The following is a 65,711-nucleotide window of genomic DNA, read 5'->3' as shown; positions in this document are numbered from 1 at the left end:
AAACAGACCATTACGTTATTGAAATTAGATGTTTGAGTAAAGATGTTCAAATTACATCGTCTAGTATTCCACAAATCCGTTTTTTTGGCAGCAGATGATGAACTAAAAAAAGAGGGACGAAAGATACCAAAGGGACGGTCAAACTCATAAATCTAAAACAAACTGACAACGCCATGGCTAAAAATGAAAAAGACAAACAGAAAAACAATAGTACTCATGACACAACATAGAAAACTAAAGAATAAACAATACAGATCTTTCTCCCAGTAAATCTTATACTGTTCATGTTTCAGACAAAGAAATTATTGTGGGATTGAATTGTAGCAGTGTGAGAGACAGAACAGACATTCCCGTCATCATGAGATTGGGATTTAATGGGAAAATCATACAGATCTACAAAAATTACGGGAGACAACTGCTTACAGGAGATGTTGTACGGTCCTGTTCAACAACCAGTGATGGTGCTATCTGTTACATAGATAGTAGTATGATTGACGACTACACAGGAGATGTATTATTCATCAGTCAAGATGGAATCATTCCATGGAAAAATAGCGGAAACTACTTTATTAATTCAGATGAACATCCTTTTACTCCTATTGAAGTCCTGAGAACAGGGGCCTCTAATTTCATAGTTTCTGACACAAATCAACATGCGCTTCATATTCTCACAGCAAAGGGGGAATTAGTGACAATAATAGACTTAACATAAATGGGATTAGAAGAGCCAGGGGTTATGACAATTGATGTCAGCGGGACTTTATGGATAGAGAGCAGAGAACTTAACAAAGGAATACTCAGTCATGTGAAATTCTTTGGATTCTAGCAGAATGGTCAGACAAAACAAGTCCTTATTCAAAAGTAACGCGTATTATTCTATCAAGATCATTGTATTCACTTTTTGGAGAGATGCAGCGGACATTGTTTTATATAAAACTACATATAAAACATCGGAGAAGACGTTACTAAGTTGTAAAACTTGTGTCTGATCCGTTTGTCATTTTGAACAGTAAAATATGTTTATACTATACAAAACATTTCAAAAGTAAGTCGATGAAAAACTACGATAAATAACATATAAATTAAAGTTGATTGTGATAGGTGCGAAAAGTAAGACGAGACGTATCTTTTTCAAACTTTAAAGTAACTCTCGGATTTTTTTCCAAGTCAGGTACATGTAGTTGTAATTAATTCTATTTATAATTCGTCAACAAGATCACATTTGCAATTGATTTGTGACTAATTATATTGAGGGTAGATGGTTGTTATCACACACCCCAAAGACCATAATCAGGTCAAAGAAGGTCAATTGGACTAAATCTAGGCTTGTCAGTCTTAAATAGGACATTTATATATAAAATAAAATATTCAAATATTTACCTTTATTACAACATACTAGTATGTAGCTAAAATATATATTATGATGCAGTCTTTAATTCTTCCAAGTAACTTGTTATTGGAGTTTCAATTGTTTCCAAGTTTGTAAAATGTTATTAATTCATCATGCATCATATAAAAGAAGATGTGGTATGATTGCCAACGACACAACTCTCCACAAGAGACCAAAATGACACAGAAGTTAATAACTATAGGTCTCCGAACGGCCTTCAACAATGAGCAAAGCCAATACCGCATAGTCAGCTATAAAATTTCACTAAATGACAATGTAAAACAATTCAAACGAGAAAAGTAACGGCCTTATTTATGTTGAAAAAATGGACAAAAACAAATATGTACCTATAATGGTTTAATTTTTAAATTGTTATTTGGATGGAGAGTTGTCTCATTGGCACTCACACCACATCTTCCTATATCTATGTAACACATAAACATACGACAACCACTGAATTTCAGGCTCCTGACTAAGGACTGGCACATACATGCAGAATGTGGCGGGGTTAAACATGTTAGCTTGATCACAACCCTCCTCTGAACATGGGACAGTAGTATAACACAAGAACGATCTATAATAAAGGGCTGCGCTTTAGCGCATGATACGCCCGTTGCTCTTTTAACTTGTCTTTTAAGGATAAATATAAAATCCTTTTCGAAAGAAAAACTATATAAAAGCTTAGTTTGGACATTTTTATAGCAATTCAAAATAAAACATTTTACCTTTAGTATGGTAATGGCTATAATATAACTATACAGATTGATAGAAAAATTTAGTAATAACATCATTAAAGTGGAGTTAAAGTCTTATAGGATTGTAAGTATATTTTATTTTATCACCTTGCACTTTCACATTTTGACTGAACAATTTGTTCAATATTCTGACCAGTTGAACAATTTGATTTTATAAAACAAATTGCAATTTGGTAAAAATTTTGAATGAGTTGCAATTGGTGGATAGCAACACTAACAGTCAAGTCACTGTAAGAAGTACTTTTAATCTGTATAGTAAAAAATTAAAGTTATCTCCCTTTGATCAATCTATAAGGCTGAAATACTTCTTTTATTCTAAACAATTAAAAACAGTTTCTAAACTTAAAAAAAGAGAATTTAAACTCAATGTTCTGAATAAACTAGACAACATGTCACCAAATGAAAGCAAGGAATTTTGGAAACTATTAAGAACAATAAAAATTAATAAGGACAAGAATGATGATTACATGCTAGATTTAAGTCAGTTTGCAGATCACTTTAAAAATCAGTGTAAACCTAAAAGGATAGATAAAATTTTTGAGAAAAGTATTTTTGAAGAATTATGCAAAACAGAGAAGTTGCTAACATCAAAAGAAAGTGATACACCAATAAATATATCTGAAATAAAAACACAAATTAAAAGATTAAAAAGTGGGAAAAGTTGTGGACCAGATAAAATATGTTATGAAATTATAAAACATAGTAGTTCTGTATTAAAATATGATTTTTACTTAAATGGTGACAAACTAGAAAAAGTTTTAAAATATAAATATCTTGGAAATATAATTGAAGCATCTGGGAAATTGACTTCATCCCACACTGAATTGGCTAAGAAAGGTACTAAAGTTTTGTTTTCTATTTTTAAGTATCTTTCTCCTTTAGAAAATGTGTCTATAAAAGTATACAAAAAATTGTTCAATCACTAGTTAAGGTGGTATGGGAGTCTAAAATAAAAATGATAGAATTTGTTCATACTTTGTCAAAATGTAGTATCTATTGATACATGCTCAAAAATGTTATAAAAATGATAGGTCACCGTGCATTTTCTCAAGCTACAGGTTGTGACAAAATGACAAATTTTGTATGGATTATACAGGAAAAAGCACCATTTTATGAATAGAAACTAAACAAAATGATAGAATCGTATAATAAATTAGAAAAAGATAGCTTTCAGATAATGCTTTTAGAATATCAAAAGAAAAGATAGGGTCACCGTACGTTTTTTTCGGCTAAAAGACAAAATAGGAAAATTTCATGTAGAGTCCTTCAGAAAATGCACTGTTTTAGAGTTACCTCCCCTTAAAATGCCAATTTGAAAATATTCAAAAAACAACCAAAAATAATCTACACTTCTAAAAATTTAAAATTTCTAAGTTATATTCTTATAAATGGGTTCTTTTAAACGAAAATTCACATGAAATATTGCATTCCTGCATCAAATTTTGCTAACTTGATAGAAAATATGGACCTTAAATTCTCTGTTTTTTACAATCCAAGATGGCGAAAGACACCCATACCACCTTAAACCTTTTCTTATGTATAACTCTGAAATTTGGTATATGGATTTTTATGAAAAAATAATAAGAGCTGAAAGACGAGCTCAAATTAAAGACATGAGTAAATTTGATATTTTAGCAATGATTGATAGTAGCCAAGTGGAGAAGACACATTTAAAATTTTGCAAATATATACTTGGGCTTAGTAAACAATCTGTCAATATAGCTGCAAGAGCAGAACTAGCTCAGTATCCCATAGATGTCTTTATTAAAGTACAATCATTGAAGTACTTAGCAAGAATTTCTAGTGATGAAAACACCCCTTTATTATATGATGCTTTTTGTTTATCTAAATGGCTAAGCACTAACGGTATATTTTCATGGTTTTCATATGTAGAAAATATAGCCAATGTAAATAAATTAGACATAAATACAATTCAGGATATAAACTATAAACAAGAGAAAAGTTCATTCTCAAAAAATATTAAAAAAGAACTTAAAGATAGCTTTGAAAATATTTTCTTTGAAAAATTAAAATTAACTAATGAAACCAGTAAAATATTCTTGTACAGTAAAATAAAAACAAAATATGAAATAGACAAATACATTTCAAAAAATAGTTTTGAAAATAGAAAATTATTATGTAAAATGCGAGTAAGTGACCATTTCTTGGAAATAGAGAGGGGTAGATATAAAAGAATTCAAAGAGAAAATAGAATATGTAAACATTGTAATATAAATGCGGTTGAAGATGAAACCCACTTTTTCTTAAAATGTAAAATTAAGAAATCTTTACGTAATCAGCTTGAAAAAGATATAAATAATATATGTCCAGAATACTTTAATTTGTCTGAAACAGATAGATTACAATTAATTCTATCTTCATTTGATATTATGCAGCTTACTGTTCAGTTAATTAAAAAGTCATTTGCACTGAGGGGAGTGGACACAAGCCCTGCATAAATATTACTGTTTTACCACTTTATATATGATGTTTAATATGTTAATTTTTCTATTGTGTATATTGTATTGTATTTTTTGTATATGCCCTCAACCCCCAGGGGTATAAATGTGCATTTCATTAATAAATAAATAAATAAATATTAATATATTCACCAAAGTTTCATAAAATCCCCCTTTTTTAAGTATAAAAATTCATTACTTAAGAAAACGTAAAATCTAAAATTTATAAAAATGGAAAGGGAGCTTATGTCAAAAGATATAAACAATCTATCAAAGTTGCATAAAATTTTGTGAAAGTGTTAGTTATTGTCCCAAAATTGGAAAATCACCCCTTTTTTAAGCATAAAAATTCATAACACGGAAATGTAAAATCTGAAATTTATAAAAATTGAAAGGGAGCTTACATCAATAGATATAAACAATTCACCAAAGTTTCATGGACATTGGTGAAAGCCTTTTTGAGTTATTGTCTGAAGTGTAAAAAATCCCCTTTTTTTTTATGAATAAAGCCCCATAAATCCAAAACTTAAAATCTGAAATTTATAAAAATTGAAAGGGAGCTTACATCAATAGATATTAACAATTCACCAAAGTTTCATGGACATTGGTGAAAGCCTTTTTGAGTTATTGTCCGAAGTGTTGAAAATCACCCCTTTTTTATGAATAAAGCCCCATAAATCCAAAACTTAAAATCTGAAATTAAAAAAAAACGAAAGGGAGCTTACGTCAAAAGATATAAACAATTCACTTAAGTTTCATGGAAATTGGTGAAAGTGTTTTTGTGTTATTGTCCGAAGTGTGGACGACGGACAGACAGATGGAAGGATGGACAATGGTATACCATAATACGTCCCGTCTAAAAGACAGGCGTATAAAAACTAGATGTGTCGTAAAAGACTATGTGTCGAAACCACACAAATGGCCCCACTCGCAATAACAGCTTAAAGGCATTTGTAAGAGTCAAAATTTTAGAATGAAAGTCTAAAAATGAGGCGAAGGAAGCCGTGTCTGTTGCTTCTTTAATTTTTAGTCCTGGGGAATATATATAAAATGGAACCCAATCAGTAAAGATAGTTAATGGAAAGAAATTCATCAATGTATCTGAATGTGAAATTAAACGAGTTAGGTTCTTTGATTTTCTTGTTTTTGACAAGTGTCTGAAGGAAGTTAGATTCATCATATGAAAACAAGAAGGATCAGGAAGAAAAGGTGCACAGTTTGTACCCAAAGGGATGCTATTTTTTGCTGAAAATGTATACCTCCAAATTCAACAAATATGTTGTAAATAAGAAACTCCAGCATACTGATCACTTGTTCTTCTGTTGTAACACATAACTATCATACATGTGTTAAAATGCTATCACTTTTCATTCTTTTTATGAGTGAAAAGTAAAACAACAAAAATACTGAACTTTAAGGAGACTTCTAAACGGAAACTCCCTAATCAAATGACAAAATCAAAAGCTCAAACACATCAAACGAATAGATAACAACCGTCAATTTCCTAACTTGATACAGGCATTTTCTTATGTAGAAAATGTTCGATTAAACCCGGTTTTATAACTATCTAAACCTCTCACCTGTATGACAATCACATACAATTCCATTATATTGACAACAAAGATATGCGATAGTCACATTTGAATTACTAAAGTCATACTGTAATAAGTAAAAACAGTTATGAAAGTTGGCTGCAACAGGTTGACTTGGATTTCACTGACCTTGATACATAACTGAACCAGTGGTCTGTATAAATAGGCCTTGTTAACTAAACTTATATTCAGAGGTTGACTGATTCTTGGTTTGTGATTTTAATGAAAGTCATACTATTCTATAATTTATATTTAGTTTTCATTCCAATAACAAAAACCCTTATCTGCAATTGTTTAACACATAGTAATAATGAAAGTGGATTAATTTCCAATGTGTACATTTCAATAGACTCATACTCTGAGTTTTCTAGTTTAAAAACTTGGTACAGCATGGTATAAAATATTGAAAAATATAAAACCTCCTGGACACATCTTAAATTTTTTATAGAGCTTGTTATGAGAGATTAATTTCTAAACAATTCAAATGGGAAAACCAACAGGTACAGGTCACAACACACCCTGTAACAGTGAGCCAAAACCTCACTTTATCAGTCGGCTGAAATTGACTCTGACGACAAAATATTAAACAGTTCACTGAAAATAGTTATAAAAAAACTTTTAAAAACAACAACCAATATCTCCTACGGATTACATGTGCATGACATTTGACAGGCACACATGTTTATTTGAACAAGCACTTCACAAAAAAGATTTAAAGGTAGACATGGTGAAGCAGTTACCCATACTTACAGAACATTGCTTAAATTGGGGAGTACAAAAATAGGTAAACCCAAACTCAGAAAACAAACACTTTTTAACAAAATTGTTTTTCAGCTGTGTTGTATAGTGCTGATTATCAAATGGCATATATAAGATACAAAAATAGTTACTAAATTTATTTGTACATATCACAGTGATGCCTACTGTACATATATATAAATTGTGTGTGGTGTGTAAAACAAGTGAAATAAAGTCATAAACAAAATATACAGTGTGTCAATATACACAAACAAAAGTGATATTTTAAAGTATGGCACTAACAAAAAAATCATAAACATTATTCCTAGCATTTCCTCTTTTTCCTCAATATATACTTATATGAGTGTGTAATTTCATAATTTTAAATATTTTTTCTATTTATTATTTTACTCTATCTTGACAAAACATCTCACTGATAACACATCTTCCCATATTTGCTCTATCTTAATACAATTTATAATCTGATTGCATTTTTTCTGTCACTCAAATAACTAATTAACAAACTGTGTTTTTTTATCTTGAATTTGTCTATATAACATATTAAACAGCCTGCATTTAAAAGCTCTTCCTCTCTCTATATCTGTTGCTACATATGTAAATCTGGAGTTCTTTCATATATCTACATAACATATTCTTCAGAATATAGAATCAATTGAAAATATCAATCGAAAAAGAACTATAAAGTTGGATAGGTGAAAAGATTGATTGTTTGTTGATTGCTTGCCTATCCAATGCCCAGTGGCAAGTGTTTCATGAATGATACCTGTACTCAGTAGAAAGGTTGATATAATCGGATCAGCTTTTCTCTGTCATTGTACTTTTCTGTCTAACAATTCATTTAATCTATTGAGTGTTTAATTAAGTAAATTCCTTGTTAATCATCTATTAACTCCTTTCCAAAATATTGAACAAGATTGGTATGATTGATGCCTCAAAATGTTGTGCTGAATTTATCTACCTATATAATGGAATAATACTTGTATTTTCTATATACATGAAGACTAGCAAAACACAAGACTAGTGAATGAATACTGTTTTCCCTATCAGGAATTTTCCCTATGTATAATATGTGTCTTTCTATCAGCACCAGGTGAAATGATGTGATTCTACAAGCACCATCACAGAACTTGATCAATGCTGTTTCAGTGGAGCATTTTAAAGATGTTGATCAGGTAAATATATGATGTTTCATGTGCTCTTCTGCTTCCTGAAAAAACAAAGTTACAAATTACTTTTTTTTGGAATGTTATTTAACCACATTCATAGGTAAGTCATTATGATTTCTAAAGAATAAAAATCAACTACAGTTGGTTTATATCAAATAAAGGATGAAACAAGAAAGTGTTTACAGTGCATGAACACCCCAATCACACGATTTTCTATGTTTAGTGGACCATGAAATTCGGTAAAACCTCTAATTTGGCATTACAATAAGAAAGATCATATCATAGGGAACATGCGTACTAAGTTTCAAGTTGATTGAACTTCAACTTCATCAAAAACTACCACAACCAAAAAATTTAATCTGAAGTGTGACATACAGACGAAAAACAAACCCAACTTGAAACAATAGTGTAACAGTAGATACATGCTTTCTAGTCCTTTATTTAGTAGATAGATATTTCCTTTTAATCTTTATAACATCTCAACATTTCATTTTCATATGCATAAATACATATGATCTCAATGACATTTTTAAAGTGCAATATTTATATGTAAAGATTTGGTAATTCAAATAATTAAGTAATTTATCTATCTTACCTGACATCCTCTCCATAAACAATGGAACAATCTAGTGTCAGGTGTCACATGATCAGATATCACATGACACAATAAATAAGGTATCTTACCTGAGGCCCCTCTTTTGTTGATAACCAATCTTTACAACCTCTCCATAAACAACGGAACATTTTAGTGTCAGGTGTCACATGGTCTGACATCACATGTGACAATAAATGAGGTTTTATTCCAAAAACATGACAACAGCCTTCAAACTGTAAAAAATATACCATACAATCACTAATAGCCTTTGTCACTTCAATAAAGAAAGGAATTAGGTTTTTATAAATCAAATTCACTTGAATAATAAGATGGTATAAAAGTTTATCTTTGGACATTAATTTAAATGTATGTACTATGGTTTCATATTTTTTTTCTTATGTATCAAATTTAATGACTGGAAAAAAGTTTCAAGGGTGCCTAATATCTTGTGATCATAATTTGCTTCACTACCTTATTTATCAAAACATAACTACTCATCAACAAATATAGAATTGCAAAACTTTATAAAGTTTTCTGTAATACATTTCAAATAAATGAATCTACTAAATTACCTGGCACATTGTCTCTTTATCTCTGTTGACAGGAATTACTTCTACAATTCCATTTCTGTTACCAGTTATAATCTAAAATAGATGATTTATGATCAACATACATTATGTTACACACAATGAATATATTCAACTAGGATAACACCTCCAAATGATAAGAAAACCCTCCATGCAACAGATCTGATGTTGTAAAGATGGTATAATAAAAATAACAAGAATGTGTCCAAAGTACATGGATGCCCCATCCGCACTATTATTTTCTACGTTCAGTGGACCGTGAAAATTGGAAAAAATCTAATTTGGCATTATATCTGAAAGATCATATCATAGGGAACATGTGTACTAAGTTCAAGTTGATTAAACTTCATCAGAAACTACCTCCACCAAAAATTTTAACCTGAAGCAGGACAGATGGACAGACGGACAACAAAAACAAACAGATGCACAGACCAGAAAAAATAATGCCCATAAATAGGTCATAATCAAAGTGATGGATATCACTCATGGAAAGATTAGAACAGTAGTTTGAATTATTTCATATTAAGGTATGGTGGGGAAAAATGAACATTTATAAAACACTATTGCTGAAAATTGCATTTACAGCTGGTCTTTAGAAGGCAACTTGCTTTTCTAGTATGAGGATAAAGGTGCTCAAATTAAATAATCTGGGTCTCTTAATTTGCACAATTTTATTTAAACTGCAGTTTATATCTAATCGAAATTATGTTGCCGGTTTCAAAAAAACAAAAAAATGCAAAAATTCTTCTAGTAAATGTTACCAAATATCCTTGTAAAACATAAATTTAGACCAACAGCTAAAAGCTTTAAAGTGCCAACAAAAATAATCTAAAAATGTTGTTTTGGGGCATTTTGTAAGTTGAAACAGAGGTTTTATGGCATTGAAAATTAAAAGTTTTAGAGTACCTTTCAAATTTTAATGTATTTTTCAACACAGGGCATTTTCAATTTTATTTTTCAATGTAAAGTAATTAAAAAACTAATGTTATTGAAATGTGGAATCTTTCTTAATTGCAAAAATATATATTAACTTCTAATAAAAATTCAAATGACTAAAATAGACATAATGATTGATGGGAAATAAGCTAATAAACAATGTTTTTTTATAATTAAAAGTTTATAAATTCTAAAACTGTTTCAAGCCAATTCCTGATAAAAAAAAAAGTAAACTAATCTAAATTGTTGATTAATTACAGATGATTATTGGAAATTTTTCAAAAGTAAATTATAGGCCATACTTGAATACCTTTTATATATTCATATTTATATTCATATTTCATTTTTTTAAGATCTTGCTAATCCATTAATCATTTATCTTTCAGATATAATTTACAGAATTACTTTATGTAATGTAGATCATAAGTAATTGGCAATAAATAAATCTATCATCCATATAAATATCCAACAAATAATACACACATTTGTGTAATCAATTATGAGGTCAATACTTGTGTATTAAGAATTAGATGCATATTGGAGTGGTCTGTACAATTATGTAAGACTGATGTAGATAGGTAATGTGGTCAATTTGATTGGCAGTTTAGGAGGTGGGGCATTGTAATTAGAAGTCCACCTTGTCTCTGATTGTTTAGTGATAATGACAGTTGTCAATCATACTAGTTGAATCAATACCCACTTACCTAATCAAAATGTTTTTTAAAAAAGCCTGCACATCAATACACATTAATGACATACATTCTTGAATGAACTGCTCCAATAATATACCCAGTTTTTTTCAGTTTATTTGTGTATTATGTGCACATACACAAGAACTATAGGGAACTATATTTTAGTGTGAATACATTTAGTAACAGTAGCTAACCTGTCCTGTTGTTAGGGAGGGTGGTGCCTAAATAAAGATTTAGAACAAGTTCTAATCTTTCCAAAAATGGGGCATAAAATCTTGATCATACATCCACCAGGTAAATACTTCAGCTGGTTATATGTCAGTCACCCAAGTTATCAGCTGCCCAGTAGCTAGTACTTCAGTACTTGAATGAGCATCACTGAAGGGGCATCAAATGTCAAAATGCCAATCTAGTGCAATAAAATTGGTGCTGTTCAAGTTATTTTACATCATTAAGTTTTTTTTCAAAATTCTATTAATCAAATGTCCTACATTTAATTATTAGGATAACCTACTATATATACTATACATATTAGTGTTATGTACTTACTTGTATGTAAATGTTAACAAACAAGAGCATTTATATCTTTGTATGACCTTTAAACACCTATATCTAATATAGTAAAATGAACTGGTACCTTATCATCTATAACTGTCATCTGTGTAACCAGTCCTCTATCTGCTCCATAATACAATGCTTTCAACTTGTGGTCCTGGAAACAGGATATGGAAAATACAGATAAGAATGAAAATATTGACATCAGACTTTGTTGCAACATAATCATATACAGTTTTAATTAAAATAAATGCTTTGCTTTTATTATGCTATCTAACTGACAAGGATGAAATACATTTTCTTTCCTGAAGAAATGACCATGGTGACCTAAAAATGAAAGCCAACTTAATGTTTCTTAAATGAAACCCTTAACAAGCATTTTAATATTACCTGTCTAGTATAACATCTGATAAATTTGTCAAATGATGCAGAGAATAAGAGATCTTCATACACACAAACAGTGGTGATGATACCTGCAGCCTGGGTATATGTCCAACTCATGTCTCCAGTCTAAAAATAGAAGTTTAATATTCAATGGCACAGTAAATAGACAAAAGACAAGATTACATATATACAATTAATTTCAGCAAAATATGAAAACAAAGATATAATTTTTTATTGTTGTTGAGCAATCTCATCTATTAATATACCTGTATCTTGGCATTGCACAAGGTCATGTTTTTTCTCTGGCTGTTAATGCCATCTTTACACTAAATCCATTGTATGTTAATGTGTACGGATTGATTGTTTAGTCTCAGAGGCATGATTTTTTTATTAGTTGTTAGTGGCTTTGAACTAGCTGTCAGATAACTTCGAGTACTCACAGATCTGTTCATTGTGTCTTTTTGTGTCGGGATGTATAAGTACCTGGCCATGTCCACTTATATTTTTTGTCTATCTGATGAGTTAAGCCTTTTTCAACAGATTTTTATAGTTGGTTCTTATGTTGTACTGTTATACCACTGTCCCAGGTTAGGGGAGGGTTGGGATCCCTCTAACATGTTTAACCTCGCCACATTATTTATGTATGCGCCTGTCCCAAGGCAGGAGCCTGTAATTCAGTGGTTGTCGTTTGTTTATGTGTTACATATTTGTTTTTCTTTCATTTTTTTACATAAATAAGTCGGTTAGTTTTCTCGTTTGAATTGTTTTACATTTTCTTATCACAGCCTTTTATAGCTGACTATGTGGTATGGGCTTTGCTCATTGTTGAAGGCTGTATAGTGACCTATAGTTGTTAATGTTTGTGTCATTTTGGTCTTTTGTGGATAGTTGTCTCATTGGCAATCATACCGCATCTTCTTTTTACAAATCTCCTTTTATCTATACTGAGAAATGAAATCAAATAGCTGATGTCAATTGAGCTAATATGACAACCTAAAACCTAAAAAAATATAGTAGCTTGGTCACCTACAATGCCTTAAAATATACCTCTGAAAACTAACTTTATGTAAAAATATTCAGTTGTTTAAGTCCCTTTCCTGTCTTATATATTTTAAATACACAACTAAAAACTATCATTTTGTAAAAAAGTCAGTTTTTTATTCACCCTACCTGCCATGAAAATTTTGGACAAAGAAACAGATAGATAACTTTCATGTAAGCTAGAATGCACATGTTGTTGCACTAAGTCCATGCCTCTAGTAATTGAAAGTATCAGAATATAGGAAATAAGAGCAAGTTGTTTCCAAAAGTGTTTACACATTACTTCCAAGCTGCTGGCTAGATATAAATTTATTTGAAGTACTTCTCTAATTATTTGAAAACAAGGAATTATTAAAATCTGGAATAATTTGGAATTCTGGAAAATTGATTAGAATTTTTGTTGAAAACTAACCCAACTAAATAGGATTAGCCATGTGTGCATGGCTAAGGGTAAGGGTGTTAGTTAGTTCATACTGAAATGATAGTGAAAGAAAAATTAACCTTAGCCTATTTAGTTGGGTTAGTTTTCATCAAAAATTTCTTATCAATTTTCCAGAATTAAAAATTATTCCAGATTCAAATAATTCCTTATCTGAAGTACTTCTCTAACAAGTGACAATTTTTTTAGTTAAAAAAAATGGTAAAACGAGGTGAATGCAAAAAAGCTCCCACTCATAGTGTGAAAACAGGGGCAGATCCAGTCATTTGTAAAAAAAAAAGTGGGTTCCTAACCCAAGACAAAGGGGGGTTCCAACTACACATCCCCATTCAAATGCATTGATTGTCCCAAAAAAGGGGGTTACAACCCCCAGACCACCACCCCGCCCCAACCCCCTGGATCCGACACTGGAAAATATAAAATATTTGTTTTCCTAGTCGCCCTCAGCTGCTCGTAAAATTTACTTTATGTTAAGAAAAATGAGTTTCATAGTCACCCTACTCTCCCTATCTTGAAATTTTACAATACATGGAAAACTAACCTCATGTAAAGATATAATTTTTCCCCAAGGGCTATTTCTTTTTTCAGAAAAACACAACAACAAGAGTGTGCACACTGAAATGTCTCACCTTCTACTAATCATTGATATTATGTTGATAGTCCTAAGTATATAGCTTTATTAGAACTGTCACAAAAACTTAACATTAACAAAGATAACTAAATAAAGAACCAATGAACCATGAGAATGAGGTCATGGTCAGATGAATCATACCAAGCAGACATATACAATGTACAGCTAACAATACTTCCATACAACAATTATAGTTGACCTATTACTTATAGTTTAAGAAAAATAGACCAAAACACAAGAACTTAACACTGTTCAATGAACCGTAAAAATGAGTTCATGGTCAAATAAAACCTGCACCACTGACATATAGATCATAAAATATTTCTATACACCAAATATAGTTGACCTATGGCTTATAGTATTAGATAAAGAGACCAAAACTCAAAAACTTAACTTTGACCACTGAACCATGAAAACGAGGTCAAGGACACATGACACCTGCGCGCTAGACATGTACACCTTACAATCATTCCATACAACAAATATAGTAGACCTATTGCATAAAGTATGAGAAAAACAGACCAAAACACAAAAACTTCTGAACCATGAAAATGAGGTCCAGGTCAGAAGACACCTGCCAGTTGGACATGTACACCTTACAGTCCTTCCATACATTGAATATACTAGCCCTACTGCTTATAGTATCTGAGATATGGACTAGACCACAAAAACTTAACCTTGTTCACTGATCCATGAAATGAGGTCGGGTCAAGTGAAAACTGTCTGACGGGCATGAGGACCTTGCAAGCTACGCACATACCAAATATAATTATCCTATTACTTATAATAAGAGAGAATTCAACATTACAAAAAAATCTGAATTTTTTTTCAAGTGGTCACTGAACCATGAAAATGAGGTCAAGGACATTGGAAATGTGACTGACGGAAACTTCATAACATGAGGCATCTATATACAAAGTATGAAGCATACAGGTCTTCCACCTTCTAAAATATAAAGCTTGTAAGAAGTTAGCTAACGTCGCCGCTGCCGGATCACTATCCCTATGTCGAGATTTGTGCAACAAAAGTTGTAGGCTCGACAAAAACTACTTCAATTTGAAAATACTTTTAAAATTTGATGGTTATCATCAGAAATAGTATTTTAAATAGGTCAGTTAGTCTGTTTTTATTATCTTAATTTTGTCAAATGTAAACTTTTACAATCAAGAAGTTTCAAGTACATTGTATTATCAAATTAAAAGTATTGCAATACTGCACACTTTATCCTTATGAATAAGTTCAAAGTATTAAGATAATGCATCATGTCTGTACATATTTGAACAAAATGATTACTTGGACAAAGTACAGGAATTATCTGTACAAAGTCTACTTAATGTATTTAAGTTCACATTCATAAATTATAAGCATGAAAACAGTTATATAAGAGTGAAAACATGGCTTATTCTGGAACAGTTAAAACTTTGCAAGATGTTCTTCTCTGTGGATTATGTGAAACAGATACAAATATAAAAGTGAAATGTATGGACTGTGATCTATATATGTGTCAGAAATGTAGCGATAAGGTACATGGCAAGTTCAAGAATGCTGATCTCCATGACATTGTTGCTTTAGAGAATATTCATTCTCATATTCATGAGGAGGATAGAAAGTGTGAATTTAAACCTGTCAAATGTAAAGATCATAGACAACAAATATGCTGCATGTACTGTATAACGTGTGGGTTGCTGGTTTGTCCAATGTGCATTGCGAAAACACACCAACAACATCTGTTTGAAGAAATACAAACAATATGTCAACAGAAAATGGAAGAAACAAAAAAAATTCTTGCTGGTGCTCGTTTAACAATATTTAACCTAAAACAAAATTTATATCTAATGGCACATATTGAGAAATCAAAGTCTTATGAGACAGGACAAAAGATTTTGGAGGAAGAAAAACATGCTAAGAAGGTTCAGTTACAGTGTATAAAGTTAAATCAAGAACTTGAGGAAGAAACCAAAAGACATGCAATGCTGTTAAAGGAGAAAGAGTCCGAAATCTTAGAAAATGAAAGAGATATCAAAATTGCCCTAGAAAAAGTGGAAAAAATACACACATCACGAAACACATCAGAGTTTCTTGAGGCTACAAGTAAGCTGCAAAAACAATTAAGGTCATATGAGCAGTCAGCAAATCAAAAACCATTCAATGTCAAAATACTACAGTATGTTCCCAATTATAAAATTCAGTCAAAATCAAAATCAATTGAGTTAGAAATTCAATTTGAAATAAAAGAAAAATATAAAATAGATATGTCACAAACTATCAGTCTCTCAGCTCACAAGAATGGCCACATTTGGTTAACAGATGGAGATAAAATGCAACAATTTCTAGTGAAAGAAGGAACCACAGACATAACACTGCTTAAAAAAAAAATTCCAATAATTCAAACAAGATTTTTAGATTGGGACATTCTCTGTACAACTTCTAGGCATCCAGCAATCCTTCACTTAAACTATAAAGGTGAAATAAGAACTTTCAAAGATCTTTCCCCATCTGTACCATTTTCTATTGATGTTTCTAACAATGAAATTATAGTAGGAATGGTATTAGGATCTGTAAAAGATAAAGCAGACTTACCATTCATAATAAGATTGGGATTTGATGGGGAAATTATACAAGTCTACAAAAATCATGGAAGACAATATGTTAAACGAGATATTGTGCGATGCTGTACAACCATTCATGATGGAGCTATCTGCTATATTGATAGTTGTTTCATTAAAACTGGCAATCGTATTGGAAATGTAGTATTTATGAGTAGGGAGGGAAGGATTGAATGGAATTATGAAGGAAATCCCTTTCTCAATTCAAAAGACATTCCTTTTAGGCCTCTTGAAGTCTTGAGTACAAAGAACAATAACTTTGTTGTTTCTGAATGTGATCATCCTACTTTCCATATCATCACACAGCTGGGAGAATTATTGACAATTGTAAATTTATCATTAGTAGGACTAACAGACCTAGGGCCTTCTACAATTGATATACATGGGAACTTATGGACAATAAGCCATGTTAAAGGAAAGAAAGAACTATTTCTATGCAATGTGGAATTTTCAGGATTCTAAAATTGTTACCAATAAGCTATAGAGTAGTCTAGAGTACCATTATATTCAGCAAAATTATCATGCTTCAAATATTAAGACCTGTCTTCAAAGAGGGAGCATAGACAAAAAACATGAAGTAAAATATCAAGTTAAAACTTTATTCATGATTAAATTCATAAAATGGTGGATTAGCAATGCATGGAAACAATAAAGAAACCTGCCAAACTTTATTTTATGAACAAGATATATATCCGATAAAATCAAATAAGATATTGGAAATCAGACACAGAAGAAGTTAACTTTATAGCAGTTTTAATGCATCTTACATTGCATACGTTTGACATTTTCAATAATTTAGTCATCAATACAAATTTATAGTCTTAAGACGTCTTTGATTCCATACATGTAGTTTTAAATATAACCTTGTACCGATTATACTATTTGTGTCATGATAAAGATATCAAAATTAGTGACATTGTACAAAATATATAGTTTAACTCCAGGATAAATTGGCAATTTGCTATTTTAAAAGTATTCTTTAGTGGTCAAGATGGACTAGCAAGGTCAGCTGAGAGACTTTAATTATTTGAAAAGACTAATAATTCACATTTTATCAGTACAACAATGTTATATAGTTCAAACACAGAAAAAACCTGATGGTTTTAATGGTATTATTGTTTCTAAAGTTGTATACTATTGAAGTTATCGCTTCATCAGTAATCAATTCAAATTCATAGTTTGATGTTTTTCTTTTCTCTATACATGCTGTTTATTGTAAAACTACTTAAAATGACATAATTATGATTTTGTCATCTTACTTTTATATATAAAGTTACAAAAATAATGTTATATATGTATAGATTGTGGTATATATGAGCAGTTTATTTCCATATAAGATTAACTTTTCAAAATTTTCAAATTTAAGGCTTGTTAAGCATTTTTCATAATTTTTTTTATTGGAAAAACTGAAAGGAGTATAACGCAGGAAAAGAGTTAATTTTTGTCTTATTTTTAAATCAAACTTTTTTTTTGGTTGATCTTATTTTTGTAATTAATGTATAGATTGTTCAATCTCAGTTCTTCATTGGTTAAAACTTAATTTTGCACTAGACTTCTTTTTATACAACGCCTTTGTTTTTAGATGCCAAAAAAAGTGGTGAAAGACATCAAAATTTCATTTAACAATCTTGTTAAAATTATTTATCCTGATTATCATATTTATTTTACTTTACTGATTTTTTATCAATGTACACATGTATATTTAAACTTGACTGATAACTATAGCTGTCATAATATAGAACATATGAGTTATCAATAATTGACATAATCATCAGTAGACCAGCGGTAGAATCCAAAAATATTTTTTTTAATGCACCCACCGAACACACGGCTAAATTATATATCATTGAAAAGATAAAATTGTTAACTTTAATATTAATGATGCCGTAAGCATGAGAAGAGGTCGGAATTTTGCATAATTGAGGTCAAAGGTCAACAATTGAATATTACAAAATTTTGTCTTTACTGTCTATTTTGGGCTAAACTTAGGAACATAAAACATATTAAACAATCAGGGGACAACATTTCATTCAACATATATGGAAACTGTTGTGAATACCATTTTGTTTTCCAAACACGTCATTTTCAACGTTAAAATTGACGTTTTTCGTTATATAATGCATTTTGTTTATTTATGACTTCATTTAGTTTCCATACAAGGATGACCTTGAACTTTGGTAATATTTTTTTTTCCATAAAAATGAAGTTTGAAGACGACTTGCTACTATACAAAAGTTTAAAGTCAGGTAAAATTGGGATAAAAGTTAATTTCATTGATTTCAGTTTCAATGGTCATGATGGTTATTTTCGTAAATTTTTTACATTTTTTTTTCAGATAAAAGCTGCCATTAATATTTTTGTTGTAAAATCAAAATGTATTCATATAAGGTTTATAAAATATGTTAGCATCAAATCAATGTTTTTTGACGTTTTTTAACATTCGGAAAACCCGATCGTCCTTTCTTAATAAACGGAAATAGCTTCAGTGTCAAAGTTAACTAAACGTATATTAAATCAACAGAAAAAGTGGACAAAAACTAAAAGCAAAACAAGTGTATGTATGAATTAGCATTATTAAGACGTGAATAGGTCAGGTAAACAAGCATCATCATCATCATCATCATCATCATCATCATCATCATCATCATCTATATCTGCCAGGTGTGTATTGATGTTTTTACAAATGTCTGAGTCTTGACATTGACAAAGTTCAGTACAGGACAAATTCTGTTCAAAACACACACAACTTTTACTGCAAACTGATTTTCCTTTGCACGTGCACACCAAATCTTGAAGGAAGTCAGATGACATTTGACCGTCAAACAAGACAGGTTCGAATTCAAGACCACACTTTCCTTCTTTCCAACCAACTGTAGAGGCGATCCAATAGTAGACTTGGCGATATGTGCAGTCATCCAGATTTGTCAGCATTCAATGCATGCAGAATAATACGTCTATCTGCATCTTCTTGTGTACTTGACAATTCACTGCACTTGAACTTCTTTAGATGCGTGCATCCCAGTGGAAATGTTTATGAGAGGAACTGGATGTAAGGTAACATCAAAAGGATCTGTCATTTTGTTGATGATTTGATCTATCAAATCACTAACCTGTTGGTTATCTCGTGTCATTGCTGCTGCATGGTTTTATTTCTTCGTGAGATAAATCACTCTCTATGGACAAGCCACCTCTATCACGCATTTCTGAACTGAAATGACCGAGAACATGTCTCGTTAATGTCCATCTAATCAAAGAAGATTTTTTGCGGGTTAATCTAACAATCCCCCAATGCCCTTCAGAGTCTTTTATAATGTTTTTTTTTCGGTTGCCATGTCACTCCAAATACCGTTAAAAGTTCCATTTTTTTGGTGAATTGCAACTTCACCAGAATCAAATGATGATTGGAATTTATGAGGGATATCAATCATATCAAGAATATAAACCTGGATCAATCTGGAGTAATTTGTTCTGTTGGTTATGAAGAAGTATGGCAGCATATCAGTAGTAGTATGTAAATGCAATGACCACAAACCTTCCCGTTCTGCACGAATGTTTTGGAGCATTACTTCAATAGCGTTCAGGAACATATCCCAGTACTTAAATGTCGGGGACTGGAGCTATTCCCAGATATTGGCAGCTGTGTGTAAAATCTGTTTTTCACTTGTTATATTTTTGGAACTTCCAATTTCCAAATCTAACTGTGCTATTTTGAGTTCAGATTTTAGATGACTTGCAGCTTTGATTGCGTCACCGATAGATGTAGAGCTGCTGAACATGATATTTGATTTACCCTGGCCTTGTTGTGGTAGTATGATAATTGCATCGCCGTAATAATTAATTAACCTATTTTGCAATTTTTATGTTGTGTATTTGGCAGCATAGTCCTGTGGAAGCAAGTAACGAAATTTCTGAAGCAAGGTGGACATCATAAAAGCCTTATGCTTTACCATCAGGTCTGAATTAATTTCTGATACCAGCTTCACAAATGCAGTATCGTGGTAAGAAGATTCTGCTTTTACTTTTTGGGGTATTTTCAGTAGATATTAAGTTATACAGGCCGAATGATAAAGGGCATTTTCAGTAAAATTTTCATGTAAAACTGTTGACTCATTTTCATGATCCGAATTATTTCTAGCTGCCTCAAGTATGTTCTTAATTCTTTCTTCTGATTCCACTTTGTGCAATTTAGCATCTTTTTTGTAAGTTTTGTTCTTACAAAAAAATACAGGAATACCACTCTGATCGAGTTGTGATTCTAGATGTGCTTGCAGCAGGTGAAAAAAATGCTAGCACCATCTATAACAAGATAGATTCTGCTTACTGGTGTAAGATTTACAACAAGATCTATGGTATTTAACATCAATATTTTCCGAAAAAAAAATGATTAAAAGAAGACAACTCCAATCTTCAAATATATATCTCATCTTTCCGTAGTTTAGTAGCTTCAATGAAACTAACTTTGCCTTTGTCAGTGAAAATATATAATTTTTCCGGGCTTTTAATCTGATAAATAATGCATTCCAGCCAATCTAAGGAAGACTTCCCTCTCTTGGCACTAGTTGGGGTAACTTTTAAAGGACTACCGAACTGTGACATTGTCTGGAAAATTTTCACAACAGATCCGGAATATTTTTTAAGCGATTACTTAACACAATGTAAACAATGATAAAAAAAATCAATATATTACCACTCTGGGTATTCAAAATAACAAAAAAAAACAATGAAATCAACAACAAAGCAAATATAAAACTAGTGTAAAAAACAAATATTAACCCTAAAACTGATATTAATTGAACAAATTCAATGTGAAATGCTAATCGACATTTGGCTTGTACAGTGATAGAACTGAACGGAGTGAGGATTAAACAAAAATAAACGTCCCGAACAGTAATTCCGGAATTATATAAATTGTGTAACAGATTGATGTGTTCTTTTCAAATCAAAAATTTATTGTAAATCGAATAAGAAATGTTTTAAACGAAAGTTGTTTTGTATAAAGTATATATCGAAGTGTATATTTATGCCAAATAAACACAAATAAAGTGTTTTATAATTATCCTGTTATTAACGGAAACTGGTAAAAATCGTGTTAACCACAACTACTGAAGTAAAACAGTTTTTAAAATGTTGATGGTAAATATTTTTAAAACAATTATTGACTAGTTTTATCGTCAGTTATATATTCTTACATTATCAAATTAAAAAAATTGCCGTAATATTGTGATTCGTAATAATAATTAACATTTAAGTATATCAGTGTATTTTTTTTATACACTACATAACGCTCTAAAAAGCCATTTATACGGAAATTCGACCATACGATTTTCTTACGGCAAGTTTAAAATATAAGTTTAACATGTATTCTTTCATTTAAAAAGAAATCCAGGTGTGTGTTCTTTGGGTGCATTAAACTCCTTAACTAAGCGTCTTTTCAGATTTCGCCGCTGCACTACAGGTATTTACACTTTAGATACTTTGATTTGTCTCTTCATTTTTTAGATTTAAACATCAGTAAACTGCTGTCGCCTAAATTTACCCTCATAACATAATTTACCCTCATTACTTAATTCACCCTAATTAAAAAATTTACTCTCATTACATATTTTACCTTCATTACTTAATTTACCCTCTTTACTTTGTTTACTCTCATTACATAATTTACCCTCAATACTTGATTTACCTACATTACTTGATTTACCCTCATTACATAATTTACCCTCATTACTTAATTTCACCTCATTACATAATTTACCCTCATTACATAATTTACCCTCATTACTTAATTTACTCTCATAGCATAATTTACCTTCATTACTTAATTTACCCTCATTACTTTATTTACTCTCATTACTTCATTTACCCTTATTTCTGCATTTCTAATCTTATAACACATGTTTTATTACATATTGTATTTTGTCTAGTTTTTGCATAGTTATTATCATAAATAATTATCCTAATCATTGTACTGATTTTCCCCATAATGGGTCCTCTATTTTAAATACATATTATCTGACATCATATTATCTAATACACCCTATATATCAGAGAATTTATGTGAAATGATTCAAGAATAAAATTTTAATTAGAAATAAAAATTATTAATTAATTTCTTAAACATTTTACCCCATAGAATACATTTTCCTTTGGAGTTTGCTGTGTGTTTTCTTATTACAATTTAAAAACCTTTCTAGCTACTAGAAATATTTTACAAAATAGTGTATTATTTCTTCATGCTTTACTTTTTTGTGAGTCAAGCTGGCAATCCTTATATATGTCAACACATCCCAAGAGTAAGATACATTGTTTATTCAAATGGTATTTAAAAACACAACAAATATCAAGAGTGTCAAAATCTTAAAAACATGAAAAAGGATTTGGAGACACAGTTTTATGTATATGAACTTAACCATTCCTGAGGTTGACAAAATGCGAGTTTGAAAAAATATGGTAAAATTGCCAAAGTGACAACTCCAGAGACCAAATGACATTGAAGTTAACAACTATAGGTCACTGTATGACCTTCAAGTATGAGCAAAATCCATACAGCATAGTAAGCTATAAAAGAACCCAAAAAGACAAATGTAAAATATTCAAACATGAAAACTAACAGTCTGATTTATGTTAAAAAGAATGACCAAATACAAGTATGATATGCATCAAGAAATGAAACCCATGCCAATTCCTAAACATTTGGTTAGGACCATAAACTTCAGAAATCAATCCCAACCTAAACAGAAAGCTTTCTGTCAAACAATCTCAAAAGAGTTGTATATGCAAGTTGTCATTGTAACAATACTAAATAAATGAAGAATGTGTCTATGGGCTGCAGATGCCCAGCTTGTGTTATGCATGAGTCAACTTCCACATAAAGATGCAGGATTCATGTAGACCTTTTTGTGATTTTAAGGTGGTACCTTACACTACAGGGAGATAACTCTGTAAAATCAGCAGAACGTTTAAATGGTGTAGTGTTCATAAGGGAATATTAAGCTTCTCAATGATCGAAATAAGTGTTTGTCAATCTGCTATATAACCAGTGTAATTTTTCTGATAAAACGGTTGGTTCAAATTTTTTGAAATTTTTATATTTTTGTCAAAGGGTCAAAGTAAATACTTTGTCAAAATTTTAAGAAAATTAAACGAGCCAAATTAATTTAAGTTAAAGTGTTGTTCCTTAACATTTGGTTGAGTCAAACTACAGTTAAATGTCAGTTATTTTCAATCTTTGAGTTTGACTGTCCCTCTGGTATCTTTTTTCCCTGTTTTAAAGAACAGAAACAAATAAATCAGCAAATTTTATGTTTATAAAGGGGCATAACTCATGAACAGTCAAAGTGACGCTACCCAATGATCTGTGTTTTGAGAAAATGAGCATTGAATATAAGTTTTATACCATTTGGTTGAATCAAACTAAAGTTAGAGGTGGGAACACAGTTTTTAGGAAGTTTGGGACAAATATGACTAAATGTCACCTCTTCTAAGGATCAAATTCCAATTTCTCATATAAAAATACTCAAATCAAACGTTAACACAAGGTAGTCAATAGAATATGATTACAAATAAGCCCATTCAGTGAAAAGGATTTCTCATAAACTTTCTCTGAGTACTGACTTGTTCAAGTCATTACCATATCCCATTGATAATTATAAATGGTGACAATAAACAATAAAATGCTCCGACTTCATTAAGAAAGCAAATGCAATGAACTGCTATCTCTCAAGCATATATTAACACTAATACCACAAGTATGCTTCTATTAAAGTATATACAACGTTACCTGTAAATTATGTTCCATGACTGTTTTATCTCCTGATCCACTGAACACAATACTGCCATCAACCTATCAAATATTAAATATACAGGTGTAAAAACCAACAACCTGAATGAGGTAATCATGTGCAGAGTCTTTTAAAGTGTGTAAGCTATATACGGTAAGTCATTATTCAAAGTATGGAATTCAAGTTTAATGTTCATGTATACCCTTACCAATGGCTGACCGGTAAGTTACTGTAAATTTGGAAATTATTGCATGCATTTATTAATCCAATTTTGTCATTTTAAAATGCGATTTAAATTTTTGCAAAATTGAGAAAAATCCTGTTTAAGTAATATAAAATATTACAAAAAGTGAGTTTGAATTGTTGCACTTATAACCCTGTGGCATTTCTCGCAATAATCAAAACACCACAATAATTCCTGAATTGACAGTAAACTTGAACTACCAATATTTTGTAAATGTAATTGTAAATACCCATGCCATCACACACCACCTTTGTGACATGCCCTTTTTTTAACCGATATGAAAAAGTATACACACACATACCTTTAAACTTTAAGATATTTTAATAACACTATTTTAATACCAACACCCTACACTGGCATGACTTACCTGTAAAGAGAATACAGTTTTCGTATGACCTTCCAGAATACGTATCAACAGTCCAGATGTGGCACTCAGAACAAATACAGTGGAATCATATGCTGCCACAAGAATAACTTTCTGGGCCCCTTCTGTTGCTGAGGATATACAACTGATTGGTCGATCGGAACAAACATATGCATCTATATTCCTATCAGTCTAAAATATACAAATACATTTTGCAAATATATATTGAATGTCAAAAGAAAATTTTTCTAGACCAAAATTTTAAATTAAAGACAGTACTGAGCACGCAAGTTTTATTCATTGAACCATAGTTGGTCAGAAGACATCATATATCAATAACAATATAACTTGGTTCAAACAACTTTTTATCCGATAATACATTAAATTTCTAATTAAAGTTGCATGGTTGGATGTTTTTAAAATGAAAGTCTTTTCTAGCACCCATACTGTTTTTGAATAGCTCGTTATTGTTCCATTTCATCAACCTTAAGGATAGATAAAGACTGTGTTGTGAAAGAAACAATGGGTTTACCTTTATGAAGGTACATTCTAGATCTAGTGATAAAAGCTTGTCTTCCATAACAATTTTTAATGTTTAAATGAAATATAATCAGATAGTAAGGCATAAAGTTAATCCTTATAAGTATGGTCATGTGACTGGTGACATCTAAATATTTGATTAACTCACCTTTGTACTCCACACCAATATAGATCCAGTATATGTACCAATAAATAACTTCCCCCAGTTATGATGAAAACACTGTAACTTTTCCTCCAAATTTTCTGTCCTAAACAACTGTCCAGTCTACAAAAAAGCATTAAATTGTCAAATATTAACTAATATCAAGGAATAATTTAATTTTAGATGTAACACGTCTTCTGATTGGCTGACGTTATTTTGTTAACAGCCCATAGACATAATCTAGTCATGTGATCTTGACGTCATCAACATTTTTTCATGGTTTTCTACGGTTTACAATGGAATTTAGAACTAAATTGTTAGAAATGACTGTAATACTTTTTCTGTCTATTCAAAATAACATAAAAAATGTGGTGCACACTGTTAAATAACCTGCTATGTGCGTTATTCAGTGTGCACCAAATTTTTTATGTTATTTTGAATAGACAGAAAAAAATATTACAGTCATTCCTTAAATATGAAAATAATCTATTTATTCTGGATAAAGGAAAATGTTAATGGATACAATCAAATACTTTATAGGAATGCTGTAGAAAAAAATTGAAATATTTAATCAACATGTGAACAGAGTACCGCACAAGGCATTTGTCCAAGACGTCAAGCAAAGTGTAATGGCTGATGAAAGAATCCGTTATTGGTTAAATCTGCCATCAAATCAAGATGATAAAGAACAGATGTGAACTGTTGACTATATAAAAAAGAAGATGTGGTATGATTGACAATGAAACAACTATCCACAAAAGACCAAAAAGACACAAACATTAACAACTATAGGTCACCATACGGCCTTCATCAATGAGCAAAGCCCATACCGCATAGTCAGCTATAAAAGCCTTTTTTTATACGGACTGTGAATCATTATTTAAAAGTGTTAAAGTGTCAAATTTTAATACCACTATACAGAGACAGTAAATATTTTCTATACATAGAGACTTTAATTTTAAAGCGTAAATATTTTTAATTTGAAATTTGAGATTGTATTGTATATAGATTTTTTACTTTTTGCTGCACCCAGAATGTTGTAAATACGGCGGGAACACAACGCGGGAAAGTCACTAATGTTTTATAATTGTAACGTCAAGACTTTGTGACATGTCACTTGTATACTTCGGCTTATATAGATCTATTACACATATTAGAACATGCAACGTTTTCTTACTTAAGGTGGTATGGGAGTCTAAAATAAAAATGATAGAATTTGTTCATACTTTGTCAAAATGTAGTATCTATTGATACATGATCAAAAATATTATGAAAATGATAGGTCACCGTGCATTTTCTCAAGCTACAGGTTGTGACAAAATGGCAAATTTTGTATGGATTATACAGGAAAAAACACCATTTTGTGAATAGAAACAAAACAAAATGATAGAATTGTAAAATAAATTAGGAAAAGATTGCTTTCAGACAATGCTTTGAGAATATCAAAAGAAAAGGTAGGGTCACCGTACGTTTTTTATGGCTATAAGACAAAATAGGAAAATTTCATGTAGAGTCCTTCAGAAAATGCACTGTTATAGAGTTACCTCCCCTTAAAATGCCAATTTGAAAATATTCAAAAACAACCAAAATTAATCTACACTTGTAAAAATATTAATATTTTTAAGTTATATTCTTATAAATTGGTTCTTTTAAATGAAAATTCACATTAAATTTCTGCATTCCTGCATCAAATTTTGCTAACTTGATAGAAAATATGGACCTTAGATTCTCTGTTTTTTACAATCCAAGATGGCGAATATAGACTCCACAACTAATACATGTAACAAGTTCATAAAAAATAAAGGCATATCATCAAATCATTTAATTTTTTTAAATTACATGATTAAAACAAGCAAAATGATTCAAACTAAAAAGCTTAAAACATTCGTTTCTTCTTATCAAACTTAACTTTTTTTAAAAGTTAATATATAAAAACTTACATTAGCATTGAATCCTAATAAATGTTGTGAGGGGCCTCCTGTGTATAGTCGAAGGGAATCATTATTTCTCAGGACAAACATACAACTGATCTGATGTGGAGAGCAGTCAAATGCATGTAGTAATTCACCGGTCTGAAATATAAAAGATACGATACTGCAAAACAACTTATTTTTGCGGATAGTTTATTTCACGTTTCACCCTTTCTTGACCACTTCTCAATTTTCTGCTTTACTTGATGAAGTTTAATAAGAAAAAATCCAATTTTTACATTTTCCTGACAATTTATATTTGTGTTCTTTTTCTACTTGAGAAAGTTGCAAAAATAAGTTGGTTTAAATTAACATTAATATTGTTGAATATAAATCCATAAGACACCATGCACTTATAACACTATTATATGTTTAATGTTCAGTGATCCATGAAATCAAGGTCAAAAAGAAATTTTGCATATCATTTCAATTTTTAAAATAAACAAATATTGCTTGGGCTTGAAAGGAAATGGTATAAAAAGTGAGGATTTTAATGACCATTTGAAACCCATATATTTTCTAAACAAAATAATAAAGTAGGAGAGATGTCAAAGTGTGAGTTATCTATCAAATTTAACATTAAATTTAAATCCAAAACCTGTATAAACAATATTATACTGCAATCAGTTATTTTACTATACAGATAAAGCTATACGTATAAACGTTAGCTTTATACGTCAATGACCCCAACTTACCTATAAGCCCCGCCTCCTTATTGTATTTCATCAACAACATCACGTCACGACCATGACAACGTAAAGTAACAATGGTCAAACTTTTATGAGTTTAAACTTTTATGTCTGCAAATTGGTTATTTATATATCATGATTATCAAATGTTATTAATTAAGTTCATTTTCCCTTTCTAATTCCTTAATATGTCAATGTTTTACCGCCTGGACTACGCTCATAGGGAAATACCCCAAAATGGTACCCCAAGAGGGAAATTCCAAACACTTTTTTTGACAATTTTTTAACATAGTTTTTTCATTTTTAAATATTTTTTTTCGATTTCAGTATAAAGACAATATACGTATAGTGTCTTGAAATATGAAATTTATTTGTATTCGGCACGAAACGGGAAAATGCTCGGTAGAACCTCGCATTTTCCCGTTTCTAAGCCTCATACAAATAAATTTCATATTTCAAGACACTATACGTATATTGTCTAAGTATATAAATTCAGAAAGTTGTAATAAAAAAACAAAAAAATAATAATTTGTGTAGATGACATATGCTGCATTTCACACTGTTTGATTATCATGAATATGATTTTGCCATAATAAAAGTAATATGAACACAAAAACTGCTATAAATGTATTCAGGTTGTTCCAAAATATAAATGGAGTATGTTTTCATGGGACACATATGATGCCCTCTCTTGTATATAAAGTTATAAAGGGGCATAACTCCAGAACAGAAATAATGAGGTAAGTTTCATAGTGGAGGCAAACTAAAGTTATAAAATGGATACCAGTTTCGAGTTGTACAGAAGGACAAAGGAAACCTTCATGTTAATCTTTCGAGTTCACAAGCACAAAGCTCAAATTTTTGAATATTTTAGTTGGATTCTGCTGACTTGTAGAGAAAAATTATACAAGCCAATGCCTTAGGACTTGTGGTTAAGTGTGAAGACTACAAAGGCAAACCTTAATGCCCCCTCCACTACGACAGGGGCATAAAGTAATGAGCCATTCCTATTATCTTACCTTAAAATTAAACTTTCTAACAGAATTTCCCAGGTAAGACACATAAATCTCATCTCCAACAATTTGTATACCAGACACCTGCTGTTGAGGACCTGTAAATCTTTTATAATCAACCTTTGTTTCTCTGCAATCTTCTTTTGACAAACTTGATCTTACAGCTGCTTTCAGTGATGCCAATAAATTAGGGTTTAGTTTGAACCTACAGTAATGGAAAAAAGTACTAATATTGAAATTTTATTTAACAATTTTATCACCTTCTTATGCAAGATTAATTGAAAATGTGATTGGGAAATGCAAAGCAGCATTTATAAATATCACAGAATTACATCATCTTTTTTTACAAAATTTTCTCTTGTCCAAAATATGCATAAAATATTTGCCACTAGTAAGCAACTGTAATGCTGGCTAAAATGTAATGCAATTTTCATGCAATCATACTTAAAAACGATAACAAGAAATGAAATCTTTTTTTGTTTAATATGTATGTGCTATTTTATAACTGAAATGTTAAAAATGTTCATTTCCATCAATCCCTCCAAAAAGTGTTATTTGTTGGAAAAGTCAAAAATTTGATATTTTCAAAAAGTGGTACTTTTCACTTAGTTTTTTTAACACTAGCATCATCCTTATACACTTAAATATCTTCTACTAATTTACTAAACATCAACATCATTGTACTGTATATGACATTTTGTAGTATATATCAAAATGTTGTAAATACCTTTCAGAAAATCTATCTTTAAATTGTGCTCGACTGTCGTCTGATTCAGTTTCCAACTGTACTTCTTCTAGTAACCTGTGTGGAATGACTTCTGACCCCTTATCATGTGATCTTAGATCTTCTGACTTCTTGTCAAAGGACATGCTATCATCTTTATTGTCAGATATAATTTCTACATCAGAATTTCTGGATTTCTGACCACTCTAAAATGATTAAAATGCAAATATTGTTTGATTTTATCTAAAATGAAAGATAACATTAAATATCACTGTTTTAATATCTTATAGTATTCTTATAAAAGGCTTTACGAGATACTCAAAATATAATCAAGGGATATGATAAATTGGCCTTAGGATTTAAATCAATTTCATACATCCTCTTTACAATTTTTTTTATAACACATTCTCTTTAATTGCCATTGGCATAAATTCCAAAGATCTTTATACATTTTTATCTTTTCTAAAGGAATGCTTCATTCAACTATTTATGATGCTTGTATTTCCATACACAAGGTCCACATGCAAGTTATGGTTTGTTTTTCAAGACTTTTTTTAGCTGTTTTTTTTTTTTTTTTTTTAAATGATATGCATATCATGCATACAGGAGCCTGTAATTTAGTGGTTGTCGTTTGTTTAAATGTGTTACATATTTGTTTTTCATTCATTTTTTGACATAAATTAGGCTGTTTGTTTTCTTATTTGATTTGATTTCAATTGTCATTTCTAGGACTTTATAATAGCAGACTTTGTGGTATGGGCTTTGCTCATTGTTGAAGACCGTACAGTGACATTATAGTTGTTAATTTCTGTGTCATTTTGGTCTCTTGTGGAAAGTTGTCTCATTGGCAATAATACCACATTTTCTTTTTTATATGGAATTTATTTATAGGGTTGGACAGAGAAGTAAAATCATAACATGAGTCTCCTAAATTCGATATACAAACTTGGTGTAAAATTCTAACCTTAGGCCTGTGTCCATGCTTTGGAGGGACCTCTTCATCCTGAGAATTATAATCAGAGCTTGATTCTAAAATACAGCCTTCCTTTTGTTTACGAATTGAAGCTCTGTCTCTCTCTTTCTTTGTTTTCAGTCGTTTCTTGTAAGGAGATGAACACCTTCTCTCCTCTAATTTCTCAGGTCCAGGACTAACCACAGAACAATCAGCCACTTCCCTCTGTTCACCATCCGATACAGTAATCAAAAGTTCAGATACATCAGGCTTATTTTGTTTACAATATTGTCTGATTTTCTCCCCTAAAGAATTATTGCTTCCAATACTTTCAAAATTAGAATCATGGTCTTTAACTCCCGAATCACTTTTTTCATCTGTTTCCATTCGTATGTCTTCTTTATTTGAACGACTGGATCCAGTCGGTGGTTTGTTGAACAGTAATTGCAGTTTATTATACATGTCTTTGTTTTGATCTCCGTCTACCACTAAGAAAGACATACCATCATCTTTTCCTTTCCCTTTTCCAGATTTGAACTGTTTCAGCAGTTCTGCCTGATTCATTCCCTGCGATAGACTACCCATGTATTGAATATTTACTTTTTCTCTGTTATCATATATTTGTCTGATCACATCAGACTTTTCAGCATCACTACCCTTCCCATCATTCTTTGATGAACCCACATCACTTCCTTTAGACAAACTTGTATATTCTTCCATATTGGAGGATAGCCTTTCAACTTTAGGTTCCTCACCTAATTTCGTATTCCTTAATTCATCATTTCCTGAAAAAGTTTTGGGAGACATTTCAACCTCATGTTTATGTATTTTTTTCACTTCTTCCCTTCTTGGTGAATTAACTGGTGTATTTTGAGGAGATTTTGTCTGGTCAGTGTTCATTAGATTGCTCAGAGTTACAAATCCAAATGATTTTAAGTCAGTTGTCTGATTACTCTCAATATCCTTTTTTTCTTCCTCTATTTCAATTTGTTCAGCTTGTCTTTTACTAACTTTTTGGTCTTTGGTTGGAGTAGGTCGTAATGGAGACTGCAGATTCTTCACGGCATCATCGTCATCTTTTCTGTGTTTTAAGGCAACAGGGGACTGTGTTCCTAAAGGCTGTGTCCTTGAATGACTTTGAGATTCATCCCATTCAGGGGACTTGGAACGAGATGAACGATATTCAGAGTCAGCTTTTTCAGCAGCCAGCCAGGATTTCATATGCGGTTTTTCGGAATATTCAGCCTTCACAGATCGTTTAGGTGAATCGTTAATAACTATAATATCACCACCATGTTTCTGATCATCACTCATCATTATGACATCCTCAGATTGTCGCTCAGAACTTGGATTGTTTAATATTTTTTCACTATAAACTTGATCTCTGTCCAAATTTTTCTCTGAATTAAGAAGTTGTTTATCATAAGATGAATTCAATATTCTTTGTTGATCCAAAACTCTTTCATTTATAGATTTAGAAGAGGTAGTTGATAAATTTGTTTGTTTTTCAGTATCTGAGATTGGTTCTTGCAAGGAACTATACCTTGATGTCTTCTGCACATTTGAAGCAGACGACATATCAGCCCCTTCATAAAGTATATCTGAAACTTTTATCTGGGTGATATCTTTTGGTTGGTCTATTGTCTGCTGTTGTCCTGGTGACATTTGACTATGGGGAGATGAAAACTGAACAGAAGGCATACCAACATTTGACCCAATTCTGAGAGGTGAGATTGAGGCTCCTTGAAATTGAGAAGATTGAACTGATTGAATACTACGAGGGGGTAGCATCATGTGTTGTTGAGTTAAAACATTTGGTGGCATTTGTTGTGGTGAAATATTTGGTGGCATCTGTTGTGATGATACATTTAGTGGCATCTGTTGTGACGATACATGTAGTGGCATGTGTTGTGATGATACATTTAGTGGCATCTGTTGTGATGATACATTTAGTGGCATGTGTTGTGATGACACATTTGGTTGCATGTGTTGAAATGACACATTTGGTGGCATGTGTTGTAATGATATATTTGGTGGCATCTGTTGTGATGTAAGATATGATGACATATGTTGTGTTGATACATTGGATGACATTTGCTGCCTGATATCAGCTGCATTTAATGATCTCAACTGCTGTTGTGAGGCTTCGATCAAATTTGATGGAATATGTTGAAGTGAGGTGTGAGTTGAAATTGGCGGCAGATCTGAAGGTTGATTGTATGATAATGTAGAATCAAAGGCTCTTGGTCCATATGAAGGGATTTCATTTTTATCTTTTTCATTATTTTGTTGAATTGAGTTTAAAACTTGCAATCCTTTCAAAATATGTGGTTCTATTGGATTTCCAAACTGATATTCTGGCCCTGGCCTGGAACTATGACCTAGCCAGGAGTTCTCAGCAGACGACATAGGTACAACTCTACCACCAGATGTCATTCCAGAATCCTCTGTGGCAGATAATGGTGGAGTAGGTCTATCAGATATATCTGAATCATGTCTCGAATCTGGTCTTTTTTGTTTATCACGAGCTTCTGCAATAAGATTAATAAAATTTTGTATTTCTGTTAAATATATTTTTAAGATATTAAATATTTTAATACAATGCATCATTCATATTTCAATTATCTTTATTTTGTCATGCAATCAAACACGACTCCTTTACTCCTAGTCCACCATTTTCTCCTTAATCCACCATTTTCTACATTTGAAAATGCCTGTACCAAGTCAGGTATATGACAGTTCTTGTCCATTCATTTTTGATGCGTTTTGTTATTTTATTTTGCCATGTGATTATGGATTTTCTGAATTAATTTTCCTCTTAGTTCAGTATTTTTGTGATTTTACTTTTTACATGCAGAAGAAAAAAAAAAAAAAAAAAATCATGGGTGCATATGTCTAGTTTAAAACAATATGGATTTGTAGTAGATTTTTTTTGTATAGGGTACTGTACTGCTTTATTGATATTTAGGAGGAGAGGCTAGTAGATCTAGATATAGAGTCTGATGATGAAAAAATCAAAACCTTATCCTTGAACTTTGATGTGGTGCTTTTGATTCCATGTTGCATTATCATCAAGATATGCCAGTTATGGGATACGGTTTTCAGACTTTGTCATGCGACTTCCATCACCACGTGCCACAAATGTATGCATAGAAATTTCCAACACAAGTTGAGCAAACGGGTGAAAAAGTTTTATTTTATACTGCACAAAATCTTTGGGATATTTAAATCTAAAAGGATGGTTGCTCTCCCTCAGTCATATGGCAATCATGATTATGTACTTATGAAACATTAATTATTTCTATACTTCCCTACAGAATGACAATTATGAAAGTGCTGGAAACTTTTAATAGAGCAGGGATACAGACATGCTTTTTATCTGGTAAATGATGTCATAAAGGCGTGCGAAATTGACTATCTTTTTTGGTGAAAGACATGATTCCAGAAATGACCTATTGGTGAACATCTGATTTAAAACTAAAAAGATATAGCCCATCACCAAAAATGTTCCCCTTTCATATATCATATTAAAACTTATAAATTCTCATCACCAACATTTCTATTCGTTTCAAGTATTTTATTTTATTCAGTCTCCATTGAAATAAATAAATAAATTTATGAAAATGTTGTTATTTTAAATTTCAGCAGCAAAAATATTCAAATAAATGTGAAGTAATTATAAATAACTTACCTTGTAGAACATTGATTCTTTTTGATCTTAAGTTTTCTTCATCTTTTTTCAGCTGAAATATGTGAAATATTCTATAATATCTGTATACTTGTTGTGAGTTCATTACAATATTTCAGTAAAACAAAAAAAAATGCATGCATATCTTGTGCTAGAAATCTAACCAGTTACATTTGTGGTGTTGCACTTTATTATGTAAGTGCTGCTTTAATTTCATTAAACTAGAACAAAGAGAATTTGAATTTGGTTTATATACATTGTAGTTTGTTGCTGTATATCAAATATATTTTTTCGTTTCTTGTTCTGTACATAATTCATGCCTTTACTTTGTTGTTTTTAAAAGTGTTTTACATTTTTCATTTCAGAGCCTTTTATAGCTTGGTACATGTATCTGATGTGGATTTTGTCCATTGTAAAAAGGCTGTACAGTGACCTACAGTTGGTAAATTCTATTTCATTTGGTCTCTTGTGAAGAGTTGTTGCATTGTCAATCATACCAAGTTTTCTTATTTGATATTGCTTTGAAACTCTATGAAATTTATTTCACAATAATTTTATTGCAGAATATTTCCCTTTTTTTTAATGAAAACCAGACTTTAAAAATCTAAGAACAAACTTTTTGTTTCCTTTCTTTATAATTATTGAGCTCCTCTGTCGATTCTTCTATAAGTTTCCGTAACCTGGTAATATTCTGATCGACGTCCTGTAATTCCTGACGTATATCTTCCTCCTTAATACTGATATCATATACTGTATCAACCAAACTTTCTGCTGTAGAAGTCTCTGATGGTCGCCTCATTCTGATGTCTCGACTGATAGTAGATAAGCTCATGTCTGATGATGACATTACTGTAAAAAAATAAAGAAGAGTTAATATTTTAGCTATAACAAGTTCAAATATTTCTTGCAAAATTTTACAGGTTGTGCACTTTTTATATGTCTTAGACTTAATACTTTTGGCTGTGCACATTCTAAATATTGATTGTGTATACATAACCTATATACTTATCCAACAGTTTACCGGTAGCATGTTCATCTTCAGCGTAAAAGATAAGGGGTTTGATTTATGATTTATTGTTGATTGCTTAACATACATAATTTTCATATTATAAATTTAGTTTTCCTAATTGGCCTGTGTCATAATTTCAGAAAGTGATTATTAAAGTTGTAAAGCATTTGACATTAACATATTTTAACTACCAAATCTTAGTAATTTTTAACACTATGTATTTATTTAAAGATAACCAGTGAAGATACACATATCAAATATGCACAGAGGCCAAACATAAATTAAGAATATTTGATGTTGCCTACCTACCAACCTAAAAAACAGCCTGCTAGAAAAAATTTATGAAACAATTGGTTTTTTTTTAAGTTTCCTGCCCTTTTGTTGTAAAATATATAACTTGTGCTGTTGGCAAAAAAAGAAATGCAAGCTATCTACATGTACCAAACACTACAAGGCATGGGTTAGAAACATGAAATATATTTTTAAGAGTGGCCTGAAATTGATAAAATATTAATAGTGAGAACCATGACAAGCATCAATATTATGTTATCCCAACCAAATGCTACTTATGTGACCTCACATCTAAAATTCAACAATGACATGTAACATACCTTGAGGTTGAGTCAAATATCCAGACGAGGTAGACCAGGTTGTTACTGTTGTAGTGCTGGTTAATGCTACAGTCCCTACTGTACACAATGGTTCAGTCTTTGGTATCCCACTACTAAGCCAAGTAGATACAGAGGGAGCCACTAATATCTTTTCACCCACAGTTTCATGACCTGCTTGTGTATGATACGTCTGCTGACCTGATGAAACTGCATCAAACCATGAAGTCCCAGGCTGCATCATATCTGATTTTATCTGACTGTGTGGTAAAAGTTCCTTACTATTCCATGGAAGACTTCCTGACACAGTAACAGATGGTTCAAGTTGGTTAGTTTTATTCTGAGACGGGGAGGAGATAATATTACTATCACTACTGCCTCTATAACTTTCAAATCCCCCATCTGATAGTTTGTACGGAGAAACTGCAGTCTTTTCATCATTCTGTCTTCCACCGGAACTGAAATTTGTAACTGCGGATTTGATATGCTTGTATTCATCAGATTTTAATTGCAAATGGTCCAGTTTTTCAGGTTTTTCTGAAGATTTCTCCCTTGCTTGTTCTTTACGCCATAATTCTAATGGGTCAATTGATTTTACTGTTTCTAACTTGGTGTTTGTTTCTGGATTTGATCGTAGACTATCACTAAAATTAAAGTCTTTAGTTGCATGTAAACTTGACAAAGAGTTAGATCTACTACGGAAATTGCTAATGCTAGTTTTAATTGGCCCTAATACATCAGTTGATTTGGTCTGGTTGCTTTTTTCTCTATGATCTACATGAGCATCAGAAATGAAAGTGTTTTCTTGTGAATCGGTGATAAAAGGCATCTCTGTTTTAATTCTTTGTCTAAAGAAATCCTCTTGTGAATTCCTCGGAATATTGGCTGTGTGACCATGTGGACTTCTGACAGGAGAATCCCTTTGAACATCAGAATTGTGACCATGTGTCTTTGGACTACTGAACTGAGAATCTGTTAGGATATCAGCTCTGTGAGCATGTTTCTGTGGACTACTGACCTCAAAATCTCTCTGGATATCAGCTTTGCCTGTATTTGACTGTGGACTTCTGACTTGAGAATCCTTTGAAATATTTGTTTTGACAACATCTTTCTGAGGACTACTGACTCGTGATTCTCTTGAAATATCATCTCTGTCAGTATGTTTCTGTGGACTACTGACATTCTTAACTGGGCTTCCTGGACTACAAAATTTTTCTATGAAGTCTCGTTCTTCTTGGCTATACTGCGGTGATTGTGGACCACTAGATCTATTAGGGCTTTTCACCCCACTTGAAGGCTCCTTTTTAATTTCACTACTGGATAAAATCTTTGATTTCAGTCTATTCAATTCATTCATATTCTCAACATCTGAAAAGCCTGCTGTCGATTTTTCTCGCTCATTCAGAGATTTATCCAATAGTTCTAATTTATCAACACTGGAGGACAGTTGCAAACCTATTCCAGGAAATTCATCTGCACCTTCTATCTTAATATTAGACAATAGTAAATTTTGTTCCAGCTCATCAATATCCGGCTTGATATCAGCCTCAATTAGTTCAGCAATTTGAAGCTGGACTTCTGGTGATAACTCTTCCAAACCAAACTCTCCATAATGCTCAAGGTTATCATACAACCCTGACATCTGTAAGTTAAATCTCGGTAATGATAATCGGTTTTGTGATTTAGCGTATGTTCTCAAAAACTCAGCTAACTGTTGTCTTTCTTTACGAGACCTTGGTGAATTTACCATTTTAAGTAAGGATTCCCGGCTAGTAGATTCTACAGATGATCGTAATTTAGATGGTTCAGCTGAATCAAGAGTTTCTTTTACCTCTACATTTTTCTCTGGCATAGTCGTCTCATCCTCTTCCTTTTCATGTAGAGTCAGGCTTTCATTTAAAAGAGATTTACTAGTTTTGTCTTGTTGTGACTGACGAACTTCTAATTCAATCTCTTTTCTTATTTCATCAATATCTCTAGTTTTACTTGTTACTTTTGTCTTGCCTGCTTTAGATTTTGACTGACTAGTTGATTTTTTCTGTGAAGTTTTTTCAATCTGAGATTCATCAGGGCTTTCAATGCTATGTATATCTATAATTTTCCTAGGAATAGGACTAGGACTAACATCCTTCACTTTGTTATCAGAGGACCTGCTTGGGCTCTCTACTTTAGAAGCTGCTTTCTTGTTTTTGAACTTTGTAGTAGAACTTACAGGAGTTATTTCCTTGGCAGGACTGCTGGAAGTTGCAGAGATTTTTTCTTTTTTCAGAGTAGTGGATGAAATTTTATCACTCTTTTTGGATCGCATATCAAATGTTTTTAAAGGCACATCTAAGTCTGCATCATCAAGAACACCTTTGACATAACTTTTATTTATTTCAGCAAACTTAGCCAACTGTTTATTTATTTCTTCATTTTTCTCTACTTTCTTTCCTTTTTGCACATCCTTCTTTGCTTTTTCTCTTCTATCTCTAAGCTCTTTACATAATTTTTCTGCTCGTTCCAATACTGTATCACCTTCATCTGACCTTGGAGAAGTTTTACTACTACTTGCTTTTTTCTTCTTAACTTTTGCCTCTGTTTTTTTCTTAACCTCCTGTTTTCTGTCTTTGTCTTTGTCCACTGATGACCTTTTTGTTGACATTTCAATATCCGTTGTACTATCAGCCTCAACAACCGGAGACTCTAGCGATCGATTTTTACTATTTTTAGTTGTCCTCCCACCAACAGGCTGTTCTTTTTCTGGAATGTCACTACTTCTTTTCCTCCGTTTTGAAGTAATAAAATCCTGACTCACTTGAGGCTGTGACAAATATCCTGACGTTTCCTCGGATTCATCCTCAAACCTGACCGATTTTCTATTCTCATCTACATCAATTCTACGTTTATCAACATCCTGGTCCCGTTCTGGTCGTACATATTCATATCTATTGTACCTTTCCCGTCCAGAATATTGTTCATTTGACTCTTGGTGGCTTGGTCTTCTGTTTCTATTTTTATCCTGATATTGGAATTCCATGTCTTCAGGGGTCTGATTGGGGTGTTCCCAAGGATCTGGAGAAGTGGAATCCCACGGCTGTCTCCATTGATAAGGAAACATCTGCATCATTCCACTTTTATGCCAATAAGGGTTTTCCATGCTGTCTTGGTAATTATAACCTTTGTCATAGAACTGACCATGTCTGTTTCTGTAAGGTCTCCTGTTACCAAAGAACTGACCCCTAGTTGCAGGTTGGGAATATGACCTCTGGTGTCCTCTTGGGTCTCTGCCATAACTGGTTTCCATTCTGTCTGTTTCTGAATGAGGATCTTCATCTTTTTCACTGTAATAAATCAGAAGAATAGTGAATATGTTACATGAAGCTCAAGGTATATCTTAAAAGGGTGCAAAACTGTATGGATCAGGGCAATTTGGAGCTTGGCATATGAATGATTATATGATATACATGTAGTCCCATGTATACATAATATTTTGATGAAGGGTATTTGTTGACCATTATCTCTGACCATTCACATATCATTCGAATTAGTTGTTGCAGCGATATAGCCTTTTTATGCTAATTTGGCGAAAAGCAAACAACAATCATTCACATATAATTTACAACTGCATTTATTCATTCATATCTGGATTATAACATTTAATATATTGTTTTATACTATATGTTTAACCTTGAAATTTTGGATAATTTTATTTCAAATTCCAGTCTTTATTAATTTGTATCGATCATTTCCTTATTCTGTATTATTAATACAAAAACTTTTGTCATTATAACACTTACAATGTGTACAAATGTTTAACACTATTTTAACAGTAGAACAATAGTACAAGTGGCCTTGAAGTGGAAGTACTATCTTTTTTAAAAATTTCTTGAGTACATATATATCAAGTAAACCACGAATAAAGCATTGAAAAGAATACAAAGCACCTATAGGCCTTAATGTGACTGTCATGCACATAAGAGGTTTAACTAGGTTTAATCCACCATTTTCTTCATAAGGAAATGCCTGTATCAAATCAGGCTTAAGACTGTTGTTTTCTATTTGTTTTGTGTGTTTGAGCTTTTGATTTTGCCATTTGTTATGGGAAATTCTTTTATTAATTTCCCCTGCAGTTCAGTATTTTTGATATTTTACCTTTTTTGAATTTGTCAAAAATGGGACATAGATTAAATTTCCAATGAAAATTGGAATCAAATAAAATAAACTTTAATCTGAAGTAAGGTATTATGTGTGTAACCTTGACAAGCTTTTCTGCAGAATTACTCACATACAAGCATTTCATACTTGAGAAAACCTTTACTTAATAGACCACTTTCGATTTCATCCGTCACCGAAAAAAACTCATCAATTATGCATGCCTTTATGACGTGATTTACCAGATAGAGGAAATTGCTTTATCCCTGCACTATTAACATTCATCAAGCATCTTAGTGATTGTCATTGTGCAGGAGAAACTAGAAATAATGTTTGTTTTGTAAGTACAATGTACTTAATTACAATTCCCTAATGATAGCAATGCTGTTTGTCAATTTCATAATTTAATTTGCTGAACAATTCGTGCAACATAGCATTATAATTTCCAACTACTGGCTTAACATTGGAATGGAAGTGAGGATGCCCTTAAAGAGCATGAATGATGTTCACTTAAACCAGAGTTTTTGACAGAAATGCATCGAACTCAAAACTTGACCATTCCTATTGTATTCAAATATAGTACTGTCTTACCTAGAATGTAACCTGGATTGTATTTCTTGTGGATCTAAGGTTTCAATCTGCACTCTGCTTTCCTCTATTGCTTGTTTGTGTTTGTCTCCATTCAAATGTTTTCCATATTCTATCAGGTTTGGAGATATTGTAAAACACAAGGAACATTTGTGTACTGCACCCCTGTAAACAAAACACACATATTAGTATCTCATTTTCATTGCATAAGACATATTCTATATGCACCCTAATATATCATGAGCAAGGATTGAGAATCGTAGCAAGAATTCAGTAATTATATAACTTTTTTTTTTTATAAAAATGAAAATATAACAGAGTTGTGTCCCTTATAAATGCATTATATCAAGTGAACTTTGTCTCACGTTTAACCCAGTCATTTATTTTTTGAGTTATGAATATGCATCTTATATTTGCTTGATGTCAGCGACTCTTTTTTTGGAACAACATTGACAAATACGTGAGCAATCTAAGTTTCGAGTATTACAACAAAAATCTCTTTAATAAATTCCTGCAGATTTTCCTTAAAATCTTGGCTCTAGTTACCACAAAATGAAAATTTTCTTTAAATGCAATGAAATAATAAATTTGATTGCTGTAAATGAGGTTTCTTTTGTTATATACTGTAAATTCAGAAATTATTGCGAGGTTTTTATTATTGCGAATATTTCGACTGAGTTGTAAACGCAATAATTAAAACTCGCATTTTGTAATATTTTAACTGAATTAAGCATGACTTTTCTCAAAATCGTAAAAATTAAAATCGCATTCAAGTGTAAAATGACAAAATCGCAATAATAAATGCACGCAATAATTTCTGAATTTACAGTATATATGCACAAAAGTCACATCTTTTTTAAAATTTTTGCTGTATTGATATTATTGCGTTTCATACACAGGCCTACTGAACATGCAGTAGGGGTTTTGAACCTTAATACACTGGAAGAAAAGTGAGATTTGCTTTTCTGGTGTGTACAGTACATGTATATATGTATTTTATTTTCCCCATAAAACAACAACAAATTGAAAGATTTATCTATAGCAGCTACATTTGAAATAATTACTGTGGATTCATTTATTTTCGTGGATACCAATTTTCGTGGATTGAGGAAAACGTATAGGTTCGTGGATGTCTAATTTCGTGGTTTTGGACAAATCTATATACAAGCCTATAGAAAATTAGGTATTCGTTGAACATTTTTTTCATGGTTTGTCTGTCCCCACAAAATCCACGAAAATTGGTATCCAACGAATAATAATGAATCCACAGTACTCACTTTTTTCTTTGTTCAATTTTGATGTGGTGCATAAGTGACCATTCATGATCTTGTAATTCCTGGAAGAAAAATTAAAGGTTAAAGAAAATAATTATATATGAAACAAAGTTGTCATACCACAACAGAAAAAAATGCAATAACAGAATCAAATCAGTATCAATTGACAAATAGTCTATAGTACTTCAGTGTATATTTCACAATTGATACATGTACTGCTATGCAACACAGCATAATACAAGAGTATATATAATATTTGTATGTACGAGGCATATTTTGGTATGCAAAAAGCACTTGCATAAAAATTTGTGTTCATAATAGTACAACTGCAATTGACACCAACCTTTTCAGTGACATATGAAATCTTACATATGTCACATGACTGCTCTTCAGTGCTCTCTGTGTTTTCTGTTCCAGACATCTCAACCTAAAAACACGAAAATAAAATTATGGATTAAAAAAATGAAGATAAAAATTTGATTCTACGTGTATACAAAACTGTACATTAGTGCAGAAATCATCAACATGATCAAGGTCAACCTATGACGGGGGAATTAGGGGGTCTGTTACATGTTAACAACACCTCAATTTTGACAAAAACAGTTAACAACAGATGCAAAAAAAGCTGATAACAGTCAACACAGTGGGTTGAAAACAATTAACTGTTTAAGTTTATCTCGGATAACAGTTCTCTACACCTTGAAATATGCCAAAACCATTTAACATAAAAAGATATTGCCCGCCCCCCCTCATATATGTATATATAAAGTTCAAGAATTAAAATGATTTGATCAGGAACATTTATATTGATGGGATGTGACACTACCTAATTGTAGTGGATTTTATCGTTAGGTCATAACTAATAAAGATACGTTTGGGAAACAGGCATGTGTTCAATAGGGACTCGCTTTTATCCTATTAATAATTTCTGATAATCACAATAAAATGTCATTCAAACTAATTTTAGTGATGCCAGTGTATCCAACTTGTATTCTGTCATTTCAATGACTCCCAAATTTTCAAACCATTATAAAACACTTCACATCAAATGAATCAAGCTTAATTTTGCTAATTTTATATGAAAAAACATATTTTCTTTATGATAAAACTTGTATTTATTTAGGATTAGAGTTTACGTGGTTAATTTATTGAGCAGTTCAGATGGTTTGCAGTCAGACCCTACCAAAATTCATGAAGTCTCTGGGAGTCAGAGATTCTATCAATTTTATACTGAAAACCAATCAGATTCATTTCCTGTAAGATATATACTGTTCCCAGATTTGATATACATGATGATGATGGTGACATAGTCTGTAGAGTAATTATTTGTATATTCATCATCATGAATAACTTAGTTTTTAAGAAACAGTGTGTTCTTTTCTGTTCATACTGGGGATCATTGCATTATAAATACTACAATTATATAATGATTTATTTTCTTATAAAATTTTAATTAACAAAAATCAAACAAATCATTTACAACCAACTATATTGTTTATTACAGCTTATTTCCTAATGCATGTTAAGCAAAACTTTGGTTGGCTTGCTTGCTTTGTTTGTATAATTGTTTATACAAGCTTTGTAAATAAGATTGACATCTTTAAACAATATATATAGGCAAAGTTTAACCTGTATATATAATATTTGAATTTAATTGGGTGTTATCCTAATGATTGTACAATATAAAAACAAAGCAAGCAAGCTAACTAAAGTCTTGCTCTACATGCTTTAGGAAATTAGCTGAAACTCAGTTCAAATCATTGTATCTTGTTTAGATGTTTGTTGTAGTGTAAGGATTAGTCTGCTCAGCAACTTGTGACTTGTTTGGCATTATAAATTATCTTGTATCTTAAAGTCATAAGAAACGAGTGACCGGTGAACAATAATGTTCTTCCAATTCTTGAATCAATGCATACAAACATCATAAACTTAGTCTTCTGTGCTCGAATTTATCATTTTTTTCGTGTAAATTTCGTATAATTGTCAATTTTTTTTCAATCGGTCAGTGTTGTTGTGAAAATATGGCAGGTAATTAAAGTTCGTGTTTTGAAGCCGAAGTTTAACGATTGTCACCTGTTTGTCAACAATTGACGAAAAATAAACAAAAAAGCATGGGAAATGAGCACGTGTTTAACATGTAAATTCAGATAATAGTTTATTTTTAGGACATCCATGCGTATTGTGGTCACCGGATTTTTACGAGATGGGTCACACTGAGGTCACCTTGCATACGGAAAATATGTCGGGGGAATTGCTTGCTGGAAGGAAGCTATTCAAATAAAGTAAACTTCTTCTAAACATGAATAAATTAAAGAATTTTCTTCAGAAAAAGGTATATGTACATAAGTTTTATAATGAAAACTATCCATTGAGTTATAAAAATCATATGCATTATTTTTTTTTGATTTGAGGTTTCTTATGACTTTAAGTTGAATCTGGATCTGTTTGCACCCATTCACATTTGCACCCAATCACTTTGGCACCCTACATGTTTGCACCCAAAGTCTGTTCGCACCCTACACACATGACACATTCACACCCATTTTTTTATTGGTTTTGTGTTCAATGACTTTGTTTCGGCAAGTGTATTCCTATAAGTATAATTTGTTGTCATTGTGTCAAAATAAAGTGAGACAACGTTTTGTTTGTGAGTTGAATAAATATTAATCATGATTTAAATAGTGTATAAACGTATTTACACTTTTGGTATCTAGCTGTATCTTGCCTCCAAATGACCTTAGATCGACTCCGAATCACCTTTTGACGTCAAGCAACAATCACTTTTAAATTGTAACGTCAAATATTTTAAATTATGATGTCAAAGTTTACGGGAACCTGTGTGATTTTACGTAATGGCGGACAAATTTGCATACAAGTGTAAATACGTCTATTGTTAACAAAAAAGCAAAAATCAGTTTCTAAATAAAGTGAGATTTTGGTTAAGTATTGGGTGCGAACTACGAGGTACAAACTTGTAGGGTGCGGAAGTGTATTGGGCGCAAACAGACCTGATACCTCTTAAGTTAATGTCGTTAAAAAGAGGATTATCCACAGTCTGGCACAGACATGATATTAATTGAAATGTTTTGTATAGATATTAAGGAGCCCCAAGTAGTTAGAAATGTGACAATTCAATACTAAAGTCTATAATTCCAAGGGGGAATTTTAAATGGTTGAAATCGATATAAACCTTGGAAGTCTCATTTATTCGTCTAAAAACCCTACAACACACAACTGTTTATCTTATTTTGGAATGTAAACAGGATAAAACATGAATGGTGATTATTTATGACAGGGACAATTTTACACAAAATTCAGCTCATTTATATGTGCAGACGAAGACAACTATCTTCCATAAACAGAGAACATTGATGCTCCGAACAGAAAAGAGACTGGAAAGACGATGCATATTTACTTTTTTTTTTCTGAAGTGCGAGTTTTACATTTTTTATCTTCGATACTTTTCTTGGTTTATCGTTTGCTCATGTAAACTTCCGGTTTCCGTAAAGCCTTGGGATAGACCATAGCTCTGATAACAACCCATTTTGGAACCATGAGGCTCACTAAAGAACTGTTTTATTATAAAATTAACAAAGTTAAATGGTTAAAGACTGTCTGGAAGACTAGGGGAAAATACAAAAATCCTCCCCTACAAGTGCCAGAAGCTATAGAAAAATTAGGTAGCATAAAAAAATATAATAGAAAAAAAATATTCATAGATATAAATTTATTTATAGTCCAACCACATATGTAAAACACAGACTTCTTTGCTGTTGCCTATGCTGTTAAAACAAAGAAAACACAATGAGACCTGTTTAAGAATTTCCAAGTCCGGCATAGCAATTTGTCAAAGTATGAGACGTAAAAGCAACTTTGTCACCCTGGATTTGTCCAAATAATTATGACTTCTAAACATATAGAATAACCATACATTGTCTCGAAATATCAACGTTATTTGTACAAGGCTTCAGAAACAGGTAGAGAGAAGGCTGTGCCTAGCATTTCTACCTGTTTCTAGCTGAGTACAAATAACATTGATATTTCGAGACAATGTATGGTTATTCTTTATATTTATATACTGCAACTCTGAAAACTTCTAAATGAAGTAATTTGGGTAAAAAACATCATTTCTTAATTTGGAGCGGACGACATTAAATTTCCGCAAACCTGTATGTTTTATTGACGTCATAAATAAAAACTAGACTCTACTGACCAGTGCTCGATAATTTAACATTGTTTTTGACTGTGTACATGATTCATGACCTTTTGTTTGATCATAGTTGACCTTATTTGAAATAAAAGAACCTGATTGGTTGTTTAATTCCTATCACGATGTCACCTTGGGGCATGCTTGATTCACATACTAAAAATAAGCCAAATTTGAATATAAATTGACCAGTTCTCGATAATGCATTAAAAACCTCAGAATAAAAATAAAATAAAAACTATGATGTCTACTTGATAAAATGAAAATTTTTCTGATAATTGACATTTAAATTTTACTGAAATGGTAATATATTCATAGAAATTCAGAGATTCTGAAATTTAACAAAATGTTTATTGTTTGAAAAACAAAAACTCGGTAAAAACATGTTCATAGGTCATTATTCCTTAGATTGTACACAAACATTGCAGTACCATGGCTCATCAGTGACAAATGAAACAACCAAACCGGAATATACATGAAAAGACAAGCAAGTTTACCCAAAATATATTGTTTACATAAAAATGGCGACGGGCAAGTGAAAATATGTAGGGGCTCTAGGGGAACAAAAAATGATGTTACAAATGCCTTAAATAGAATATAACTGTAGGAATCACATCATTTGAATTGTTAATGAATTTGCAATCGATCCATGTTATTTTTAACTACTAAATATTTAGTTAAAAGTTTTTTTTTAAACTTGAAACCAAGAGCGATTTTTTCAGCTTCGATTCACGACTGTCGATTCATCGTCTGCTATTAATTTCCATTTAAATTAAGATCATGCGAAATGTATATTTCCTGTAAAGCCCCTTTTCAGGTATAAATACAAAAAAAATTGAATCAAAAATGTTGTACTTTCATTAAAAAAATAATTTCTGTAGCGCATTATCGAGCACTGGTCGTTATCGAGCACTGGTCAGGGGAGTCTATACATAAACAAAATGTCAACGTTATAAACAAGGTGATATAGGGTCAGTGACTGTATATTACATATGAATATACGGTCAATGCAACTTGACTTTTCAAATAGCACAGCTGCAGTATACAGCCTATTATACTTAATGCTTTGATGCCTTACAGTGATTTAAAGCGTCAAAGAAAAAAGGATAAAAGTCTTTCAAAATGTCATAATTATTTGGAATTCTAAGTCACAAGTTCTAAATAGTCCATTTGCCAATTACCTATTTGATTCTTTTATTACACACCTTTTGAACAAATTGCTTCCCTTTGACAATCGTAGACTGGTTCCTCACCAGACAAAATCCAATGCAAAGAATGATGAATTAAAAGTGATGTATAGGCGGTAATAAACTAATTTTTCATGAAAATATTTTTTTATGTCAAAAGTATTTACCTTAACAACAAATTAATGTAATTAAAAGATTTGAAAACCTAACAGATTACTCACATTACGCACAGATAAATTTGCTCTTTCTGCTAGCTCTCCATTGTAAATAAAGATTATTGTCCCTCATAAGGAAGGCAACTAAATAAAAGGATCTCTAAGGCCACACTTTAAAATATTTTGGTTTGCCCAAACCCTACCCAAAGTTTGAGACAGTGGGTAGGTAGGTAGGCATTTTCTTTTTTTTTCAAAATAAAGAAATTGAAGTATCAGGTGTTTATTAGTCTTCATGCCTATTTGATTAAAAAAAAAACTTCTTCAAATCAGGACAATAAAAGAATTTGAGTAGGCATCTTTTTTCTGGGTAGGTAGCGTTTGGGCAAACAAACCTATTATTTATTATGGCCTAATTACAGAGTCAAGGACGGGAATTGGCAAATACCTTATTATACAACAACAAAACGATGGCAAACTTCGGGCTCAGTGCATGTTTATTTTAGGCATTGAAACTTGTTAATATTATCCCTTGTTGCTTTGGTCAGATAGTGTATGAAATGTGGGTAAAAATTAACAGATGCAGTGTGTCCAATGAAATGAATAGAGAGTATATATATATGAGAAATTTGCTTAAAGTATAATAAAAACATATAGTTTCTAAGGAGAGTAGCGGATTCACCCAAGGATTGTTGATTGGTTCAAAAGAATTATTCGTGCATCTTGTTTATTATTAGGCTTGCCTGTTTAATGGCTGAAATTTTCTCACTCCCAACTTCAATATAAAAATGAGTAAATGCAATATGACTGCCAATGCTATAACTATGTGCACCTGAGTTCAAATGATGAAGACAAAAAAATGAAATCAGCATTTAGCACAGATTCAAATCCTTTTTACCTTTAAATCAAAGCCTTACCTTTTCCTGTTTGCTTGGTTTTACACTAGTCACTTGACTTTTGGGGCCCTTTGTGAACCTAGACTAGATTTGTGTTGAAGGTCATACATTGACTCTTACAAATTGTGACTTGGATAGAAAGTTGTCTCATTGGCACTCATACTTAATTTTCATATCTATATGGCATGATGTGTATAAACTGGTACCTTCCTTACTATGAATTAAACACATTCATGATTAAGTACACTGTATTTGTATTTACTTTAATATACAACACTGTCATTTGACTGTTACAGATCTAGATGAATACAGATTTTGTTCTATATTTTCAGCAATATGAATATGACATGGCACATTTTTTTAACACTGATTGACTGATATTTGCCTAATATTACCTGTAAAGCCTGTGGCAAAATAACATTTTAAGGAAAAAGCTAATATTGTCTGTATGCAAAGTGTGTTGCATTGCATGCAGTCATTTCACTCCATTGCACATTTTTAATACTGATAGGCTGTTATTTGATCTTTGGTCAGGGTTTTGTCTCTTGGACATATTCCCCTATATTTCCATTCTCAATTTTATTCCCTGTTATTTTGCTTTATTTCTTGTGGCGAAATAACATTTTAAAGAAGATTCACATATTGACTGTAATTTCAAAAGGTGTTGTATTACATATGCATTAATTTCAGACTTCTGTCTTACTTCAAACATGCTATGTTACATGTACTTTCATTCATGTCTAGATCTCTTTTAAACAATTTGATACCACTTTCATTCCCTTCTTTGTTATGTCCTCACTCTATAATTGCCTAAATTGCAACTGTAAAAGTGGTGCTATATTGCAGTCTTGGGAATGTTTCAATCCTTCCTAAATTCGCCCTACAATTATTTTTGCTAGTTTTTCTCAAAATTTACATTGATGTATGACTTAATATTTGTCTAAATTGACATTGATAAGTTGTAAGATATGTGTGCTTGTAAAATCTTTTTTGTTATTTTTTATTTATATGGATCTTGTCTGTACACTAGCTTTGATTATTTGTAATATCTTCAATTTTTCACTTATTCTTACTACATTTGTATAAACTTCAAGATTATAATTATTTTTTTAAAACCGTTTTTTTTTCTAAAGTGAATATTGATTGGTTAAATATTTCTCATTGATGTCCTGCCATGGCTTTGTTTGAACTTGTTTGTTAGCTTTTTGGTCATGAATGTTTGTCTCAAATATTTAATTAACTGTGCATTTGTATTCAGATATCGCAGATCAAATTTATATATCATACGTTTTTTGATTGAGTTAAGTCTGCCTATTGATATTTTAATGTGTGTTTTTCTATGTTGTGATGTTATGCTATTGTTTCAGAAAAAGGGAGAAGGTTTGGATCCATTAAAACGTTTAATCCCGCTGCAAATGTTTGCACCTGTCCTAAGTCAGAAATCTGATGTACAGTAGTTGTCGTTTGTTTATGTAATATATACATGTTTCTCGTTTCTCATTTTGTTTATATAGATTAGACCGTTGGGTTTCCCGTTTGAATGGTTTTACACTAGTAATTTTGGGGCCCTTTATAGCTTGTTGTTCGGTGTGAGCCTAGGCTCAGTGTTGAAGGCCGTACTTTAGCCTATAATGGTTTACTTTTTAAATTGTTATTTGGATGGAGAGTTGTCTCATTGGCACTCACACCACATCTTCCTATATCTATTTTAAAATCTGTATGACACAACATGACCTACTCGTGCTACTGTTTTCCTATAATTTAAGTTTTTTTCAATTTGTTGGAAGAAAGCATATATATATACATTTGTCACACTTTTCTGAGGCACTCCATATAATAGAGACTTTATATTCAGATAAAAATGTGACAGTGTTAAGTTTTTAAATGTGAACACTTTTCATATCTCTCAGACCCATTGAAATTCAATGCTTAAAAGAACAGAATATATATGCTAAACATGACAATACAGGCTACTTTTTGAATTAAGAGTGCAACTATTACTTAAGGTCTAAAAAAAAATATTCTCTTTTATAGGTGTCAACATTGTTGATCCATTAGAGGAATTCAGGACTGATGTAAAAACAGAATGGAAGCCACCAGCTGATGATCCAAGGTTCTATGAGGAACCTAGCCCTACAGAGAATCCGCTGTATAAAGAAAATCCAGTTAAATGTTATAGCTATAACAGCAAATTTTTGCAAAATATTGACCAAGTTTGTGTCCTGACCAAGACACAGAATTTTGATGGGTTACCTCAAAATGTTTCCGACTTGGTAAACAAGATAGAAATACCCAACAAGGAAAAACTTTTGAAGCGTTATATAATGCATTCACAGGACTGGGTAAGCAAAAGGGTTAAACTCCCTAGAAGAATTGACAAGGAAAATCTTAAATTTAAATTTCCAAGAGAATATGGTATCCCTCCAAGTCAATCAATAGGCATATTCCTGACAGATCTTGTGAGGATGTGTCAAAGTACAGCAGCACAGTTCCCCAACGCTGTTCAGGGGAGACGACTCATTCATTCACCATTTATCAATACACATTATATGTTCAATGATGAGAAGATTTTGATACGAGGATCACCAAGCTACATGTTAGGATCAAATCAAGATTTACAGCCATTTGCTAGTCAAGAAATAATTGACAAATCTACTGAAATGGCTTTGCCAGATTTATATCCTGTCGAGCCAACAATTGATTTGATTAAAGAGCATTTCTATAATGATTCTACCTGCAATGGTTTTAAATTACCATATGCCTTTGGCAGGCCACATACTTTGTTCATGCAGAACAGTGATCACTGGAACAATGTTGACAGACAGTGTAGATCTCTCATGTTCTGCTTTGCATATGCCACAGCTAGGGCCAGAGAAAGATTCGGAGAAGATGTTGTGAAGTTGCCAGAACCTGTTAGCGTTCAGTGTGTAAACATGGATCAAACTACTCTGAACTTTACATGCTTTCAATTAAACACTTTAGACATAAATACAGAAGGAGGAGTCAAGAACTTTGTTTGGTTTGATACAGGTAACCAGATATTTAAGAAAATTATGCCACAGCCTTGGAAAGAAGATGAATATTTTCATAAAAAACGTTATGGAGAGTTTGAATCTACACCATTGGACAAGATGTTAGCACTAGTTTTAAATGGGTTACCAGAAACAGCAAATTTATAATTTATATTTTTAGATGGTATTAAAGAAGTATTTGTTTGAATTTATTGAAACTTGACTTGTATAAAAAATATATATATGTCGACATAAAGTCACAACTTTAAAAGCAATTACCTACACTGTGAATTAAAATTTAGAATCTACAGAGTAAGTAAGAACTTTTCTCATATACAAAAGATACTTATTGTGACTTTTTGTCTTTAATATCAACATGATAAATTTTGTGATTTTCTGTCCCATGACTTTTTGTGTTAGCTAAAAGTTTATATATTTTTGGATTACATGTAATACAATACTCACAAGATTAAATTAATAATCGTACATTACAGCACTGAATTTTTCAGTGTTTGCGACTTGTTGTAAATATTCACCCTTAAATACTGCAGTACATCTTGAAAATCAATCTGTTATTCATGTTATTAGTTAAAATCACCAGCAACATGAGAATTTAGTGTTAATACCCTTGCATTGACAGTCCTTCCATCCGCTCCATTTTGTTTCCGCACTCTAATTTAAGTTTGCATTATGCAAATTTTATGAAACTCACACAATGCTAAGAATCAATACTTACAGACAGGGTTCAAATTCAAATTTGAGCACTGAGTCATTTACAGTTCTAGAGTTATGCCCCTTTTGACAATTAAAGCATGAGCATGGGCATTCAGGTCATCTGATGGACATATTTTTTTTTTTAAACTATAGTTCTACTGACACACAACAAAATTCAAGGAAGCAATGTCCAAAGATGACAGAAAGCCTGTTAATTTTTTTTACTTCATTTCACTAATGAAACACATGAGTAATTGATTGATTGATTTATTCATGTTAAGTTTGAGTTTTAGTTGATATATTGCTTATAGTTTCAAACTTAACATTGACCAATGAACCATGAAAATAGGTCATGGTCAGATAGACATATATACCTTACAATCATTCAATACAACAAATTTATAACCTATTGCTAGAAAAAAAAAGACCAAATCACAAAGCACCTAGTAATAAACCCTGAAAATGAGGTCAATGACAAATAAAACTGAGACTGATCTGTAATTATAAAATATTTCCAAACACCAAACATAGTAGACCTACTGCATAAAGTATCAGAAAAAAGACCAAAACTCAAAAACTTATCTTGCAAGGCCTTACAAGGTAAGCACATACTAAATATAGGTATCCTTTTACTCACAATAAGAAAGAATAAACAATACAAAAAAAATCTTAACTTTTCACGTGTTCACTGAACCATGAAAATGAGGTCAAGGACAATAGTCATATTGAAGCCACCTGTTAACTATCCCTATTTAGCTTTTATTCAACATAAAATGATAAGATATCTTGCCATGAGCATGATGACCTGTTGTACAGGATGTTACTCTTACATTTTCTTTCTGGTCATCATTATTGTCTGCAAGCAGATTTTTAATTGGTTTTGCTTCTTTAAATAAATAATTTGGCTCCATATTTTAACAAGTGAAACTGCGAGCTACTGCTCACTGATGATACCCCTGCCGCAAGTGGATAATATTAATAGTGTAAAAATATGCAAGTGTTCGGTAAACAGGAAGTTGTCCAGTGATGAATCTGAAAACGCATCATACGGTATAGGTGACTTATATAAATCCTGAAACCAAATTTCAGAAATCCTTGTATTGTAGTTCCTTAGAAAAATGTGACGAAAATTTTCAACTTGGGTATCATGTGTAAAATCATACAAGTGTTTGGTAAACAGGAAGTTGTCAAGTGATCAATCTGAAAACGCATCACACAGTATAGCTAACTTAGATAAACCCTGGAACCAAATTTCAGAAATCCTTGTATTGTAGTTCCTGAGAAAAATGCGAAGCAATATTCATGGGAGGGAAGGACAGACAGGGGTAAAACAGTTTACCCCCCTTTTTTAAAGTGGGGGTATAAAAACCCATGGGCTGCCTAGGATATTGAAATGTGGTCATCCATGAACTTTCCTATCGGTAGGGGATCCAGAACTTTTTATAGGGGGTGCTGACTGACCTAATAGGGGGTCGCTCCAGTCATTCCCTATATAACCAATCAAATTTTCCCCACAAAAGGCCTATCTAGCAAAACCAATGGTAAAGAGAGGGTTCTGTGCAGCTGTGATAGCTGAATAAATATCTTTTCTGCTCTTTGGTCAGGTTGTTGTCTTTTTGACAAATTCACCGTTTCAATTCTCAATTTTAGTCATATGTGATTTTGGAAGAGATGTCAAACTATTTATGTCATTAGACCTTGGCATGATTTATAAAACCGAGACCATTCTACAGATGTTGACTTTATGTTGACCTCTAGATGTCGTTTATTATTTGTCATTGAGATACTGTCTCATCGATGTAAAAACAATTCATTTTTACTAAAATGATTGGAATTTACCATGTTTTATCATGAAATAAAAAAATGTAAGTTTTCTATTGAAGATGTGTGGTGTCTTCTGTCCTCCAAATTAAGAAAGCAGTCATTAAAAGCAATCTTATGAAAAAACTCCCAAACAGTAACTGAGAATCTAAACCTAAAATAGTAGGTGCATACCTCCATAACCAATAGAAGAATCTGTGCACAGATTTGATAAAGTTCTGTCAAGCCACTTTCCAGGAAGTGCAGATTAATAAACAGAAATTGCTCAGGTATGTTTAGTTATGAGAAACTCCCTCAAACTGTGATTGAAATTCAATAAAATGCTCCGCAGGGCACCGCTTGATATGACTGCAGAGGTCGAACTCTGAACAATTGGGACCAGTATGGACACAACATTCAAGTTTGATACATCTCTGAATTTGGATTGTGATTAAATATTTGACACAGCATAGGTTTCTGACACACAATGAATGTGGTCTTATGAACTTAAAAAATTCGAATTTACCACTTATGGACCAATATCCAAAATCTAAATGGATTAATTCAGCATATAAAAGAATCCCAAGAATTCAATTTTTGATAAAATCAAACAAAGTTTAATTTTGGACCTTTTTGACCTTAATGTGGACCAATTTGATAACAGGAACCAAAACACAAAAATCTAAATACATGGTTAGATTTAGCATATCAAAGAACCCCATAAATTAAATTTTTGTTGAAATTATGCAACGTTAAATTTTGGACCCCAATGTACATGAATTTGAAAACGGCCCAAATTAAAAATCTAAATACAGTTAGATTTCGCATATCAAACAACCTCAATAATTCAATTTGTGATAAAATCAATCAAATTTTATATTTGGACCCTTTGGACCTCATGTGGACCAATTTAAAAACGGTAAAAATAAATTCCCAAAAAACTTAATACATTGTTAGATCCTGTAAATAAAGAACCCCAGTAATTCAAGAATAAAACCACATTGAAATTGGCCAAGAATTAAGCAATTTATAAAAGTATTAGAAAAGTATTGTTTTTGGACCCTAATTCCTAAACAGTTTGGGCCAAAATTAATCCCAACCTTCCTTTTTCGGTATGGAACATTGTTGGACAATTTCAGAAAGATCGATACACTTTCAAACAAGTTATTGTCTGGAACCTAGAAAAATACTTATTTTGATCCCTTCTGGCCTCTTGTTCCTAAACTGTTGGGACCATAACCCCACAAAAGTGCACACACTAAAATGTCACGCCTTCTTAACTAATCATTGATATTATGTTGATAGACCTAAATATAAAGCTTTATTGCAACTGTCACATTAACTCAACATTAACCAAGAAACATAACATTGATCAATGAACCATGAAGATAAGGTCAAGGTCAGATGAACCATGCCAGGCAGACATGTAAAGCTAACAATTTTTCAATACAACAAATATAGTTGACTTTTTATACGACCGCAAATTTTGAAAAAAATTTCGTCGTATATTGCTATCACGTTGGCGTCGTCGTCGTCCGAATACTTTTAGTTTTCGCACTCTAACTTTAGTAAAAGTGAATAGAAATCTATGAAATTTTAACACAAGGTTTATGACCATAAAAGGAAGGCTGGTATTGATTTTGGGAGTTTTGGTCCCAACATTTTAGGAATAAGGGGCCAGAAAGGGCCCAAATAAGCATTTTCTTGGTTTTCGCACTATAACTTTAGTTTAAGTAAATAGAAATCTATGAAATTTTGACGCAAGGTTTATGACCACAAAAGAAAGGTTGGGATTGATTTTGGGAGTTTTGGTTTCAACAGTTTAGGAATTAGGGGCCAAAAAAGGGCCCAAATAAGCATTATTCTTGGTTTTCGCACAATAACTTTAGTTATAGTAAATAGAAATCAATGAAATTTAAACACAAGGTTTATGACTATAAAAGGAAGGTTGGTATTGATTTTGGGAGTTTCGATCCCAACAGTTTAGGAATTAGGGGCCAAAAAGGGACCCATATCAGCATTTTTCTTGGTTTTCGCACCATAGCGTTAGTATAAGTAAATAGAAATCTATGAAATTTAAACACAAGGTTTATGACTATAAAAGGAAGGTTGGTATTGATTTTGGGAGTTTTGGTCCCAACAGTTAAGGAAAAAGGGGCCCAAAGGGTCCAAAATTAAACTTTGTTTGATTTCATCAAAATTGAATAATTGGGGTTCTTTAATATGCCAACTCTAACTGTGTATGTAGATTCTTAATTTTTGGTCCCGTTTTCAAATTGGTCTACATTAAGGTCCAAAGGGTCCAAAATTAAACTTAGTTTGATTTAAACAAAAATTGAAACCTTGGGGTTCTTTGATATACTGAATCTAAAAATGTACTTAGATTTTTGATTATTGGCCCAGTTTTCAAGTTGGCCCAAATCGAGGTCCAAAATTAAACATTGTTTGATTTCATCAAAAATTTTATAATTGGGGTTCTTTGATATGCCAAATCTAACTGTGTATGTAGATTCTTAATTTTTGGTCCAGTTTTAAAATTGGTCTAAATTAAAGTGCATAGGGTCCAAAATTAAACTAAGTTTGATTTTAACAAAAATTAAATTCTTGGGCCTCTTTGATATGCTGAATCTAAACATGTACTTAGATTTTTGATTATGGGCCCAGTTTTCAAGTTGGTCCAAATCAGGATCTAAAATTATTATATTAAGTATTGTGCAATAGCAAGTCTTTTCAATTGCACAGTATGGTGCAATGGCAAGAAATATCTAATTTCACAATATTGTGAAATAGCAATTTTTTTTTTAATTAAGAGTTATCTTTCTTTGTCCAGTATAGTAAGCAAGAAATATCTGCAAGAATTTTTTTTAATTGGAGTTATCTTTCTTTGTCTTGAATCAACTTAAATCTTTGTTATATACAATATACAATGTATATTCACTTTTTACTACCAACTGATAAATTTAAATAATCTTTACCATTCAGTGATAACAAGCAGTTTTTTTACATCTTAATATTTTATGATGTATTAAATTGAGTAGTAATTGTTGCAAACTCCATTAGAATATTTTAATTGAAATTAGTTTTGGAATAAGGGAAAGGGGGATGTGATTAAAAAATTGGGTTCAATTTTTCTCATTTGAAATTTCATAAATAAAAAGAAAATTTCTTCAAACATTTTTTTGAGAGGATTAATATTCAACAGCATAGTGAATTGCTCTAAGAGAAAACAAAAATTTTAAGTTCATTTGAATACATTCATTCTGTGTCAGAAACCTATGCTGTGTCAACTATTTAATCACAATCCAAATTTAGAGCGGAATCCAGCTTGAATGTTGTGTCCATACTTGCCCCAACCGTTCAGGGTTCAACCTCTGCGGTCGTATAAAGCTACGCCCTGCGGAGCATCTGGTTGTTTATAAATTAAGAAAAACAGACCCAAACACAAACACTTCACACTTAGCAATGGACCTAGAAAATGAGGTCAAGGTCAAATATAACCTGCGTAACAGACAATAGATCATAAAATATTTCTATACACCAAATATAGCTGACCTAATGCATAAAGTATTAGAAAAATATACCAAAACTCAAAAACTGAACTTCGACCACTGAACCATGAAAATGAGGTCAAGGTCAGATGACACCTGTCAGTTAGACATGTACACCTTACAGTCCTTCCATACACCAAATATAGTAGACCTATAAAGTGAGTATTGCATAAAGTATAAGAAAAACAGACCAAAACACAAAAACTTAACTATAACCACTGAACCATGAAAATGAGGTCAAGGTCAGATGACACCTGCCAGTTAGACATGTACACCTTACAGTCCTTCCATACACCGAATACACTAGACCTATTGCTTATAGTATCCCAGATATGGACTTGTCACTAAAACTTAACCTTGTTCACTGATCCATGAAATGAGGTCCAGGTCAAGTGAAAACTGTCTGACGGGCATGAGGACCTTGCAAGGTACGCACATACCAAATATAGTTATCCAATTACTTATATTAATAAGAGAGAATTTAACATTACAAAAATTAATAACTTTTTCTCAAGTAGTCACTGAACCATGAAAATGAGGTCAAGGTCATTTGACATGTGACTGACGGAAAGTTCATAACATGAGGCATCTATATACGAAGTATGAAGCATCCAGGTCTTCTACATTCTTAAATATAAAGCTTTTAAAAAGTTAGCTAAAGCCCCCCTATGTTGAGCTTTCTGCAACAGAAGTTGGAAACTAAATGTCTTCAGGCAACACTGCCGACGACAAGGATGTGATACCAATATATGAACGCAAAATTTGTTTGCGGTCTTTTAAAAATAGCAGGCCTCCTTCATTTTAAAAACAAGAATCTTAGCAAGTTTGATTAAATGTTGTGAGTCATGAATGCACCTGAGAGTGATCCATGTGTGTTGTTTGACTCTGGCAGTCCAGCTACACAAAAATCAGTGTCTTCTTTTTCATTACAATAGATATGAATTAAAAACACCATACAATACATTCTATTTTGTATTTTATATAAAATATTTATAAGTTTTTGATCACACAACGGAATACTATCACATCAATTGGTCCTGCCTTACTCCACATCGTCCTCTTCTAAATTCTTTATTGTAGGTCCTTTACTAAGACTTAACCGCTGAAACAAATATAAAGACTTTAACATTGATCTGCAAGGGAGCAGGAATTCTAATCTTAATGGTAATATTTTTAGTTATGACTGCAACATGTCATAGTGTTCATGGATTTTCTGTTCCATGTGAGGCATGATTATTGAAAACTTTCAGTCCCTTACATCATGTATAATGAATCTATACAAGTAATGCAAAATCTGTTTCCTTTTATTTATCAACATCATTACACCATTTGTTCAAGTGAGATAGTTTGTGCTTAGAAACACATTTCTGTGTGTACTACAATGGTTGAGTGTGAGTAGCTTCTTTATCGTCCTGAATATGCATGAAATATTTGCCACTGGACATTAAGCAACCAACAATAACTCATTTATTCTTTATTCCAAGATAACCTGTAATAATTTACAGTGGATATCTCCTAATATAAACTAAATGTCATTACTATTTAATATGTTGGTAGCAACAGAATTCCCAGAAAAAACTTTATTACTCTTATGGTTTATTGTGGGTTATATATTTTTACAAGGTTTACTGTGGCCAGTGTGGGATTTGTCATTATGTCTGAATATTCTGACCTGGTTTACTGTTGGTACCTACATGCTCATTAACATTTGCATAGTTAACTCACATTTTCGTCTGAAGATAAGAACCTTGTTTTACTGTCGGTTATTCCTTTATGCCTTGTAATCTCAAATTTTATATTTGAAGATACAGACCTAGTTAACTGTTGGTTATTCCTGTTTGCCTTATAACACTTACTGTGGATTCATTATTATTCGTTCTATATCAATATTTGTGGATTTGGTGGGAACAGATAGACCACGAGTTAAATGTTCAACATATAGCAAATTCGGCATAGGCGTGTATGCGGTTTCAGGAAAACCATGAATTTCCACGAAAATTGGTACCCACGAAAATAAATGAATCCTCAGTATACAACTAACTCATATTTTTGTCATTATATATCTATACTAACCTGGTTTACTGTTGGCAGTTTCTGGATGAGTAATTGGAACACTTGTGGTGGTAATGTTTGTTGTAAGACTTGTAGGAGATGTTGAGGTTGTCCACAAACTGCTACAGCAACACTCAGATGTTCTACTCCCTCTTCGATTTCTCCTGTAAACAGTAAAACATAGTATGTGATTACGTGTGTAAACATGAAATTTGATTTTGATTTTCTGTGTTTATACGCCATTTTCAGCACCACTTTTGGGCTATTTCATGGCCGCCAGTTTGAAAACCAGTGTGGATTAACATACAAAGCTGCATTAAAATTGTTGTAACTTGAAGGAACATCTTTCAATTATCTTGCATTTTTCTTAATATGTTTATTACACAAGTTGTTTATAACAGACACAATTTTACTTTATACTAATTTCATTACTTAATATTAAATGACTTTTTGCAAGGTACAAAATTCTGAATACATCAAACAAAATTTATGCTTTTTTCCCATTGGCAGACCAAATTTTCTGCTTTTCATTTAAATCAACCCACTTTGCACAAGTTGCCTATATGATGTAGTTAGGTTTAATCACTGTAAATTACTGAAGATTAAAACTATAATAATTGATTAAAAAATGACTGCTTGACATCTTGTTTAATTCATTTCTAAATGCTGAGTTGCTCAAAAGTTTTCAGACAGTCTATCAAAATACCTGTAAACTGTTCTAACACGTCTATCTTTTACTCCTAAATGCCATTTGCTTGGCAAAGAAGCAGTCAAATTATATATCCAAAACTATGGTTTTATTAGGCCATGGATGGAACCATGGACATACAGTATCTAATTCCAGAATGAAATGTATTCAATGTCATAAATAAAATTTGTTGTTAAAAAGGTTTAAAGATATAGATTATTATTAACAATTATACCTTGTGCTAACAGATCTTCTCCTATTTGTACTTCTTGTAAAAAGAATTTCTGCATAGCCTCTGGACTACTTAAATCAGGTAACTGAAAATATAATAAAACATTAATAAAGAACAAAGGAACACTGGTGCCCAATCAAAAAAACAATACAAACTACATGCATTGTGAAGTAAGAAAATTGAGAAATGTGACAAACACTCTTTGAGAGTACAAATAAATTTGATACTATTCTAAAATGGAATATCAGGTGTATATTAGATCTTTGGACTTAATCTTTTTGTTATTTGTTTTTTATGCTTAAAGGGAAACTTCGCAAAAAAATCAAAAATTGATATTATGTTCATTCTGTATAAAAATGCTCAAATTCATGAATATTAAAGTTTTATTCTGCTAGATAAGAGATCACCATAGATTTTAAATTTAGAGTATCAATTCTCTCCGGTCGGCCATTTTGTTACCTTCTATGATTTGCACCCAAGATATGTCTAAGGACCAAAACTACAGTAACCCGATGTAGTCGTAATTGCGTGTCGATATCTTGTCAATCGTACGGTTGTTTTATCCGACTAGTTAACTATAACTAAGTTGATACGGAAAATTTTCTTATCTTTTTTTTTTAATAACCATGATCTGTTATTTTTAACAATAATGATAATATTGGAATTAGTTAAAAAGTAAAAATTTAAAATCATAAATAAGTGTTCCGTGAAACTTGAATTGTTTTCGGAAATCTAATTAGTTCATAATTCTTTTATGTAATAAACTTTATTCAAATAAATTAGGATCTTCGCTCCACTGATCACCTGCATGGCTAAAGGTATTACTCCCAAAGGTATTGCAGGGGGTGTGACACGTCCAGGTATTCAAGCGATTTCCTGTCGAGCTTGCAAATTCATGCATCGTTTCACTTCTTAGGGTATTGATCAGTGTACACGGCCGATAACTTATAACCAGAGACATATAATACAAAAATCTCTGTTACATGTATAACTTTCCATTTTGAACTATTAGGTGTATAATATGCATCTCTATCTTGCGTGTCCGAAAGTGATATTATATACTAGTCATTACTAAACTCATACGCTTGTTTATGAATAAAATTTCTGGTGTAAAGAAAATTATTTATAAAAATATAGATAATACCTAAAAATAAACAACAGATTTGATGAAATAAAAATCTATATACATATTTTTTGTCAATGGTGAAGGACAGATCGGACCATACCAGAAATTTTGATTTAAAAAAATGTACGCACTTGTCGACCATTCGTATATACGCCAGGATAAAAAGTTACGGAACTATAGCGCAAATTCAAATATATACATGTATACATTGTACATAAGAAAGAAACATACATTTTGTGTAAATTGGGGTAAAAGTTTTGTTAGTAGACTAGTCCACGTATGCCAACAGTATGTAATCATCAAATGTCAAAAGACTATTGTATACCAAAAGAAGAAGAAGAAGAGATTTAAATACAGGTTGATATATAACTTTCTTTGGCTCATCGAAGTTATGGACATTTATATATCAATTAGATTGTTCTCGAATAAAGGAAGGAATTCGTCATCATCACAATTGTTCCGACATGCATGTTATTATATGTACGCAACTGGACGTACACTAATAATCCCTAAGGGATGTGAATATTTTCTAGGAAAACTTTAGAGTATCAAAGTTTCAAACCAATTTCGGGATATATTTTCTTTCTTGATATTCAATGACAGCAATTTAAAGAACAAACTGCTTGTCCGCTTTATGGGTAATCTTGCCAGTTGAAACAGACTTATAATAACATTAAACGATAGGGAAAGATGACATTTAATTCGTTCTGGTTTTTTTTTTATACATTGTTGGTCAAATAGCTAAAGTATTATATATAGTTGGGCCCGATATAGTTACGATGTGAGACGATGACTATTTTGTTAAGGACATTCCCGATTATGTATAAATTTTGTTGATGTTTTTCACACTTGAAAAGCATATACCGGGGGGTATGTTCGTAAATTTCGATTCCATTCCAAAAAGATTCTTAAATTTTCTGTCAATTTTTTTTTTTAAATTTATCAAATATCTGAAGTATTCGTGCGTTGGGAGATTTGAAATATTTTGATGAAAACATTAATTCCTAAAAAGGTAATTAAAGATAACTTTGGATGGACTAAATTATATAATTGCAATTGTTAATGATCTGTTTGAAATATTCAAGGCTGCCGATCCTAATCTAAGATAGTACAATTTTTAGTTCATACACTCGTGATTAGAAGGCTATTTTATTTATGAATTTATACTTCAATTAAAATAATTAAGTATTTTATCGTTACTGAATTAATCAAAAGCCATAATTCATTTAAAAGTAATCTTATCATGCTTATGCAAAATATAAAAATATGCAACAGCTATCCAGTTATTGTGCGACCTTATTATTCCCGTTAATTTTTTTTTTTTTTACATTTCTGAAGGGACGTCTTTAAGTCCTTGATTTCTGTGTCTAAAACTTTGACTGACTCCCGTTTTCAATTCATACGAAATGTTGTTCACACCTTCAAGCTAGCAAACCGTGACATCTAGATTTCACTGAATGAGGATCAAAGGATTTAGAATTATATAATGCTAATCCTTTAATTACCTTGAGTTAACCGACGCACTCAACATTCTTTAGGTGTCACAAACAATACACATTTTATTTCCACCGTACAAGTAATTGAAAACGTTTGCTGGAATGAAGCAAAAAGGTCAGAATACAAACGTGTATTTTTATTGCACTATAGATCATGTCAATTTCATATGTTTGTTTATTTTTAGAAAAAAATCATAAAAATGTTCTATTGTATGAATTAATTTTATTATTAAGATTCGTTTTAAAATATCCACACGATCTAATTTTAAAAGTTGCATGGCTATCACTTATTTTTCGTTGGTTAATAGCTACACCAAAAGTCGTCGATGCGCTTTAAATCGCGTTATTAGATGGTTAACGAACAAGACTTAAATGAGATATTTTCACTCCCGGCATGCATCAAAGACTTAAACTACGTCACATAAGTCAGGGAGTTTCAAGAAATAAAATTAATAATTCCCAAGTTTCTCCTTTATTAGATTTCATATCAAAATAAAACTTGGTGAATATGTTTTTTATGGTATTATGAAACAATAAGATGAAAAGTGAAAAATCGCGAATTATCCCTTTAATGTATACCATTCAAATTAGTCAAGCTCTTTACAAATTAAATGGTTTGTTCAGTTTGTTTTCATGTTTGTGTTATTACACCACTGTCCTAGACTCCCAGGTTATGGAAGGATTGAGTTCTTATTGTTAACCCTTTCCTCAATGGGATTTTTTATACTTGTTTCGCATAGGATTTTTTTTTAATAAAATGCTTTGAAGTATTAGGGCATTTCAAAAAACAAATATTTCAGCAAGGAAATTTAAGTCAGATATTCTAATGAATATCCTTTTAATATTGGATACAAATTTTTATCAAGTCTAATGCAGACATTTCTTGTCGGAGTGTTTCCACTGAGGTACTACACAGGCGTCAAAAGGCATCATTATTGAGGAAAGAGTTAAAGGACATAAAGTAGCCTGTACCTAGTCTTTGTCCTTCCATTATTATCTATGGATAGTTGTCAATGACAATAATACCACATTGCTTTATTTTTATTTATTAATTTCAGAGAAGTTGGTAAAAATTGTAGATCAACTTGACCATTACCTGATTGTTAAGACTATTTATCTTGAAATGTTTTCTAAATCTAAAAAATGTACATTGTATCAGGCCTAAAATAAAATATTGTTTGTTTCCCCAATCCTGACCGACCCTGCAAAAACAGTGCTACTCATAAAATTTTATTGTCAAAACTAGGTCAATCGTCATTTTATTTATTTCCAATTTCCTGGCTTGCCGGATTGTACGATATTGTTCAAGCTTTTAGGAGAAATAAAATTATTTCCCTACCTACCTACATGTACCACCACCTGGCTTGGCAGGGTCAGGATTGGGGAAACAAACAATATATTAATTTAGGCCTCATGTAAAACATGTATATCAATAAGCTCACCTGGACATTAGTTTTACCACCACCTTGCTTTTTATTCTGTGATGCTCGACTTCTTTCTGAAATTATATGTTAATGATTAATTAATGGTCTTGACAAGAAGAAAATGGTGCATGATTTTACAAAGTAGCAATATTTAAGATACGCCAGCGGATATGATCATTGATGATATTCCAGAGCTTCTTTTCCTATCAAGATGTCCTTAAAAGTCTTGATAACAGACTGCTGCTACAGTACAACAATGCATATCAAAGTAATTGATCGATTAGTGTTTACCACTTTAAGGTACTTTTGGGCTTTTTGTTGACAATTAGTTTTTATTGGTTGAAAAAGCCTGAGTGCCAAGAGAGAACAACCAACACAATCCTAAGGCAGCAAAACAACGATCCTAGTCCATTAACATGTATAAAGATCACGACCATGTAGAGCAGGATCTACTTACCACTCCAGATTAACTGTTATCACCCCATGTTTATGAACTCATTTTTTAAAAAAGTTTTTTATGTACTAAGTGCTTTGTCAAATTATGTTTGTAGACTAAAATAATATCATGATATTGACTCACTTTATTTCATGGGCACGTTACTTCTTTGTATATTCAGTCGGGTTCCAGAGGTCTTCTCCAAGGGTTGAAACCCACCTTTTTTTGACAATCAATGCATTTGAACTTTTGAATATGGACAAGATATGGCATTTTTAGACTAGATCTATTCATCTTAATTATGGAATAATTATTGGATTTTTCATTGGCAAAGATTTATATGTTCAACAAGAAAAGGCGAAAAAAAAAGTTTGCACAGAAAAAAAAACCATAGCCCCCCCCCCCCCAAAAAAAAATCAAATGGTTGCTGCCTCAGTT

At 31.7% G+C, this 65,711-nt stretch overlaps 3 protein-coding genes across 3 annotated transcripts in view; 1 reads left to right on the top strand and 2 right to left on the bottom strand.

Moving 5' to 3' along the window:
* Positions 1–7,108: 7,108 nt before the first annotated feature.
* On the bottom strand, positions 7,109–42,750 carry LOC134711277 (uncharacterized). Its single transcript, XM_063571800.1, has 18 exons — positions 42,648–42,750; positions 42,308–42,366; positions 41,034–41,195; positions 36,312–39,631; positions 35,308–35,540; positions 34,695–34,746; positions 31,016–33,534; positions 30,055–30,257; positions 29,334–29,532; positions 27,596–27,727; positions 25,662–25,778; positions 24,977–25,165; positions 24,365–24,427; positions 11,877–11,996; positions 11,569–11,643; positions 9,289–9,360; positions 8,806–8,949; positions 7,109–8,162 (listed from the first exon to the last, which is right to left on the bottom strand). The coding sequence occupies exons 1-18, from the start codon at positions 42,723–42,725 to the stop codon at positions 8,124–8,126; spliced, it is 7,776 nt and encodes a 2,591-aa protein (XP_063427870.1). The 5' UTR covers positions 42,726–42,750; the 3' UTR covers positions 7,109–8,123.
* A 3,063-nt stretch (positions 42,751–45,813) lies between these two features.
* On the top strand, positions 45,814–51,965 carry LOC134711275 (large ribosomal subunit protein mL37-like). The gene is made up of 2 exons (XM_063571799.1): positions 45,814–45,984; positions 50,781–51,965. The coding sequence occupies exons 1-2, from the start codon at positions 45,858–45,860 to the stop codon at positions 51,923–51,925; spliced, it is 1,272 nt and encodes a 423-aa protein (XP_063427869.1). The 5' UTR covers positions 45,814–45,857; the 3' UTR covers positions 51,926–51,965.
* Positions 51,966–58,778: 6,813 nt separating this feature from the next.
* LOC134711274 (mitochondrial import receptor subunit TOM20 homolog) overlaps positions 58,779–65,711 on the bottom strand; it is a 7,454-nt gene continuing 521 nt past the window's right edge. Inside the window, exons 2-5 of the mRNA XM_063571798.1 lie at positions 64,856–64,911; positions 60,795–60,876; positions 59,893–60,035; positions 58,779–58,921 (exon numbers count right to left, since the gene is read on the bottom strand). Coding sequence (XP_063427868.1) covers positions 58,862–58,921; positions 59,893–60,035; positions 60,795–60,876; positions 64,856–64,911 — 341 coding nt within the window. The 3' untranslated portion in view covers positions 58,779–58,861. The remainder of the gene's footprint in view (positions 58,922–59,892; positions 60,036–60,794; positions 60,877–64,855; positions 64,912–65,711) is intronic.

This window comes from Mytilus trossulus, chromosome 3, assembly GCF_036588685.1.
Source record: "Mytilus trossulus isolate FHL-02 chromosome 3, PNRI_Mtr1.1.1.hap1, whole genome shotgun sequence".
Lineage (NCBI taxonomy): Eukaryota > Metazoa > Mollusca > Bivalvia > Mytilida > Mytilidae > Mytilus > Mytilus trossulus.
This window is presented reverse-complemented; position numbering and strand designations above follow the sequence as displayed.

What these genes read in the sequence shown, in the direction of transcription:
- LOC134711275 (XM_063571799.1), top strand. Translation starts at nt 45,858, where the DNA reads ATGAGGCTCACTAAAGAACTGTTTTATTATAAAATTAACAAAGTTAAA. An exon ending in AGAAGCTATAGAAAAATTAG is followed by an intron (nt 45,985 to 50,780) that starts GTAGCATAAAAA and finishes TCTCTTTTATAG; the next exon opens with GTGTCAACATTGTTGATCCA.
- LOC134711277 (XM_063571800.1), bottom strand. Translation starts at nt 42,725, where the DNA reads ATGTCTGGAACAGAAAACACAGAGAGCACTGAAGAGCAGTCATGTGAC. An exon ending in TTTCATATGTCACTGAAAAG is followed by an intron (nt 42,367 to 42,647) that starts GTTGGTGTCAAT and finishes TTTTTCTTCCAG; the next exon opens with GAATTACAAGATCATGAATG. An exon ending in ATAAAGAAAGGAAACAAAAA is followed by an intron (nt 34,747 to 35,307) that starts GTTTGTTCTTAG and finishes CACATATTTCAG; the next exon opens with CTGAAAAAAGATGAAGAAAA.